This window comes from Lepidothrix coronata, unplaced genomic scaffold, assembly GCF_001604755.1.
Source record: "Lepidothrix coronata isolate B3197 unplaced genomic scaffold, Lepidothrix_coronata-1.0 Scaffold22, whole genome shotgun sequence".
NCBI classification, from domain to species: domain Eukaryota; kingdom Metazoa; phylum Chordata; class Aves; order Passeriformes; family Pipridae; genus Lepidothrix; species Lepidothrix coronata.
Genome location: NW_016690202.1, coordinates 3,761,028 through 3,830,922, shown reverse-complemented (window position 1 = coordinate 3,830,922; position 69,895 = coordinate 3,761,028). Strand labels below are relative to the sequence as shown.

The 69,895-nt window shown below is 43.5% G+C and overlaps 4 protein-coding genes and 1 long non-coding RNA gene across 10 annotated transcripts; 3 read left to right on the top strand and 2 right to left on the bottom strand.

Annotated features, from left to right (window-relative positions):
* Positions 1-11,420: 11,420 nt before the first annotated feature.
* FOXD1 (forkhead box D1) lies at positions 11,421-12,749 on the bottom strand. Its single transcript, XM_017808077.1, has one exon. The coding sequence runs from the start codon at positions 12,747-12,749 to the stop codon at positions 11,421-11,423; it is 1,329 nt and encodes a 442-aa protein (XP_017663566.1).
* An 11,334-nt stretch (positions 12,750-24,083) lies between these two features.
* Positions 24,084-31,630, top strand: BTF3 (basic transcription factor 3). Of its 3 annotated transcripts, none has more exons than XM_017808136.1 (6): positions 24,084-24,144; positions 24,482-24,550; positions 27,765-27,878; positions 28,077-28,278; positions 30,677-30,733; positions 31,276-31,630. In XM_017808136.1, the coding sequence occupies exons 2-6, from the start codon at positions 24,482-24,484 to the stop codon at positions 31,320-31,322; spliced, it is 489 nt and encodes a 162-aa protein (XP_017663625.1). In that variant the 5' UTR covers positions 24,084-24,144; the 3' UTR covers positions 31,323-31,630. The 3 variants fall into 3 exon arrangements, with proteins under 3 accessions (XP_017663625.1, XP_017663627.1, XP_017663626.1); XM_017808138.1 differs by lacking the exon at positions 24,084-24,144 and adding an exon at positions 24,174-24,193; XM_017808137.1 differs by lacking the exon at positions 24,084-24,144 and adding an exon at positions 24,256-24,376.
* Positions 31,631-39,568: 7,938 nt separating this feature from the next.
* LOC108494056 lies at positions 39,569-46,303 on the top strand. Of its 2 annotated transcripts, none has more exons than XR_001873722.1 (3): positions 39,569-40,268; positions 44,816-44,973; positions 45,767-46,303. It is a non-coding gene; the product is annotated as an uncharacterized LOC108494056 (long non-coding RNA). The 2 variants fall into 2 exon arrangements; XR_001873721.1 differs by having other exon boundaries at positions 39,569-40,345.
* Positions 46,304-48,333: 2,030 nt separating this feature from the next.
* Positions 48,334-56,870, bottom strand: ANKRA2 (ankyrin repeat family A member 2). Of its 3 annotated transcripts, none has more exons than XM_017808133.1 (9): positions 56,818-56,870; positions 55,727-56,115; positions 53,573-53,731; positions 52,133-52,198; positions 50,643-50,740; positions 50,355-50,480; positions 49,899-49,965; positions 49,729-49,809; positions 48,334-48,670 (listed from the first exon to the last, which is right to left on the bottom strand). In XM_017808133.1, the coding sequence occupies exons 2-9, from the start codon at positions 56,013-56,015 to the stop codon at positions 48,615-48,617; spliced, it is 942 nt and encodes a 313-aa protein (XP_017663622.1). In that variant the 5' UTR covers positions 56,016-56,115; positions 56,818-56,870; the 3' UTR covers positions 48,334-48,614. The 3 variants fall into 3 exon arrangements, with proteins under 3 accessions (XP_017663622.1, XP_017663623.1, XP_017663624.1); XM_017808134.1 differs by having other exon boundaries at positions 56,769-56,829; XM_017808135.1 differs by lacking the exon at positions 56,818-56,870 and adding an exon at positions 56,751-56,801.
* Positions 56,871-56,919: 49 nt separating this feature from the next.
* On the top strand, positions 56,920-65,494 carry UTP15 (UTP15, small subunit processome component). The gene is made up of 12 exons (XM_017808131.1): positions 56,920-57,146; positions 57,495-57,587; positions 57,672-57,856; positions 59,027-59,205; positions 59,990-60,115; positions 60,759-60,894; positions 61,993-62,077; positions 63,090-63,239; positions 63,422-63,523; positions 63,720-63,853; positions 64,318-64,376; positions 64,868-65,494. Exons 1-12 carry the CDS (start codon positions 57,057-57,059, stop codon positions 65,089-65,091), a joined length of 1,563 nt encoding a protein of 520 aa, XP_017663620.1. The 5' UTR covers positions 56,920-57,056; the 3' UTR covers positions 65,092-65,494.
* Positions 65,495-69,895: the final 4,401 nt, after the last annotated feature.

The window sequence follows — 69,895 nt, the reverse complement described above, 5'->3', positions numbered from 1 at the left end:
CCACTCAGCCCAGAGCTCTGCCCCTGTGTCCCTGCTACTTGCAGAAATTTCACATGAGAATTTATTAAAAGAAAAAAAAAAAAAACAACAAAAAGAATAAGAAAAAAAGAGAGAAAATCCCAGTGATAACAAGGAAAGTTGCCCTATAACGCCCACGAGGAAAACAACGTGAAACATGTAAAATGTAGACAAGCAGCTCAAGCCACCTGCTGATTGAGACGGACTACCAGGCACACAGCTGCAGCTGCCCCTGGCTCTGGACAGGAAGCATCCTCTGTCCTCATCTGCTTGTTTGCCAAAAGTGAGAGGTCACCAGTGTCAGGGTCTATCCTTGGGCTCTAGAAATGCAGACACTGGCCCTGGGAAGATACTGCACTCTGAAATTAAGAAAACTCTAAAACGCAGTAAAACTCAGCAAAACTCAGCAAATTCTCTGTTATCTCTCATGCAGATCTTTGACTCCTAAGTCCGGGCACTCCCTCCTGACTGTATCTTGGGCACCTCCGGAGTTGCGTTTCGTGATGAAGTGCCCTACATACTGTCAATACTGGAGGAGTGTGGGCACGAGCACAGCCCACGATCAGGGGCAAGCGACAGGCTTGCCTTCCGGAGGGTGTGTTGCGTGTATGCTCTCTCTTTACCTGCTCAGTGACCTGACCCGGCCCAACAGCCAGGAGAAAGTCTCCTGCTCGCTCCCCAGGGCCAAACCCCACCCTCTGACAGAGAGGCCTCCCCTCTCATTCCCTCAGGTGAGTCCCAAGGGTGCCCCTTCACCCGCGGATGCCAGAGGAGCAGGGGTGAGATCCGCCGGGAGCATTTAATGAAGAGATACCCTCTTTACAGACGAACAAATCTGTCCTCTGAGCTGGGCTCGCTTTTGAAGGGGGGGGGGGTGGGAGCGGGGGACGGGGAAGTAGATTCTATGTCCCTAAGGGAAATATTTGATCGGTTTTGTCCTTGGGACTCGTCCTGTTGAGTTCACTGGGATTAGATACGATACAGCGGGAGCAGCTCCCCGTATGTCCCTAAGGGAAATATTTGATCGGTTTTGTCCTTGAGTCTCGTCCTAAATTCACTGGGATTAGACGTGATACAGCGGGAGCAGCCTTCCGCCTGGCCAACGAAGAGCACAGCAGACCCGGGACACCGTGGGGGCTGCCCCGTTTACCACTTGCAGGCTCATCCGGCTCACGGAGTCAGTTCTTTTCCCGCTGGTAACGTCGCCTGACTACTGGTACGAAGAGGCGCACACAGAGCAAATCTGTCCCATTCTCTCCTGTGCCCCTTCCGTGCAGAAGGTTTCTGGAGAAAGTGACTCCGGAGACTTGGAAGAAAGGGAAGATATCACTTTGGTTTCTGCGCCTGCCACTTCCTAAGGTCTTTCTCCCAAGAGATCCCACCCGTCAGCGGCTCAGCGGAGCCTCTCCTGAGGGAAGGCAGGGAGAACGGGATGCGGATACGTTCCCCTGGTAGATTGGACAGTTTCTCCAGAAGGCCCACCTGGTCGTGGTCAACAACAACAACAAAAATCACACACCAGCTTTATTCTCCTCTGCTGATACTTGGTGCTCTGCAATCGCGAAAGACCCCGGGGTGAAATCCGCACCACCACCCCCCGCCGGCCCTCCCCCCTCTGGTACCGTCGGGGTCGCAGGCGCACACTTGTTTGTCGGCACAAGGGCGGTGCGCTCCCCCGGGTGAGATCTGACCGTCGCGGGCTCGTCGCCTGCCAAGTCATGACTAGGAGCTTTTTCAGGCACTTTTGGTCATATCTATCCCGTAAATTAAGACATCTGGGTGTAGCAGGCTGGTGTTAATGAAGAGAACCTTTTCCTCATGCCTTCCCCCGTCAGCACCAATCTTTTATTCGCGTTTATGAGGACAAAATATAACTCTGTCGTAGGGAAAGAAACTGCTCCGCGAATTTACGAGGTGCCAGACACTGCAATGTTCGGCCGGGGCTGCGTTCCCCGGCAGCAAGGCACCCCGAGGGCTGCCCCCGTCCCTGCGCACATCCCAGAGGGCTCAGAAACGCGTGTGTGCGCGCTTGGGTGCACGGTGGTGTGCTCACCTGGAGGCACAGGGCTCCTCAGGGAGGGATTTCCAACCTCCCTTCCCTCACTCCGCCCAGAGGCCTGTTGGAAACAGCCTCTCCGACTGGGCTTCCCGCACGCAGCTTTTGGGGGGCAGGAGCCACCACCTCGGCGGGTGACCTTTCCCCACGCTCCCTCCGCCCCTTTTTGTACTCCACCGTCGCTTTCTGCCCAAGGCCGGCGCGGCCCAGCGGGGGCAGCGGGGCAAGGAGGAAAGCCAGGCTCCGCGCTCTGCACCTGTGGACGCACCGCAGCCGTGCGGCCGCTGTGCGAGGGGAGAACGACGACGGCCTTTCCCCTTCACAGAGTTCCCGACTGCCTGGCAGCAGGCAGCGGAGAAGGATCTAGGGAGCCCAATCCAGACCCATTGCTTCGCGGGGTGGGGAGCATCCTGGCCGCTTAAAAAAGTTAGAGGAAGGAGAGTCTACGCCTCCCGTCAGGAAAGCAGGGACCGAACATAACCCTTGGACAAGAAGACTTTGGTCTAACGCCATTTTTCTGCCCTCCGTTTTTATAGCTGCGTTATCTTTTTCTCTCTTTTTTTTTTTTTTTCTTTTTTTTTCTCTTTCTATTTTTGTGGGGGCGGGGGGGAGGGACGGGGTTGTCGGGAGAGAAGTAATTCTGCTGAACAGAAAAGCCAAGCCTGGGAAGGAGTTCCTTTTGACTGCTCAGGGTGATCTATCCAGGCCCTCTAATTAGAGACGGATCCAGGGTGGCATTAGTTTCCAAACATTTTAATCGAGCTTTAAGCAGAGCTCTTTTCAATGGCAGGAGATAAATGTAGCAACTGTTACCGTTTCCCTGAATGGCCACCTCCCATGGCGGGCATTCAGCCTTCCTTTCAGAAGCCCTAAGCAGTTTAGTCTATGGACCCAGCAACACTCCACATATCTTCTAATTAGTCTAATTAGAGAGGTGGATTGATAGATACAGGGAAGACACAGTTAAGATACGAAGATGCTCAATGCACCAACATGTGCCGGCGAATCTCTCGTTCTCAATGCGAGGAAAGAAGAAATAAAGGAAAAGAATAAAAAAAAAAGGGGGGGGGGAAGGATGGAGAGAGAGAGAGAGAAGAAAGAGAGAAAGAAGAAGAATCCCTGAGCCTGACAGGAAGAACAAGTCCTGAGGAATCCGAGGGGCAGAAGCTGCTGTCTCTTAATTGAAGGGAGACATAATTGAGGTGCCTTTCCTGGCCGGGTTTTCCCCCAGATTTTGACTGTTTTCCTTCCTGGGCTGGAAGCACTGCCTGCTGCACGGCGCAGCTCTGGGCCGGGACTCGCCGTCGGGCACCGCTCCAGCACCCGCCGTCTCGCCCCTGTGCAGCTGGGCCCCGCGATCACACACGTGAAGAGGGGAAGGAAAAGAAAGGGAAGAGGCAGAGAAGCGGCTTCCTTCCCAGGTCCCCACTTCGGCCATCGCCTCTTGTGCTGTCGTCGGGGAGACGGCACCTGCGGAGACCCGTCGAACGGAAGCAGAGCGGCCGGTTCGAGGAAGGCTGGACATTTAAATGGGCGATAAATCAAGGAGACGAGCATAGGGCAGTGCATGCAGGTGTCAAAACAAGAAAAGTCAGTCGGTCAGCACGACAGGGCAGGGCCTCCTCGCTCCCTCCCCCACTAGTGTCTCCCCGTTAACGCTGCTCCCCTCAGACGGGAGAGGAAGAGGACGGGTGGGGGACAAGGCAGTGCCCGCCGATCTCGAGTCCTCTCGGGCCACGATAGGGAACGGGGCCGCGCGTGCGGTATTCTACTCGCCATGTCCCGGGCAACCTGTGGGATTTCCCCTCCTCTTTCTTCCTCCAGGTCGGCATAAAAGGCAGCAGGAGAAGCATGGGAAATGCCCCCACCTCTCATAACGGCAACCTGTGGCAACTGAGCCCCCATACCCCTCCCTTCCCACTCTCCTTGCTCCTTCCCCTACCTGACTTTCTCCGCACTTGCTCGATTTCTGGCAGATTAAGCTTACGGACCAAACAGTGAACTATTTCAAATTCAATACTTATCTCGGGGAAAGGGTGTGTGTGTGTAATTAAGATCCAACTGTCAAAGTCTCTAATCAAACTGCTGGCGAAGGGGATTCGTAGACAAAAGGAAACAATGGAAGTCTCGTTAGATCATTTTTCTGGACATTGTTTATGGTCTGGAAGGGATCAATCGTTTCAAAATGTTACGAGTAAAAATGATCCTGTGTGGAATGCAGCTAATCCTTTTAGGTTCCTGTCAACTGTTTCCACTCAAAGAATCCGATTTTTCAAATCAAAGGTGCAGAACTCAATTGCCGAGGGATTTATAGCGTCGGCAGCGGGCTCCCCTCACCCCACACGCCCCCATGCGCCCCACAGTGTCTCCAAATGCCCTGCGTGGTTGCCGAAGGCAGGATCGGACCGGGCCGCGAGTTGTCCGCGTCAGGGCGAGTGATCAACCCAGGCCGCTCGCTCGACGGTGGCAGTGGTCTGCTCTGCCAGCGGGCGGCCCAGTGCAGCCCAGTCAGGACGGCAGCGTACCTGGGGCCGGGAGGAGGCATAGAACACGGTTCCTTCCAGCCGGTCTGCCGCAGGGCCCCAGGCTCCGCCCCGGCGTGGCCGCGGAGTTTTGCGCCGCTCACCCGGGCGGACCGCGCCGTCTTGCAGCCGCAGGCGCAGCAGCATCTCTGGGACTGGTTTCAAAAGCTCTTGTGGGACCGCCAGGTTTGGCTTGCCCGCGTGTGTTAGCAAGTTTTTGCGGACTCCCTCTGGGGTGGGGGGGGAGAGGAGGCTGGAGGGGAAGGTAGTCTGTTTAAAAGCAGAAACGTTCACTTCGCGTGGCTTGTCGGTAGCTCCGCTTCGGTGTGGGGGACGGGGTACCTGCCTCATGGGCGGCCGGGTGGGACTAGGGATTCCCCCGAAAATGGTGTCCCGGCCGGCAGATGTTTGAGCACCCGGAGAAGAACCATGGCGAGGGAAGTCGTGCTGAAAGCGATCTAAAGAGGTTAATTTCCAGAGAAGGGCCGCCCTTTGGCTTCTCGTACAGAAGCGGGAAGTAAAGGGGAAGAGGTCTGTGTTTGGTGTTAGCGGGGCCACCGGCTGCCGAGCGCTTGCGGGACAGTGCGATGATACACATTTGCTTGCGCTGCCCCATAGCCAGCGCCGTCTGAATGGAAAAAGACAAGTTACGGAATTCCAGGAAGGAGGGGAGGATGTTTGACAGAGACCACCGAACTTTCCGAGACGGGATTTTGTGCGATCAGAGGCAGGCTGCAATGAAAAGTTAAACTATTTTTTCCATGGTCCGTAATTTCCAATTCCGTCTACTTTAGGGCAAAGTCACCTGACACATCTGTCCCTCCTCACTCAGAGCTGGACATTATTCTTTCCTCACCAATGGTTCTTTTAATCGTGAGCTATTGATTCAAAGAGACTGTCCTCCTCTATCCCTCTCTTAGTGCAGCCGACAGGTGGAATTTCACTGTATACACGAACATTAGAAAGCTATCTGTTTCGTCTAGTGGTTGCTGAATAAGCAAACGTGACAGTGTTTATTTTACGAAAAGAAAACCCAGGGAAGACACCTCATTTATCTTGATTGTGTGTATTTCATGTATTCGTGTATACAGGTGTGCATGTACTCTGCTGTAATGAAATTAGAGAAGCAGACCTACGACCACCGCGGTACGAAGAGACATATACCCGGGTTTTACAAGGACTTTCCAAAGCCTAGGAATTTGCCAGAGAGACCACTGCAGTGCTACAGTTGCTCGGGAAGGTGGCATCACTGGGTGAAGGGCACACATGTCTGAACGTACACATGCGTTTCGATGCATGCAAATGGTTTTCTATTGTGCGGAGGGGACAGAAAAACCTTCGGATTAACTGTCATTAAGGCTTTCCCCGCTCTTAGAAAACGAATTAATGCAAAAGCTGAATTATCTATTTATCCTTTTGCTTCCAACATAAATTGTATAATTTATCATCTGAATATGGGGTCCCGCAGACATCTGCATGCCGTTTGCTTCATCGGGGAAAGAGAAACTCAGAATCAATTCAACAGGTCTCTTATGACTTGGAGGAAGGGCAAGTTTAATTATTTTGATTGAAAAAAAATCCACAACTTTCCTTCTGAATTCAGCTCAGCGGTACAATTTCTGAAATTGGCGAGACTCAGCACTTAAAAAAAAGAAAAAGGAAAAAAAAAGTGCCTTTCGTACGCTCCAGTCCATATGTTTTTCTAGTTTTTGTGCACTCCGAGGCCTAGCTGGTAGGTTCCTCCGTGGAGCAGAGCGCAGTGTGTGCCTCTCTGTCCCTCGCCGCGACAGTCCGCGGAGCCGGAGCTCTGCACTTAGAACACATCTTCTTACAATGTGCAGCTTCTGTGTGCCTTACGCGGTGATTCTCGCTGAGACTCTGCCGGGTGCCTCCCCGCTCCCACGAGCAGAGCACCGCCGAGGCCGCGGAGGCCCTGCGCCGCTGCGCGGTCGTGCATGGCCCTCGGTGCCACCCATGCTGCTGCAGCTGGGCTGGTCTGAGGTTGCTGAGGTGTGTACCCCCCAAGCCCCACAGCCTTTGCCTCTGTTCTTCTGGAGCGTGCCGGGAACTGAGTGGCGAGCTGGGTCGGGCGGCGGGGAGGGGTCCGGCGTGGCTCCAGGGCCGGTAGTTCACAGCACACCTTCGGGCGGGGGCCGGCGGTGGGGACCAGAGTTGTCCTGCAAGTGAAAAACAGGAACGAGAGGTTTACCGATTTGGGGCTCGCCTGCATTTCTCTGCCTGTCCCCAAAATCGACATGCACCCATCTGCTTAAAGATGGCACTGAGATTAAAGAGGCATTGAGAATGGTTGTTGCCGCAGCATGGATCCGGCAGCAGCTTGTTACCTTCTGGAGTGCCATTTGCCTGCACACACGTACACACACACATATACACACGCACTTGTGGCGAATGTCTCCTAAACATCTTGGTCGTGCCTTGCAGGGCAGGAACGGGCAGAGAGCAGAGAGCCCACGGCGGCTGCTCGACGTGGCTCTCACGGTGGGGGTTGCAGAGCAGAAAGGACTTGTGGAGAAGGGCATAGAGGCTCTGAAATCACCTGCGGCAGATCATCGGAGCCTGGGGGTGAGGGGCGGCGGAGGCCGAGCAGACACCTACCTGCTCGTGATGCGGCCGGCTGCGAGCACAAGGCGGTCGGTTCCTGCCCGTGCCCGGATTCCGATGGTGCGTGTGGCCGGCAGCAAGGGAAGTGGGAGGAATACTGCTGCGGATGAGGGAGCCACTGGCAACAAGCTGAAAAACGCATCTACATTGGTTAGCAAGTTCCAGAGCGGGGAGCGTTTGGCCACGATCGTAATTTCCATTATTTGTGTCAAATACAATATTACCAGAGACTACTACAGTACTTACTGTAAGTACTGCGGGAAAGTATTGCATACAGAGTGGAATCTCTGGGCCGTGCCAAGGGACAGTTAAACCAGATCTAGTTTCCAACAGATACCCCGCAGAGGCCTCACTCTCGATGGGGGCGACCGTGCGCTTTGCCCTTGCCACCAGAGCCGAAAGAAAGGGAGCAGCTGAGAGCAGGTGAGGGCCTCGCACCCCACTTGCATCCTCCGGAATCGGGGATGGAGTTGGTCCCGGGTACTTGAAACGAGCCTACAAAGACGCGGTGTGCACCAGCTGACACCTCGCTGTCCCCAGGGGTGCCTCTCGCGACACCAGAAATACAAACAGGACCAAAGGTGTGGTCCGAAGGAGCTGCGGGTGGGGAAGGTTTGTGAGGAGTGCAACTTTAGGGCCGGGGATCTGTGCACGGGGGGCTCAGGGCTCGACCGGATACCCGGGCTGTGCTGCTTGCCTCAGCCCACACCGGTGATGACCGAGAGGGCACCATGTCCGGGCCCTCTGTACAAGGCAGCGGGAATGCTCCGGCAGGAAGGGCACAGCGTGCAGACGTGCAAGCTAATCATCTTTGAAACCGGGAAGGGGAAAGCTCTTTTATAGGGGATGTGGGAAGGGACTTAACACAGTCCTGCTTGAGAGAAACGTTATACAAGATGCTTGAAAAGAAATATTTTTTTTAAAACCTAATTAAAAATATATAAATCACCCATCAGAAACAAAGAAATATGTGGAAGGAAACGTTTCTGGATAGAGACACTGTGTGTGGCATGAAAGACGATTGAATACATAAGGGCTTCATTAAATTCCCAATAGATAACATTTGGCTAAATCTATCCCTAGATTAAAACTCTGCATAATAGTACCATAAACTAAAAAGTTTCTTTTTGTGTGGTCCTTCTGGAGGAACTGACTGAAACATTAGCCCCCTCATAGAGCAATCCCCTCCTAATTCACATCCAGTAATTCGTGTCTCAGCCCTACTGGGATATGATGAGCAAGGAAACGGGTTAATGAATCCACACTTTTTCCGCTGGGAGGAGAAGGAGGCGACACTATACTCCTTGTCCTACCAAACTGTTTATTAGGGCCCGGACTATTTTGGAGGAATTGTTCGTCCAGGCTAGGTCCTTGCGAGGACTACACGTCCTCTCTCCCAGCCTTGAAAGCCGTGGAGACCACGGCGGGCCATTAGCATGCGAATGAGGCGCTGCGGCCCGGCGGTGCTGCGAGCTCATCAAAAGTCTGCGGGGCCGGCGCCTTTTCTGGCGGCACCTGCTCCGGAGCAGCGGCTTGGGAACAGGGACCGCCGGAACCGAGACCGAGGACGGGCAGCTTCCCGGTCGACTCGAGGAGAACAGGCGAAAAGGTCTCCACCAACGCCACAAACCTCTTGCCCGATCCCCTACACCACGTACTGCAAATTGTTCCTGCCAGTTTCCCTACCAGCTCGCAGGGGAAGGCCCTGTCCGTATGGGATGAAGGCAACCGGCGGAAAGCGTGGAAGAAACAAGTGGTCAAGCAGTTTGCTTGCCATGCACCTCTGAGAAGACCTGAGGGACAGGCGGCAGGCACACTCGACCCTGCGGCCCGCCGGGCCGGGCCCGGCTCCGCGCAGGGGAGTCGCTGGGCTCCCCAGAGTCTGCTGCGGGGAAGCCAACAGAAACAAACACAGGGTGGGTCGCCGGAATCTACTCTTCCCATGTAACTGCTCGTGGAGAGCGCGAGGACTCGAGAAGCCAGAATACAGACTGACGGCCGGCAGCGTCCCTTCCCGGGGAGCCGGGCATCGCCGGTCTCGGTTGCTACAGCTGCCTTCATCCCGGCAAAACCCTTTCCTGCTTGATTTTATCCGACTGTCCGAGGGAGGCCTCTGCCGAGCTCGGAACCCCGCGCTGGACCGGCCGTAGGCCCGGCGCATCCCCCTGGCCAGTCCCGGAGAAAGCCAGTTAATCGGTCTCTCGTGAAAAAGACGCGCAATCACCGGTACATACACGGTGCCTCTGGGGTATTTTCCCTTTAGTTTTAAAAATTAAAACGGACCCTACTTCGTCTTCTAATGGACCCGGGACACCCAAAGGAGCCTTCCAGTTGCAGACTGCAAATGGAGCCGAGCAGAGATCTTACGTCCACTCTTTCTGCTTTTTCAAAGCTACTAATTTAACACTGCCTTGCTACAAACCAAACAGAAAAGCGTCACTTTTCTATCTACGAAAACACTTAAAGCCAAGGCGACGAAGTATTTCGATATGTAAATGCATGTATTTACCCCACCTTTCCCTCCTCACTTCAAAGAGCACTAAAAGGCATCCCTGCCCTTTATAATTCTTTTTATTAAGAAAATTCACATAATTGATCCCCGAGTCTCCTCAGTTGTTATAAATACAGTCGTACTTGAAAAGAGCCTCCCTGGTTTGAAAAACGTGTATTCTTAGTCCACAACAAGTAACCACATCCTTACTCTTAAAATCTGTGTTTCTCTTTTCCATGCCCAGGTTCTGAATATTTGAGGACGGCTTTGTGGTTAAAAAATTTCTAGTCCATAAAATAGATATTGACGTTATGCTGTTAAAAACGAGTGTTTGGAATCAGAAAAACTGCTTTCATGGTTTGTTCCATATACTTACATGTCATTAATTCGACAGCTTATACACTTAATCAACTCATCACACAAGGATATTCCAGAGCTCATTTTATATTATATGTATTGAAAAGTAGAATCACTGGCCACTGCTATCATCACAGAAATATAAGTGTCTAGGGCAAATCTGTCTTAAGTTCAGTACGTGCCTGTCAGTAGTAGTATTTTCCTTTGGGCCTCTTGGAAACAAAACTGTGATGCAGTTGTGATTTAAAACACACCCAAAAGTATAAAAATAGTTTTAAACCGGCTTTTTAATCAATCCCCTGATTGGTGCCTTACAGAGAGACCTATTTCTATTTATCTTCTCTTTTGTCCCTGATGTTTTTTGTAGTCTTTTGTTTAGGATTTTTGGTTTTGTTTGTTTGTTTTGTGTTGGGGTGGGTTTTTTTGTTTGTGTTTTTTGTTTGGGTTTTTTTTTCTTTGTGGGGGGCGTCTATCATTCTCTGCTAGGGTTAACAACGCATTGACTGCAAAGACCATATTCTGATCTTCTTCTTTATGATTAAATCCGGATGTAATGAATTTCAAGCTATAATATTCCTTGACTATTGTGCTATTAACCCCGAAGAAAAAAATTATCAGTGTCTCAGAGCAATGAGAAATATTAAGGAGGGAAGGATCCAAAGCCAATTATTTGGCTGGAATCCTTTGGTCTTTGGGTTTGGTTTTGATTTTTTTTTTAAAATTAAAATTTTTATTTTTGAAAATGTGTAAAAATTTTACATTAAATTGGTACAATACTTGCCAGTAATTTTTAACAATATTCCTTGTAAAGAATAAGCATAAAGTACAAAATAAAAAACTCCGTAAGTCTATTATAATACAAAACACAGGTTAAAATAAGAAATGATAATCTTGACTTTCTTCTGTGTAAACACGTTAATCTTTTCTTTTATAAAAGTACATGAGACAAGTGTACTAAAATGCAAAAGTATTGCTCTGCTGTCCTCCCTCAAGCCTTTTTTTTCCTGTACATTACTGTTTTCAAGCTCCTAGACCTGAGAATCTCTGAACTTTAACGGTTTAGAGACATTATTTATTACCTTTTTTTTTTTTTTTTTTTTTTTTTTTTTTTTAAGGAGTAACGAATAACTTTCCGATGTAGTTACCGCCTGCCCGTGCAGTATCTAGATCTAGACCTGGCTTTGCACTCGTGCAGGTCCCGGGAGGTCCGCCGCTCACGGCGGACGCCCCCCGATCCCCGTCACAATATCCCCACGCAAAGACAGGCAGCCCCTGCGAGCGGCGTCCGCCGGGCGTCCGAGCGGCGGAGAAAGGAGATACCCCAGATCCTACCTTCGGAAAGACTCCCAAACACTTAACAGTTAGAGATCCGTGCCGCGAAGCCGGGGGCGGCGGGCAGGGCGGCGGCGGGGGGCACACCGCCCCCGGCGCTCCCCAGCGAGCGGGCCAGCCCCGGCGCCGCGGCCGACTGCGAGGCGCAGCTGCTGCCCGCGCCGGGGCCGGGCCCCCCCCCGATGATGCTCTCGATGGAGAACGGCGAGCGGGCCAGCGCCGCGCCGCTGCCGGGCTTGGCAGAGTGCAGCGAGGCCGCCAGCGCCGTGCCCAGCGGGTGCGCGTAGCCGAAGGGCGTCCGTGCCAGCTCCGCCGCCGGCAGCAAGGGGCCCGGCGGCGCGGCGGCGGCGGGGGGCAGCGCCGCACCGGGGGCGCTGCCAGGGGCGGTGGGCGGTTGGCGGGGCGGCGGGGAGGGGTGGTGGAAGGCGAAGAGAGTGGAGTGGGGGTGGTAGGGCTGGAGCTGGAGACCGTAGCCGCAGCCGTAGGGTCCGTAGGTGCAGGGTGGCTGCTGCGGAGGCTGCGGCGGGGGCTGCGGGAGGAAGGCGGCGGGGTCCACGGCGCGCAGCAGAAGCTCAGGAGCCGGGAGCTGCTGCCGCTTGAAGCGCTTTCGGCGGCGCAGGAAGCTCCCGTTGTCGAACATGTCGGCAGATTCGGGGTCCAGCGTCCAGTAGTTGCCCTTGCCAGGATTGCCGGGCTCCCGGGGAATCTTGACGAAGCAGTCGTTGAGGGAGAGGTTGTGGCGGATGCTGTTCTGCCAGGCGGGGAACTTCTCTCGGTAGTAGGGGAAGCGCCCGCTGATGAACTCGCAGATCTCACTCAGCGTCAGCCTCTTCTTGGGGCTCTGCAGGATGGCCATGGTGATGAGGGCGATGTAGGAGTAGGGCGGCTTCACCAAGCTGTTCTTACCGCCGCCGCCCGCCCCACCGCCGCCGCCCGCCCCGCCGCCGCTCGCCGTCGCCTTCTGGGGGCCACCCCGCGAGGGGGGCCGAGAGCCGCCGGCACCGTCCCCGCCGCCCGCCCCGCCGCCGCTCGCCGTCGCCTTCTGGGGGCCACCCCGCGAGGGGGGCCGAGAGCCGCCGGCACCGTCCCCGCCGCCCGCCCCGCCGCCGCCGCCGCCGCCACCTCCGCCGCGCACGGACGATCGCGGCAGCAGGGCGGCGTCGTGGAGGTCGCCCACATCCTCCTCGTCCTCTTCCTCCTCCTCCTCCTCCTCGTCCTCGGCGTAGGAGCGGCGGCGACGGCGGGTCTGCGGCTCCTCGTCGTCCTCCTCGTCGTCCTCCTCGCCCACCACATCGATGTCGGTCTCCTCAGCCAGCGCCGACGCCTCGGACATCTCCGAGCTCAGGGTCATGGCGCGGCGGCGGGGCAGCGCATCGGTGGCGGCCGGCGCGGCGCGGCGGGCGGGCAGGCGTTCTCCCCGCCGCCGCCAGGCCTCCGCGTCGCTCCGCGAAGAGCCGCCCCGCCGCCGCCACGGGCAGGCGGGCCGCTCCGAGCCGCGCCGGCCCCCAGCGCCGCTGCCGCGCCTCGGGAGCGCTCCCGCTGCTCGCTCACAGGCGGCGGCTGGCTTGGGTTTTGTTTCGGGGTATTTTTTGCTGCTGTTTGGATTTCTCTGTCTGTCTGTCTCTCTCTTTTTTCCCTCCCCTCCCCCTTTTTGGGGATCCTTCTCAGCTTTTTTTCCGTTGGGGTCGGGGTTTGTGGGCGCAGGGGGACTGTGCCGCAGCTCCTGCAAGTCGGTTCCCCCTTCTTTCTCCTCACCTCAAAGCCCAGACATTAATGGATGGGGGGCAGGAGGGAGTGCGCCTAGTCCTGGGAGGAGGAGAGGGGAGGAGGCTGGCGAGGAGGGAGGGCGTAGGGGGTGGCTTGCCGGGCCTTAGGAAAGACGGTGAAAAGGCTGGGGCTTAGTCCCAGAGAGGGCGGCCTTCCTCCCCGCCTTATAGCGGGGGGGCCATCACATGGCTCCCAGCGTCAAAGCGCGACGGGGCGAGCGGCGCCGTGTCTCCCCCCACGAAGAGGGGCGCCTCGCGACCGTCCCGGCCCCCCCGTCCTCACCCCGTCTAGGAGGGGCTCTGGGGGGCCGCGGGGCGACCAGGGCCATCTTTAGTGGAAAAGGGGGGAAATAACATATGACCCCTACGGGGGGGGGGGGGGGGGGGAGGAAGTGCAACTCTGTCAGAAAGAGTTGGAGCATCTTCCCAAGAGCCGTTCGGAGCTCCGCGTCTTCCAGGGCTGCCCTCCGAGATGGGGTGCCGCTTCCCGTGGGAAGGAGGAGAAAAAAAAAATCAGGCCAGAGAGGGAGGTGGTGAGTTAATAAACTTCAGACTTCTGTCCGCGGAATGCTTTAGAGACATCTCTCTCCCCTCCTCTCCTCCTTCCCCCATCCAGAGTTTAACTTATTTAAGAATTAAATAAAATATCTCTCCAAGTCGACCTCACAAGCTCTCAAAGAACAACCTCCAAATCACACCGCTATTCTCAGTTTATTTGTAAGGCTTTTGTTTTTAAAGGGAGAGAAGCAGCTTTCTCCATTATGGAAAACAGTAACAGAAACTTAGCTTACTTCTTTCGTCTGCAAAGGAAAACAATTCGCCGGCCTTTAAAATGCGAATTTTGCTCTAAGTAGGAGCAACACCCCTGAGAAAGTAACACAGAGGATTGTTAATTAATTGCTAATTGAGTCGCACGGGTTCCCGTTTCAGGTGATCCATGCGACGACAGAAGAGCGGGCCCCCCTTTATGTAAGGGCTAGCAGGGGAAAAAACAACCAAAACCCCCACCAAAGAACCCAAACAAAACAAAACCCCCACAAACTTGGAGAGAAATGCAATTACTGTAGTCTTCAAAAGAAAAGCTTTGAAAAATCCCATCGTTCCCAGTTCTGGCAGGATAAACCACAATAGGATTCGATTGGGACAAAAGTAAGGGAGCATTTCGTTCTCCTGCAGAAATCATCGTGAGAAGGGTGGGCTGACGCATAGAGTCTAACGGATCGAATCTCACTTTTCAAACAAAGCACAAACCCCATTTCTTGAAATACGTTTTGGATATATTGTCTTAACCCAAAATTACAAGCCACCCTGTTTCAAACCCATTTCCATGGATTTACAACATAATCCTTTCTACTATTTCCAAATAATCCTATTTATATTTTGTTCACTACTAAGACGCCTACAGGAGAATACCACCAAATGTTACAAAACAGGGGGAGAAAAAAGTAAAAGGGGAAAAAAAAGGAAAAAAAAAGTACCCCCAGTAATTGACTACTATTTTTTTTTCTGTAGAAAAAGTGATGTCAATAGAGATTTACAGTTCATACAGTTCATAAAATGCCTCTTCGAATTAGTTTTGAGGTCTTAGGGCAAGCTACTAAAAGAAAGGTAGACAGGATTTTTCCTCTTCAAAAGGTTACTTCTCTTGACGAAGAGTTAGTATTTTTCCTTTTTACTCCTTCCCCCCCCCTTTTATTCTTTGTCTTCTCCCAGGCTGAAGTTTAAACACCATCTTAAAAAGAAAAAAAAACAGCCTCTGAAGTATGAAGAACGGCGGAGTTTAAATGTTACATGGGGAAGAACCGCTGTAGCGACAAATCAAAAGAATCGGGTCTGCCCTCGGTCCCCTATTATCACCCACGCAGGATGCACGGGTGTTTCACTGAGCGAGTGACACCGGTGGTTCTTCGGTAGCACCGGGTCCCCAGGGGCCCCAGCTGGGTGTGGTTCCTCCTGAACGTGGCCGACGGGGGTGGCCTCGGAGGGTGATGGTGGGTACCCCCCTTGAAAGACCTGGGCAGTAGTCCCAAGCCCTCGCCTATTGGTGCAGGGTGTGTGGTGTGTGTGTGTGCGGGGGGGGCTGCTCAGGAGATTCCTTTCTAGGGGTCAGTTGAGCCAGCCTCCAGTGTGGACAATTAAGACCTCGTGTTAATACAGCTCCTGATCGCGACTTGTCTTTGAGCATCTTCCAGTCGCTCCCGTCCCAACCCGGCAGGTGCCGTCTTAAAAGGGCAAGAAAGAAAAGAGAGAAGGCGAGCAGCGGCGGTACAACCATGAGTGGCATTTCCCGTGGTAAGACCCGCCGTTCCCGGGGCCGCGGGCTTTGCCCTGTCCCCCACCTCGTGGCCGGTCCCGCGCCGCGCCGCTCCGCGCCCCTCCGCTCCCGGCGCTGCTCTGCCCGGACGGGGGATGCCATCTACCGGCAAGGAGCGCCGGCTGCGGTACGCTGTGCACCGGGGCAGGGACGTGTGCCCAAAGCAGCCCCCAGGAAGGGCAGAGTCGGGCAGAAACCCCGCATTCAGGTACTGAGTGGGACTCCGAGAACCCTAAGGAAAAAGAAGCATTTTGGAGGGGCCCTGAGAACACCCTTTCCATGAAATGGCTGGAACTTCCACTACCACCTTCCCACCTCCACCCTGGGGCTCTCCGTCCACACACCCAACCTTGAAAGGACCACCTGTGGCCCAGGACCTCGGGGGCTGCCCTCCGTGGCTTCCTGCTGGTTGTGAATGATGTGATGTTACATGCATTTAAAACCACAGTAGCACACTAGCCAGACCAGGAATATTCTGGTTCACATGGTATGTCCAGGGACACTGGGCAGAAGCCAGACTGGGTGGACCTGCCATGACTTCCCCTTGATGTCTCCTTTATTATGGAAGACAGCATCCCTTGGGACCCCCATAGCATTCCAGGCCATACACCTTTCTGCAGCTAGGGGGCCTGTTTCCAAGAAGGACACACAGGAGCCCGTGCTGGGACAAGGAATAAATGAAACCATATACCTTTCCTGGTCTTTTATTCAAAATCAAAGAACACCCTGGGCACCATTTAGGGCATTTTCAAGCAGCCATACTTGCACACTGACACAATGGCTGAGGTCCTTCAAGTTTTCTAGAACTGACCCTGACCATGCAGAAGGATGCCAAAGGCTTCTTCATCACCACATGAATCAGGTGCCTGGTGGTGGTGTGCACCCCTGGGCGATATGTTGAGTGCTTGTCTGGGTGCAGCCAGTGGAAATCAAGCTAGAGCCTGGCCAGTAGTGACACATGCTGGAGCTGAAGAGTCTTTCCTGGGCCAACTCAGCCTTGAAAGTCTTCAAAACCAAAGGCTGCAGTTCTCCACACCCAGATCCATGTCTTACCCGCAGAACTAGACTTCCTGATATTATATAAATAATATTTTCTTTAATAATTTACTTTTTCTGTCTTGGGCCAAAGATTGGACTGAATTCTGAGCTGCTTGTGTCATGGAAAGAATAAATCTCCAGTGATGCCCTTGCAAGGATGGTTTTATCTGTCACAGGAACAATGGCAGTGACAGCTGTGGTTTTCTTTGCCCAGTATAACAGTGCTCCATTTTAGCTCCACTTTTTTAGGTGTTTACGCCCCTCTTCCCTTACCATGTACCTTTGGGGACAGTAACACTTTCTTTAAGGCTTCTGCAGAGGCTAGGATTAGAGTCTCTGTGTGACCACAATGCATTGGTGAGGGTTGGCAGCAGTCACCTGAAAAACTGAAGAAAAATCTGTGGCTTCCAGCCATGCCTAGTGCTGAAAAAGAGTTTGTCACCCTTGGAGATGGCCCACCCCCTCTCCTCTTGTCAAACATATTTTTCTTCTTGACCAAGTTTGTTTGTTTGCTTGGTTGGTTGGTTTTTTATTTGAATTTGGTTTTTGGTTTTTATTTTCCCTCCTTAGTTCTATAATTCTTATAGGTTGGTACATTTGCTCTGAGAAGTGAAAGTCACTTCCTTTCAGGCCCTTTGGGCTTTTAATTTCTTTTAAAATGTGTTTTAATGTTCTCACAACCCTTTTGAACTTAAGGAGAGTTTTCACCAGTTTAGACCAAGACCAGTGTAGCAGCATAAGCTGACTTCAACATCAGCCAAGACCCGATGTCTAGGGAAGAATATAGGAACAGAGTAAATGTGTAAAATTGATTCCTACTTCCAGAAATCTAGTTTTTAGATTTGGGTTTTTTTTAAGCAAGAGATAATAGCTGAATTTAATAGCCTCTGATGGAGTTTCTTCTGTGAATTTGTCCAGTCATCTTTTGAAATCATGTACTTTTACACCACTAAACATATTCTGTGGTGGAATGTTCCCCAGCTCTAACCATGTGTGGTATGAAGCGTCTCTTTTCATTTGCTTTAAGCAAGTCACCTGCTCATTTAATATGATGTGCTCTCATTTTTGTACTAGAAGAGAGAAGGAACAACTGTTGTTAAACACCCTCTCCCTGCTGTTCACAACTTTGTACATTTTATGACAATTTTTTTCATTGGTTATCTCTTTTTCAGACTCAAGGGTTCTGGTTAAGAATCAATGGATTAGCACAGAAGTAATTCCGTACTCCTGACAATCCTTATAATTCTCTCTACCTTTTCTTGTTCAGCTCAGGCCTATTACTATCGCAATAATCCTTCTGAACAGCATGAGATGCCTAAATTTGCTTTTCCATTTTTAATTTCACTTTATTATTTCTACTCTTTTAAGCCAGTGCCTATGTCTAATGCTAATGGAAGGATATCAGATTTTCAAAATGGAGCACTGGCTGTCAGAACCAATATAGCAGAGTACTTTTCATATGAACAAATCATGTTTTTTTAGGTTACCTTTGATTTCATTACTTCACCAACTACCGAAAGTCTTTCTAATTTTTTCCACGTAAGCCCTAAGTTCTTCTTAGTAGACAAGCTTTAGCAAACTAAGAGGGAGATCCCATAATTAATATCTCAAATATTTGAGATATTTTCCATTTCATTCTGTAGAGCTGGAAGTAAGCCCCAAAGGAGTATGAACCCATTTGTAAATGCAGTGCATATTGGCAAGTATGCTCTTTTTTCACTTAGAAATCCCTGGAGATAAGCTACACTGTGAATGAAGATAGAGAAGAAAATTTTTCCATCTAGAACTAAGTGGGTGGTGGGTTCTGCCAGGACCTGAGCAGAAATAACAGCTACCTGCTGCAGAAAGATGAAGGTCTTTGCCTTGTCCAGCCTTCCCACCTCTGGCCACTTGTGCTCACCACTTACTTCCTGTTGAGCACCAGCTGGACTAGAAACTTGAAGTCAGCTCCAGAATAAATCACAACTTTGCAGCTGCCAAGGCATTAGTCAAAGCTAGCACACTGACACCTATTCTTGTTCATCCCGAGGTAAATGTGCTATGCCTGAGTGGAACTATGCTGACTTTGGGTTATGTCTCAACAGCATTTCTGACTTTAAGTGTTAACGGTTTAAAGACAATCCAAAGACCACTGTCTTAGCAGCAGTCAAAACATTTCCGTGGTAATGGCTTAAAGGATCAAGTCCTCTTGAATTCTGTGTATAGGATACCTACAGCAATAAACTGTTTGAGTCTCTGACATCTGTGCATAAATTTAAGGTACCACCTTTTTGACAGTGAGGAATATGCTGACTTCTGGCTCTTACCTGTTTTCTAGCAAGATCATTATTGTCAAAGATTAACAGGTAGGCCTTTCTTAGCAACCTTTTACCAGTCCTATTAACATGAAATCCCAAGCATTCTGCAAAGCCTGTTTGAACCATGTACAGTGAAGGCAGGGGATTCTTGATATAGCACTTCCCTGACTGCTTTCCAGTCGGCCTCTGCAGGATGTTACAAACAGAGAGAGGCATCCCACAGGTCATGAAAGGCTTGTGACGTGGCTTTAAGCCCAGTTATTTGGGTTGCTGAGTTTAAGAGCTACAGGCATGGTTGAGAAAAGGACACTGCTGAGGAGCACTCTTCCTTCACACCGCATTCTATTACAGATCACTCCATACAACTCAGCAGCACGGGGTACAACATATGAGATGAAAACAGCATCGGGCTTACATTCAATCTTCCCGGGCTCCTATTCAATGTCTATATATTTAGTATCCCTTAAAAAGTTATGAATTCTTGAGTGAGTGTTATGTCCAGATACCTGGAGGTAGTTTCTTTTCCATTTGTCTCTCTCTGAAGAGTTTTGCTCTTCTACCCCATAATGCAGCTATTTTCCTCCATTAAATTACTAACATATATGGATATTTTCCCAAATAACTTAGTGCTTCTCCCCCCTTATGTCCTGTTGTTAAACACAGTATTCTTCTGAACAAATGTTTCCAAATGAGATTTTGACTATCAGACAGATTTCTCTCACTCCCTGAAAACACATTTTTTAGTTTGTTGTCACTGGCAATCAGGACACTATCAGGACACTATTACTATAGCATGATCGCTTTTGTTTATGATCTATGATTAGATACTAACTTAACACATCTCCTCAACATACCCTGTTGTTACTTATGCAGCACTGGCCATGACTTTCAGAAGAGCTTTACCATTGGCATTTTGATAGCAAATGTTGTCATTCTTCTGTCTTTAAAATTTCGCATAATTTAGGTTTAATTTTCCCACTCCTATGCTGCTTTTCTGCAGTTAATGAACTTTTCTTTAGCGATGTATATTCTTTGATGAGTTTGAGATCATAACTTTCACTCTTTTACAGAACTGAAAAGATGCTTACTGAGCTCAGGCTCCATTTCAGTGCTGTATCTTTTGAATCTGTTTCATTTCTCAGTAGAAATTCTGCTACAACTAAATCCAGCTTTAGGGTTATGCTTTCCATTATGCAGTTACACAAAAACAACTGAAGAAAACAAGACAATACTGTTTAGCATTCTAAAATAACTTTTTCTCTGATGCAAAGTTTGTTTTTTGAAGGTCTGCCGTTTGAGATCCACAAAATGTAACCAAATCTTAGAGTCTCTTGAACTGTCATTCTTGAGCTGCTTTAGTTGATTCCTGATACAACTCAGTGATGTGGTTTTCAGTATAATTTACCTTCAAAATCTTGCATGAGGGAATATGAGATCATACCTCTAGATCAGTTAATCCCAAGATGACAGCTGGAACAGCATTTCCTACAGCATCTATCTTGGAATAATCTTTCTGTGACTAATTTTCACTTCAGTATTTCAGCCAATTAAATAATTTTGCATGTTTGTAATTATCATTTGGCCTAGTAACTCTAAAATCTTTCTTGTACCTTGATGGCAAATTGTGATAAATCAGAGGCTGATTGAATTTTACTTTCAATACCTTGCAGTGATCCTGGTTAAGTTTGGTTTTTTTTTTCATTGTGGTTCTCTTCCCTTTTGCTGCAGATACATTGCCAGTTTCATACTGCAATAAATTTAAAACACGTCTCCAGGATGAAGGACCACCGCCTCCCTAAGATCCTGCTCTATGGTGAACTTGCCACTGGCTGCCACATGAGAGGAGCCCCGAAGAAAAGATACAAGGACTCCTTGAAACAACATCTCAGCCTTGGCCATATTGATCACCATAACTGGTCTAGTCTGGCCTCAAATCGGGAGGCCTGGAGACACGCCATCTATAACGCAGCTGTCTCCTTCGAGAACACACGCAGGATCACTCTCGAGGAAAAAAGGCAACGCAGAAAGAACCGTGTATTGCAGAATACTCCATCTAAGGAGTCTTTCTGCTGTGCCTTTTGCAATCGGATATGTCTGTCACGTATTGGCCTCATGAGCCACTAACGTGCCTGTAACAAATGTGGATAGAGCCTTCCCAAATCTTCGTTCGCAAAGCCTAGCCATGAAAAAGTGAAAAATTTAAAAGCTTTCTTTTTAGTTCATAACAAACTCTGTCTTCTCCAAACTATCCCCAAATACTCCTTTCTCTTGAATCTGGTGGTTTTTTTTTTTTTCTTTCTTAATTAGATACTGGGTTTGCTAGTTCAGGTACAGTAATACAGGCTTCTCCTCCCATCTTTTCTGCTCAAACTGATTCACTGCTCCAATTTTGCAGATATGCTGGACCAAATTTTTAGAGGTCTTAACCATTCTTTACAGTTATTCGATCATCCTTTAATTTTCATCTGTGATGCATCTGCTGGGAGGCACAGGTTGCTCTTCAGCAGCACCTTTTGATTGTCACTTCCTTGAGATCTGTCACCACCAGATGGAGTAATTTCAGGGTTATCATAAATTTTCAGTAATTATAAGTCTCAATTTTAACAGAGATCAAAATCTTTTGTAAAAATTAACACTCATCTCTGAAGCAGTGGAGAGATAACATAAGAGCAAATAAAATTTATAGGCACATAAAAAGCACTGCCTTGGCAAAGCCTTGGCTCTGGGGATTACTAACAAGGGAGACTTAATCAACAAAATGTATGAATTATTAATACAGTTTTACAGAAACAAGAACAAAGAAATAGTTTATTGAGGATATTTCAGAGAAGAACTGGTATAAAAGGCATTAAAATACAGTATGAGATGGCAACGTCAATAGTATTTCTACTGATGCCAGTGGGTGCACTGGTTTTGGTTGCAGAGGTGATTACAGCAGGGTCACAGAGCAACAGATGCAACTCCTCTTGCATCACTCCATGAGCACGTGTAGCACTGATGGGAATGCCAGGTTTCTTCCCCCAAAAATCTACTCCTTCAGTCTGATATGCAACAAAGGTCCAGACCCTGCAAAGACTGCGTAGCTTTGTGTTGGAGCCAAACATGCAAGTTTCTGATGACCATGAGATTAGTCCCACAAGACTCATGAGAGAGAGCAAACTCAAGCACATTGGCAAACCTGTGGGGGCTGTGAATTATTGGTGCCCTGAGGAACACAGGCTGGGAACAGGATTTACATATATTCAAGTGCAACAGTACCTACTTGAGTTAGGGTCTGCAAGGGGTGTGTTTGGCTCTCAGAACAGCATTTGGATAACATAAACAGTACTGGAAAAGAGCACACTAAGGTCTCAGTGATGGAAAACACGGTTATAGGAGAATAGCTCTGAGAAATCCAGCAGGGGCATGCAGAGGGTGTCCAGTGACCAGCAGCAAGCAGCCTGGTAACATAACAGATGAAGCAAAGCCACAGTGAAAACACCTGAGGTGGAAGGAACATGAAAGAGGACAAGGACTGACACATAAGTGGTGGTAACAGAAAAAGCCTCAGTAGTTAGGTTGGACAGGGGCAATGAGGGCGTCAGGGGGGTGGTTCACCTAAGAGGCCCCACTGTGGATCTTTGTGATGGCTCACTGGAAGGAAGGAGGCAAATCACTAGAGGCAGTGGGGAAAAGCACATTCATGGGTTTGGAGAGGGGGCCTGCACTGCACAGGTGAGAAACACAACGATTACATATTTTCTAGGAAGAGAAATATTAGTGAGGCCACATCTGGAGTACCATGTCCAGTTCTGGGCTCCTTGGTACAGGAAAGACAAGAAACTACTGCGAAGGATCCAGATGTACAAAAATGGTCACTCTTATGAGAGTGAGGGAGTTGGACCTGTTTATCTAGAGAAGAGAAGACTGGGACAGAACCTCATTAATGCATATAAATATCTCAAAGGCAGGTGCCAAAAAGACAATTCCAGACTCTTTTCAGTGGTGCCCAGCAACAGGATACGGAGCAATGGCCATAAACTAAAACACAAGAAGCTTCACCTCAACATGAGGAAGAACTTCTTTACATGGCAGGAGGCAGAGCACTGGAACAGGCTGCCTGGGGAGGTCATGGAGCCTTTCTCTCTGAAGACATTCAAAATCCACTCGGGCATGTTCTTGTGTAACCTGCTCTAGATGACCCCGCCTTGGCAGGGGGGTTGGACTAGATGATCTTCAGAGGTCCCTTCCAACTCTAATGATTTTGTGATGCCAAATTGGGGCTGGTTACACCTGTGGCAGGGAACTTCTCTGGCAAGGCTGCAGGTGGCAGAGCAGGTAAGACAGCAGCAAAGTGAGTGAGGCATGGCACGGCAAGGCGTGGTGAGTGCTGGATCCTGCCTTTGGTCACAATAACCCCATGCAGGCTGGGGCAGAGTGGCTGGAAAGCAGCTCAGTGGAAAAGGACCCGGGAATGATGGTTGACATTTGACTGAACAAGCGGCTGGAAAGCAGCTCAGTGGAAAAGGACCCGGGAATGATGGTTGACATTTGACTGAACAAGCGCCAGCAGTGTGCCCAGGTGGCCAAGAAGGCCAATGGCATCCTGGTCTGTATCAGAAATAGTGTGGCCAGCAGGAAGTGATTGTTTTCCCTTATACTCGGCACTGGACAGGCCGCACCTTGAGTACTGTGTCCAGTTCTGGGCCCCTCGTTACAGAAAAGATATTGTGGTGCTGCAGGACATTCAGAGAAGTGCAGCAAAGCTGGTGAAAGGTCTGGAGCCGCTCAGGGGCAGCTGAGGGAGCTGGGGGAACTCATCCTGGAAAAGAGGCAGCTCAGGGGAGACCTTATTGCTCTCTGCAGCTACCTGAAAGGAGGCTGAAGCAAGGTGGGGGTCGGTAAGTAGCCAACAGGAGGAGAGGACATAGTCTTAAACTGCACCGGAGGAGGTGGACACTAGGAGAAACGTCTTCACAGAAAGGGTGATTAGACGTTGGAACGGGCTGCCCAGGAAGGCGGTGGAGCCACCATCCCTGGAAGTGTTTAAGAAAAGACTGGACGTGGCATTAGGTACCGTGGTTTAGTTGACACTGTGCTGTTTGGTCATAGGCTGGACTCGGTGACCCCGGCTGCCGTTCCCGCTCCAACCCCCTCCCCGATCCCGTGGTCCGGCGGCCCCGCCCCGCCGGGCGGAGGGCGCCCCCTGTCGGCCCCGGCGGCGGCGCACGCGCGGCCCGGTGCGCCGCTCCTTCCTTCCGGCCGCCATCTCGCTGCGCCCGCGTGCGAATCCCGGCCCCGCGCCCTGCCCGCCGCTCCTGCCCCGCTCCGGCGCCGCCTCCGCCCGCCGAGGTACGGCGGGGGCGGCCCGGTGGGGCGTGTGGCGCGGCCGGGACTGCGGGTCGGTGGGCAGTGGTACAGCGGCGGCGGTGGTGGTGGTTAGAGGAAAGAAAGACGGTTACGGGCTGGGCCTGAAGGGAGGCTCGGCTGGGCTGGGCTGGACTGGGCCTGGCTCGGCGGCGCTGCCCGCGATCTGAGCCCGCTCCCGGCCCTGTGACGGGGCGGAGGTGCCCGGCCCCTGAGGGTGCGTGTGGGTGTGCGGGCAGGGGCGGCTGCGGGGCCCCCTGTGCCCACTTGCCCCACCTGCGTGCCACACCCGCCTGTGCCGGCGCTCTTATTGCTTCCGCAGATGAAGGAGACCATCATGAACCAGGAGAAGCTGGCCAAGCTGCAGGCCCAAGTGCGCATCGGTGGCAAGGTAGGAGCGGCCACCTCGTCCCGCCCTGCTCTCGGGACTGCGTGTTCTGCACCCACACTGGGCCTGGCACGAGGGGTCATGGAAATGGAGTGGGAGCAGACCTGAGCATTCCCAGCTCGGCTGGACTGTCCTTAGAGATAACGGCGCTGCTGCAGGGCGCTCTGGAGTCACATGCCTAGGGACATTATGTAGTAGCTGAATCTCCAGCTATTTCACTTTGTTTTTCTTATGTTAAAGCAGACTTAACACCCGATATTAGGGCGCACGGGAATCTCATGCCGTTTAATAAAACCTAGTGCATGGTGCTGTACCTGGGTCGGGGCAAGCCCTCTATCGATACAGGCTGGGGGAAAAAAGATCGAGGGCAGCCCTACTGAGAAGTACTTGGAGGTGTTGGTGGATGAGAGGTTGGACATGACCCAGCAATGTGCACTCGCAGCTCAGAAAGCCAGTTGTATCCTGGGCTGCGTCACAAGCAGTTTGGGTAGCAGGTCAAGGGATGGGATTCTGCCCCTCTGCTCTGGTGAGACCCCACCTGGAGCTCAGCATCCATCTCTGGGGTCCCCAGAAAAGCTCCCTGTTGAAGCGAATCCAGAGGGACACTGAGTTGATCAGAGGGATGGAGCACCTCTCCTGTGGGAAAAGGCTGAGAGAATTGAGATTGTTCAGCCTAGAGAAGAGAAGGCTTCAGGGTGACTTAGTTGCAGCCTTCCAGTACCTGAAGGGAGCCTATGATAAAGATGGGGCAGGACTATTTACGAGAGCATGTAGTGACAGGACAAGGGGGAGTGGGTTTAAATTGAAAGAGGGTAAGTTTAAATTAGATATTAGAAAAAAGTACTGTGGGGGTGGTGAGACACTGGAACAGGTTTGCCCTGGGAAGTAGAGGATACCCCATCCCTGGAGGTGCTCAAGGCCAAGTTGGATGGGGCTCTGAACAACCTGGTCTAGTTGAAGGTGTCCCTGCCCACAGCAGGGAGTTGGAACAAGATGATCTTTATGGTTCAATCCAAACCATTCTATGATTTTATGATTATTGTATGGGCTGTTTTAGAAGACATGAAAGATTTTTAGTGAGTAGACCTTAGAGCAAGTGAGCTTGGGTATAGTTTTCATAACAAATTGTAGAGGGATTTGTTACAGACTTTTGTCAGAAATATTAAGGTTGCTCAAAGCTGTTTTTTTGTCTTTCAGCACAAGTTGGAAATTCTGTACTTGTCACATGCCTGTAGTTTTAGACTAACATGCTCAGAAGACATTTTCATTTTGTTAAGACATCTGAATATATGTACCTGTGTGCTTACTTATAATCTGAAAAAATAAAAGGGATGTTTAGTATAGTTGTATGGCAGTATATATTTTAATTACAATGTGAGTCTTAATTCAGGAATTTGTCAGTAATGTTTTTATACCTGTGGGAGCATACACAATATTCTAGAATACAAATTATTCAGCAGAACTCTTGCTGAGGAGTTTCCAGGAGCTTTCATTCCTGTGGGGTTTGGTTTTGTTTTTTCTTCTTTTTTTGCTGATCGCTGGAGATTTAGGCAGTCTTAAATCACGATTAGTGTACTTATTAGTTGTCTTGGTGATTTTTGCATATTCTTTGTATGAGTTACTGGTTAATTAGAGTACTCCTGTATTATGTTGCTGATTTTGTGCATGTTAACTAGAGTATGTTGACTGTAGAGGCTTTTAATGTTTGTCACATAAGAGCATGTGTTCAGATTACAGCTCTCACAGCTCTCTGGTCAATATCAAAAAAGTCTTTTAGAGACATTAAGCAAAGCCTTGAATGCTGGTGCTGTAGTTTAGTTTTAAAATTGGCCCGTGAAATATTTGGAAAGCCTGAACTAGAGTTTTTAAATTTTTTTTTTTTATAGTTCCAGATTATACCTGGGATTCTTCATGGCATTGTTGCCATGTAAATTGAGACGGGTGTGGAGGAGATACATGTTTCTACATAGTCCTTGAATGTTTTGAAATTTACTGAGGTCTTTGGTCCAGAGAGACTTAGCAAATACCTTATCTGTCTCAATTTCTGGGTAGACAAGGCACTAAAATGAAGCCATTTCTGTTATTTTTAATCATTTCCAAACCACTGTATGTGCTAACCAGACAGTAGCAGGGAATGAATATCAAGCTTTCTAGACAAAAACTTAAACTTCTGAGGTGTAGTCTTCCAAGTGTTAGTTTCATATGAATTTTTCATTAACACTCCTTGTTATTGGTAACTGAGTTATGTTAGAGTTGTTAGTGTCCAGCCAGTTTTCTGACTTTTCTGACAGTAAACTGAAAAGGTATTCCAGCTATTTGCATGGCTGGGCAGCAACACATTCTCTTAGAGCTATCATGTGGCAGATGAGCAACTGGAGTAGGAGGACTTAGATTCGTAGTTACAGGATGTAAAAGAGGAGCTTAGTTTCACTTATTCCTAGACATTTTCTGTCATATTTTACTGAACCCTTATGATTGTGCGAGGGAGTATAGAATGACATTTTGTGCTTTTTCATGGGTATAGTTAATCTTCTAATGTGGGACAGTAATTTCCCTGGAGAAATCTAGAGCTCTGGGTCTGTAGGGAACTTAACCTTTTCTTGTTTGGATTATAAATTGGGTTGGTCTGGAACATTTTTTACAAATGAATTTACAAAATATTTTAGAAAAATAGGTGTTCTTCAAATATGTAAGTCCATCAGATGGGACATGACTATCTGGAATAAAAATGGAGTATTTTGAGTTTTCTTATATTCATTTATTAATCATGTGTTTATAACTTTATGGCTTCTGACTATTACCAAAATTTGACTAATTTAAGAAAGATGATCTAAGGAAAAAGTAGTAAGCTGCAGAAATTACCTAAAGCTGTTCATTCTTTAGTTTTATGTCTGTGATAGCTTGGGTTACCAATGGTAAACTTGCAATTTCTCTTTTCTAAGATGTTGCAGAATACTATAAGATCTGTGGAATAAATATTTTCTGGTACATTGCTTCCTAAAACCTCATGCTTCTCACAGACTGTGCAAATATTGCTTTGTAGCAAGGGAAACACTGCTGCAGTGCAGCTGGAGGGCGGGGTTGCATGCACTGTAACAGAAACACAGTAGTAGAATTTTATATGTTGAGTTGATTTGTTGATGTTGTAATGTAGTTACACAGCCCTGAGGATTAGAGTTTATGAAGAACTACTTAAGTTTTTTGTTTTCTTGCAAAGGGTACTGCCCGCAGAAAGAAGAAGGTTGTTCACAGAACAGCTACAGCAGATGACAAGAAACTTCAGTTTTCATTGAAGAAACTAGGAGTCAACAATATTTCTGGAATTGAAGAGGTAATTGCTTTAAAGGAAAAAACATTCTATATATAAATAGAAAATGTATTAAAATCGATTTTCTGGTAAGTAACATAGCTCCTAAACTTGTCTGTAAAATATTGATAGGTCTTCATAGGGCTTTAAGAACTTCAATTTCATGTTGAATTGAAAGATCTTGCTAAACTGCGTCAAGTACTGGATTTTTTTTTCTTGCAGGTAAACATGTTTACCAATCAAGGAACGGTCATTCACTTCAATAACCCAAAAGTTCAAGCATCTCTGGCTGCTAACACTTTCACTATCACTGGCCATGCTGAGACAAAGCAGCTGACAGAAATGCTTCCTAGCATCCTAAACCAGCTTGGAGCTGACAGTTTGACCAGCCTGAGGAGATTGGCAGAAGCCCTACCCAAGCAATGTAAGTTGAAACTTGAATGCATTTCATGCTGGCAGCTGATGTGAGGCAGTGCACTCTTGCTGTTTGCAAGCATACTGTAAAATGCTTATAAAAAATGGAACTCCTTAGATCTTATTTATAGCTCAAATCCAATAACAAGTATAACTCTGTAGAGTCACCTGTTGGCATGTCTTGCAGCTGGTCTAGCACTGGAAAGCTGTAGCCAGACTTGATTTTGTAGTAGTTTACTTCTTGATGTAGCTACCATATTTTGATGTACCTTGTTCATTAAAGCTAGGTGGATGAATTACTTTTGAAGAGTTAGGTTTTAAAGAAAGATAAGCTTTGAGTATGTCTCTTTTGACACTTTGAATGGAAATATAAGTAGTGGGGAAAGGGACTTAAAAACATCTTGCAATTGCTTTTCTGCCTCACAGGTGTGATGAAGGTATTTCTTGCATGAGCTTTTTAATAAGTAGGAGGGAATTACACCGTATTTGTAAGGAAGTACATTGTCATTTCAGTATGCATAGAATAGTGCAGAGAACAGGACTGGCGTGAGCATCAAGCTGGATACACCAATTTCCTGTTCCATCCTTAAATTAGTAAAACAACTTGAACGTTTGTTCTTTCTAAAACTGTGTGGGAATAGTAGAGGAGGGACTTGAGTATGTGGTGTTTGGAAAAGATGCTGCCGCTAAGGATGAGAATTAGGAGTGAAAGACAGGCTTGTTGACACTGGGAACATTCCTTATGTCCTTCATGTACGGTCTTCCTACTTTCTGAAGTACCATAAGCCTGTTCCTTTTAAGGTATGAAACATCCTAAATACAAAAAAAATTGAGGAATATAATTGTGTCCGGTTTCTGGTAATTCTAACTAGATTGTTAATTTTTTTCTTCTTCTTGCCAATGAAACTGCCTCTATTTCCATTCCTAAAGTTGATGATCATTCCCTCCTGTCAACTTCCCACTGAAAAAATCCTGCTAGAAGTAACTGTCTTCAGGATGTGGGGTAAAGTGCTTCTTTCCCCATGGTCCTTGGGTGCCTTCTTCCTAATATCATCTGTGTGCGGCTTCCTTGTGATAGTAGTAGGCTTGAAAGAACTTCCCTGAAGTTCTGTCTTCTCATAACAAGGTGGTTATATTCTAAGATAAATTGTGTAGTTATAAAAAGAGGGAGGTTTGTTTGAAGTGATTGCTTTGTATGACCTAGTTCTTTTCCAGTTAGGGTGGATGGCAGAATATGCACAAAACTTTCCATTCAGTATTGTCAGCTAGATTTGGAAGCCTAACATCAGCGAGTGAAACATCTGTGATGACTGCAGGTGCTAAAGTAAACATGGAGATGAGAGACAATGCAGGCAACTTAGGAGGAAATAACATGGTTTGCTTTTAAAATGTCCTATTTGACACTAAGATACACTTGAGATTTAAGAGCTTTCTGCTGTTAAAAACGCAAATGAAGGTTAGTGGTATCCTTATCCTGAGCCCTTTCAAACTAAAGTTTATACATTCATTGGCTCTAGTTGTCTAGAAATTATTGTACAGGTCTAGTATGAACCCATCTTGTGCCTTATGCTTTTTTTGAAAACTAGGAAGATGAATCAGAACAAAACTGAGGTGATAGAGAATATGAGTCAGCTTACCCTTGGTAGTACAGCTAAGAGTAGCAGTAAAAGTAGTGGCACCTGGGATATCTGTTCTTAGTGTTATACTGCTGCAGTTCAGCAGATGCTTGTTGGTCTGCTACTGTAGATATGGTCAACTCTCTACCTCTTGTCAAATACAATGGGAATGGTTAAAGAAATTACTGAGTCAGCAGACTTGGGGACCAGAAGACTTGGTCACCTCAACCACCTAAGTGTAAAACTGTGCATCCAGTTCCCTAATTCTCTGACTTTGCCAGGGAACAGTAGTGTCTTTTAAATACCTCTAAGTCATGTGTGTCCACCTGCAACTTCCCAATTGCACCTCAGTTTTCTTTGAATGTCTAGGATCATAAGATCCTTTCTTTTCCTTTAAAATGGATCATGTAAAATACATAAATCTTGAGAAACATGCAGTAATCAATAAACCAACCTACTTCTAAGAGAAATTGGTAAAATCAGTCTGTGCATCGTACTTGAAAATTACTACCATGCGGGGCACTCAGTATAGTTAGATACAAGATGGTGACCAGTAAGCTGGTTTAGCACACATCATCTGATTTCCCCGCTGGACTCTTTGAGCGTTATCAGTAACAAAGGAGTGTGAACTTCCTAGGTTAGTTGAAGATTTTTGTTCAGCAGGGGAACTGGATAAAGCATTGTATCTTATCTCAGGGTCTTACATAATGCTTTCAAAAAACACAAAGCAAAACAGCTAATGAAGATGTTTATGGTGAGTTTGAATGACACTTGAACTTCTTGCTCTTGCAGCTGTGGATGGAAAAGCACCTCTTGCTACTGGTGAAGATGATGATGATGAAGTTCCAGGTAAGAACAAGCATACAATGGAGGAAAAGGAAGTGAATTTTGCTTAGGGATCTCAGCATAAGTAGAGCTTATAAGATCAGGCTGGGGATGGTAAAAGTATTGACTAGTCACTTGCTGCCACAGAATTTCTGCTGGCAAATTATTTCCTTGATTTCAGATACCATGAGAGACTTAGTAGCTTGAGCTAGTATTTTGGTCTTGTGTAGAAGTAATAGCTATGGCTAAGACAATTATTTAATATTCCATAAGAAGGGTGTGAAGAAAATACCTTCTCAGTATGATTTTGCCCAGTTGTGGGTATAGTGAAGTTAAATGCTTTTAAAATTGTGCTTTATAATGAGTCATCAAAAACTTCCTTGGCTGAGCAAAGAGAATGAATCATGAAGCTCTTAGAGGTTATTTGGTCTGTATTTTATAAGCTGAAATTTTTTATGTTGTAAAAACTTGATATGAAGTGGAACTTTGGACAAAAATCCAAACCCAAAATGTTTGGAAAAGGGAAAGTGGGTCAAATTTTAATTCCAAGAATCTTCTTTTTCTAGATCTTGTTGAAAACTTCGATGAAGCTTCGAAGAATGAGGCAAACTGAACTGTCACTTTCTGAATAAAACTGAAACTTGAAAAAGCTACATGGAGCTGCTGTTTTATATTGTGACTGCTTTGATTTTATTTCCTGATGAGATCTCAAGATCTGTCATATTTGGAAACTCCTTGAATCTGCAGCTCCTTAGTTAATGCTTGTACACAATATTATTTTTGTGGCCTGAACAGACATATGCTTTCAAATAAGTCAGATTGCTAACAAATTTCTGCCTAGACACATTTTTTGAGTAACTTGTAGACAAGCAAAACCCTATCTTTAATGAACTTTGGCATACAATAAAAACATTAAAAAAAGTTTCTGGTGTGGCTTTTTTTCAGAAAAGCAGAAAGAAAAATGGCCCTAAGTATTAATCTTAAAAGGTTTTGCTTTTCTGCAGGGCATCTTCCTTTTGCTGTGTTAAAAAGCTGGCCTCTGAAAAAAAAAAAGCATTCTGAAGCACTTTGTATTTAATCAATGAATTCCCAGTGTGTGCAGGTCAGAGCTACATATGCTGTAAGTCACTTTGTAGTGTACTGAATTTGAGAAATAAATTTGTATTCTAGCCACAGTTATTGGTGGCTTAATATAGAACATGCAAGTTGAGAAAGAAATTTTGGCCATGAAGAACAGCAGCAAGCAATTGGCATCTCGGTGAACTTTGAGTGTTAAATTTTTATCTTTATTGAGTGTTTAATAGATATTTGCAGGGCATAACTGTTGAATGCGTTAAACAATACTTTCCTATTATTTTAATTTTACTTATCTGAAAATATCAGTTTTGTGGGGGAATGAAGTATAGGAAGGGGGAAAAGCCTTAATAAAATTAATAATGGCTCTTAATTAAGTCTGTATTTATCAGCTCCAGATCTATTAACTAATAATTCTGTTTGAATGTTTCAGTAATATGTTATTGCTCTTGTGTGTTACAGAGAAAAAAATAACTTGGTTTTAGGGCACAGGAAAGACTTTTCAAATTCCATTCTGACTTTTGTATAGCTGGAGCTTCCAGGGATGAGGCCTAAACTTCATGTTTGTGAGTCATTGATGTTAATGATAGATCAGATCACTTGCATAACAGAAGGTAAGCTAGAATAGAAGAGCACTCAGCTACTGGCCTTCTAAGCTTATTTCTAGAGCAAGTACTTTTGGAAGTGGAAATTCACCCTGACTTGTCCAGGATAAAATCCAAGTAGGACTTTGCTATAGCCATAACAAAAGTCTACTTGTGCCTGGGAAGAGGTGGGTCTGTGTCTAACTTGCCAAGCACGTTTATCATGGTGTAAGTCATTACTGTTGGGAAACTGGAGGAGCTTATTCAAGCTCCATAAAACTCTTGTGGTTTGAGGTCAGACACAGTCTGATGTGAGCATGACGTGGCTGAAGTCAAGTGCAAGAACTTAGAGTAACAATATGAGTACACTTGTCTCAGTTTGCAAGTACTTTATCAGTGAATTATACTTTTAGCATTGAATTAGTTAAAATTCAATTTGAATTGTGGAAGTATGGTAGAAAAATAGACTTTGTGAATCTGTGTTTTGAAATGAGGATGGTGAATGTAATAAAGGTAACCAAATTCTACAGAGTAGTTTACCAGACTTCCTGTGACCTGTCGAATCAATAAATGACATGCTGGGTTTTTCTTAGAAGTCAATAAATGTGTTACCTGTTTTGTGATTCAGATATGTAAGTCCTCATAAGTACTTTAAGCCACTGTAGCTGCTGTTAATGAAATACCTCATACTGGATTCCTATGAAGTGACTTAAGTGTCTTGCTTAGGTGTTCCAGACAGTGTTAGCTTTTTCCCCACTAACAGACATACTTGATGCTTAAAAAATAAGATTGTTACTAAAGCAGTGTCTTTGAAATGCAAAGTAAGGCTAATCTAGTGATAAACAGCCATGTGACATGTCTGGAAGTCTGTGTGCAAGGTATGCTCCCAGCACACTCCCAGTCCGGAAATACTGGCCTATCTGCATCCCCAGGCTCTTGACTGAGGACGAAGATGCGAGCAATATGTGTTCTTGATTATTGCAGATTCTAACTGGAATCTGGAAGTGTATAATAGTCTTCATGACTAACTTAAATGCTCAGTCCTGGCCTCAATGCTGTGATGATTTCCTCTTGCTAAGGAGAATTTGGTTACGGTCTTCCTAGTCTGTCATTAACTGCTAGAAATTGAGAATAGTTGTCATGATGTTTCTCATCAGGTTGAACTTCTATGTAACTATAATATAATTATGTCATTATGGATTCACATCTGTAGTTTTACTCAAGGAAAATGGCTTTGTATTTCCATTCCAAATATTTTGGACTATGGAGAAATGAAAACAGATGCCTGTGTTTCTATTGAAATAAAGGGTTTTTTGAGTTGCCTGTGTTTCTATTGAAACAAAGGTTTTTTTGAGTTTTTTATTTTTTAAAAGCTAAGAGAATGTTCACGTTCTGTCACATTAAGCTCTGAAATAGCTTGATTCAATGCAGTAGTGGCTGCTAGTGAGATTTTTTTTCATAATGTTTGCAACAGGTTTTTGGAATATTTTCAAAATTGTTAATCGTGCTTCAAGGGCTTTGCACTGATTTAAAATTAGTATATTCTGATATTAAAAAACAACCCTCTTGGAAGGTGGTGAAACTATGTATTTTATTAAGCTAGTGTGGTGCATATATAAAAATAAAAAGCTTCCTACTGTTGTTTTAAAATAATGTTGTTTTTAAAGCTCTAGAACGCACTTTGTGTTATTACAGGTTAGTTTGTTGCTTTTATTATTAAAGCCTTGTGAGTCTGTGGTTGTGTCTCTTAGGAAATCTAACCAGTGAGAATTTCACATAATTAGTAGTGCACGTTTAACATATGTGACAAAGGAAGAACACTTGGTTTAAAATATTCACAGCTCAGTACCACAAATGCCAAATCAGTACTTTTTTATCTTATTATATTGATTTGCTGGGGATGTGAGGGAAGTTCAATGTAGTTGCCACCTTTGAAATTTTGTGCTGATGCTGTTTTGTGGGTGACACATCATATACATGCTTTACTTTTCCTCAGGTGTTTTGCTGTATCTGCTAAAAACCTAAATGTCATGTTATGGTACGGATAAAGTAATAAGATATTCTGTTCTTGATACAAAGAGAGTAGGTTGTATTTGTTATCAGAGGCAGTGGAGGAATGTAAGGAGAAATACAATGCAATCAGAACAATGGCTAGGGAAAAAGCTTCTGTGGTGGAAGTGGAGTGGGAGAAGTTAATATTTTTCAAGGAAGGCAGAGGAAGTGATGAGAAGCCAGAACATGGAAGCTGTTTGATCATCCTGTTTGTGAGAATGGATTCAAACAAGTTAGGAAACTAGACAGTTAATATTTAGCACAGATAGGAAAGCCTATAGGGACGTCCATGTTGATGATGGCTAAATTACAGCCTTCAGTGACTGGCGAGATGGTGGTATATGTAAAGAGGAGGGATTTCTAAGCCAGATATTATAAAATATTAACAAATACTAACATGTCTTGCCCTTACCTAATACATGCTACGTGGCTTCTGATTTTTCTAAGCTATTCTTTATTCCTTTTCAGATCTATCATTTTAGCTGCATCCAGAAATTTGTGAGAACTGCTGAAAACATTTTCTACTGGATATGATAATTGAAAGATCCTGACTAATAACAGAGATTGAACTCTGTTTTACAGAAAAGGAGCTGACAGTGCAGCTGAGCCAAGTTTACTTAGCTGAGGTGAACAGTATATAGCACGAGACAGTAAGATGATTAGTTTGACTGTGAGTTGAACTCAGTAACTTTAAAAATGGATAAAAAGCGGATGCACATTAAAGCTCTGAGAATCAGATGTATAACTTTCTGTGTATTCTAATTGACTTTAAGCTATGGTTCCGTGGTAACATATGATACATGCAGTCTCATAATGAAAGTTTTAATTGTTCTGTTAATATTCTGCCTTCATGCATGGATTATCGTTAGAATAAAATGTTATTGAATAGAAGGAAGGCAGCTTATGTGATACTGTTACTGTACCATCTTGCTGTATTTTTTTTTTTTTTTGCAAGAAGGAGATATAACAAATATAACTTACTGCCTTTACATTGCACCAAAAATATCCTGGCAATGAAAAAGACATTCTAACAATGTTTGTGTAGTGCAGGGATTAGTACTTTTACAGGCAAGTTACAGCCCAACATTTTGAATTGCTAATGAATCTGGACAAATCAGAACAATTGTTGAACAATTAGTGTTGTAATGCTGTAAGCACTAATCATTTTTATAGCGAATGTCTATAATTTCTTACGTGGACAGAAGGCAGAATTCTAGGACATCTTACTGCTATTCAGTTACTGGATTGGTTGAAGGTCAGTTTGATCTAGATGCAATGTGCTTTTGCTACTCAATAACCAACATTTGCAACGTGTTTCACACAGTCAGGGATTTGATGTGCACTGCAGGATGCTGGCAGATAACTGTGGAAGTATCTGCTGCACTTGAAATCCTTATTCTGCATCTATTGTTTGTTTCTGAGTACTGAAAAAATATAGTTGTGGGTTGTATCCTACTCCAAATTTTTAGGACATACCTAAAGTTGAGTTAAAAGTGCTTACATTCTCTATGTAAGCTGCACCTGAGTTAATAATGTCTTTCGGGCTTATGCTGGAATCTCAAAAATTTCAGCCATGTACAGCTGATCAGTATCTTGCTTTGCAGGCAACATATAACTTGTGGCAAGTGTTTGCACCTGCATGTTGTTGTTGAGTTTAAGATGATGCAATAAGATTAAGCAAGGTTTGGAGTTGTTGGAAGTATGTACTGAAACAGGAGGAGCTCTGGGTTTAGGCTGCAACTTTAGGAACTGTGGCTAATCCTGCTATTCTTTCCTGTTATTTCCAGCAACATGCATTAGGCAATTACACAGGTAACTGAGTATGACTTCACAGTCAGATCTCCATTTTGTGGGCTTCTGTTTTGTGATGAAGTCCTAATAACTGTATAAGCCAGACTCCTGCCATCTTTAAGGGCCTAACTGAGATGCAGGAGGGCTTCCCAGGTGGCCAAGAAGGCCAATGGCATCCTGGCCTGGATCAGGAACACTGTGGCCAGCAGGACCAGGGAAGTGATTCTTCCCCTGGACTCAGCACTGGTGAGGCCACACCTCAAGTACTGTGTCCAATTTTGGGCCCCTCAGTTCAGGAAGGATATTGAGGTGCTGGAGCAGGTCCAGAGAAGAGCAACAAGGCTGGTGAAGGGACTGGAGCACAAGTCCTATGAGGAGAGCTGAGGGAAATGGGGTTGTTTATCCTGGAGGAGGCTCAGGGGAGACCTCATCACTCTCTACAACTACCTGAAAGGAGGTTGTATCCAGGTGGAGGTTGGTCTCTTCTCCCAGGCAGCTCTCAGTAAGACAAGAAGGCATGGTCTTAAGCTGTGCCAGGGGAGGTTTAGGTTAGATATTAGAAGAAATTCTTTACAGAGAGGGTAATAAGGCATTGGAATGGGCTGCCCAGGAAGTGGTGGATTCTCCGTCCCTGGAGGTTTCTAAGATGAGACTGGATGTGGCACTTAGTGCCATGGTCTAGTAACCACGGCAGTGTTGGATCAAGGGTTGGACTTGATGATCTCAGAAGTCCTTTCCAACCCAGCTGATTCTATGATTCTTGCACTCTTAACTTGTGACTGTGCAGGACAAAAATAATATTAAGATCATTTTGGGGGCCAGAATATATGCTAGATGTGTGACGTTGGTGTTTGACATGACATCTGTGGTATTACACACACAATGTGACTGGGAGTCACAGTAGAATAGTGTTAAAATGCATGTGGTGATGAAGATCTTCCTTGTCTCTTCAGTATTGTTGAATGTGGAGGACTAGCGGGAAGAAGTGGTAATGCCTCATTAGAGCCATGTAGGTGAGTAACATAGCAGTCAGCAGACTTGAGTGGGTAGGAATGATTTTTACAATACTTACTATGATCAACTACGTCTTTAGGACTTCTGCATTTGTGCTGGTTTCTAACATTATTTGGCTTCACCTATACAGGTCAGTTAACTCATTTGGTTGTGTTATAGTTGGGGAAGGAAATTCATCTGCCTCCCTAGGCAGGAGTCTTACCTAAACATACAGTGAGAGACAGCTACTGCCTCAAAGCTCCTGATCCTATAATGTGAACATGAGAGTTTGTAGGATTCAAACGTAAACTAAAAATGAGATACTGTGAAAAAATCAAACAGTTTTGTTAGCACAGGGGTAGACTTATTGATTTGAGGCATCCATTACAAGCTTTTGTTCCTGGGACAGTTGGTATCCAAAGAACCAGGAAGGAGTTAATTTCATAATTCATTTATTTTCCTTCTGGCTGCTTTGCACCAGTTAAGTGTTAGGAATCAGGAGATGGTACAGTTCTTTCTGGTTTAGGGAGGTTCCTAAACAGTGTGAAACCAGCATAGCCAGCTCATACAGCTGGGGTTTGCCTTTACCGTATGTTGGGGACAGCATTTGGATAAACAATCCCCATGTACATCTGCAGCATTTCATGCTCCAGTAATTACTACCCGGGGGTGATGATCTTTTAAGATTTGTGTGTATGTGTGCGTGTGTGTGGTTTTTACTGTGTAGAAGCTAGAATAGCCTACAGGTCTCAGAATTCACTGACTCATCATCTTCCACCAGCATACAAAATTCAGACTTGCGTAGATGTGACCTTGTACACGTATACACTGGTGTCGAGGCTGACCTCTGTCAGGAACTGTAGTCTAGATGGATAGTAATTCTGCTTTAGTGTGTCATTCAGCCCTTGCGTTTGCAGAACAGACCCTTTACTCCCATTATATTTGTTCCTCATATTTTAGCATTGTCCTATTTTAATAATTTGTACCTTGAAAATCAGGTGATTATTTCAAAACATGGAGTTGTTTTTACTTTCCATTTTTCAATTATGTCCCACATTGATAGCACTCTGGTTTCATCAGGAAATACAGTATATTTGACCAACTATGTCAGCAGGCTGTAACTGAAATTTCAAGGGGGATGCAAGAGTTCAAGGATGCACCAGTATATTTTTCATATAGGCTGTGGACCTTCTTGAAACCTTTGCATTTTATGTGAACAGAAAACCATAACACTTCTAAACAAAAGCATTTTTGGAGACAATGGCAGTGTTGTTACACTTGTGATCTTACCCTGTATTTGGGATAGACATGATACCACAGGTGCAGAGTAGATAAGCAAGCTGGTTTTGCGATGCATTTTCAGAAACAACTGTGTGTTGAGTCGTATAGGTTGTAACATTTAAGACATTCTAGATGTAACCTAATGGCTACAAAGGCAGGGTCCTGGGATTTATAGGGTTTAGGTAGAACTTGCCCATATTTCCATGGTTCTAGAAGCCTGAGTAAGTTCTGGCACATCAGGTTTCCCTGCAGATTGCATGTCATTCAGTGTCCTCTAGCTGACAACAACACACAAAGGTTGAGTCCAGTCTATGATAGGTCCTCCTAAAATGCTTGCAAGTGATATATACTAGAATTTGTGTGAAAATGATCCTGTCCTGTAAGCTCTAATTTCTATTTATGAAATAGAAATGCTGATGTACTAGAAAATTTTGTAGGCTGTGAAAAGCATGTGATGGTGCTGTATTTGCTATGCTTTGATTTCAGTGCTAAAAAAAGAGCATGTACAGTTGATTTGCATAATGAATCAAAACAATATCTCCCACAATGCAGGTCAGGATTTTTTTTCAGAGGATTATTCGGGGATTACTTAGGTTTATTCTTGCACTAAAAGGATGAGCTATACAGTGCAGTCCCACAGCTGTAAGCCACCTTGTTGCTGTGTCCAGTTCCCTTTCTGATGGGCTCTGCAACTTTCCCTGCTGATTTCTGCGTACATGGTTGGCCTCATGACTGCTCATCTGCTGAAGACTGACTGATGTGCTTTACAGTCCTATATGCCTGGAGAGTTGCTAGCTTAATTTGGTGACAAATAACCCTCAACAGAAAGATCTATTCAGACGTCATTCCTAGGACTAACCCCTAACAATATCTTTGATCTTGAAAGTTCCAAGTGACTGGATTCCTAATTCACCCAGATATACATTCATTGCCAGATGGAGCAGTGTACTTCCTGAAAGCATTATGTGCTGCACAGCAGGAGGTGCATGCAAGCGGAACTGCTATAACAATACTAATGATGATCATTCTAGTGATGGGCAGTGTCTGCACTCCAGTGATTTATACTGTTGTTGTAGAGGAAAAAAGTCTAGCCCACAGTATTCAGGAAAAACTCTGCTGGAATGTCCCTAACAATCAGCTTACTAGTGAAAAATGCAGAACATATTTGAGTCTATCATCCCAGTTAATACAGTCTTTTTTTTTTTTCTATCCCATATTCTTTCCAGTTTCTTGAGAATATGGAGTTGCATCTGGTTGATGCTAGGGGTGGGCTAGAGCTGTGAATATGAACTGCTTAGGCAAAACAAGTTACCTTGAATTCAGATAAACTTCCATGTTTGCTCTGTTTCTGACATTTTTTGTTCCAACTAGTGTTATAAAACAGTTGTGTAAAATAAGTACTAGTTCTGGCTTTAGTTACAGCTGTCTTTTCAGGCTGAGAGCTAAGCAGCATCATCAGGGTTTAGAGAAGCAAGCTTCAAGATTGCTTAAAGATAGATTGTAGGACCAAGACACAGTGAAGTTGCTTTGGAAATGCAAAGCTGGTGCATGCCATAAGTAGAAGTTTGTCTCATATTGTTTCTCAGCTGAGTAAGTGGCTGATTTTCATCTTGGAGTTGTGTAACATTATTTCTTTCTGCAGGAATACCATTGGGATACCAACTGCTGAATTTTCTTGGGAAAAAAAGAATGCCATGGGGCACTTCCATCATGGTAATGGGACAGAGTTTACCTCTGATACCAGAGTGGGGAGCTGTGGTCACCTTGCCTGGATCATGCAAAAGGTGAAGAGCAGAGGCCCCATCTTCCATCACTTGGCTCCCTACTGTGGGCACCTGCTCCCTGTGTGGCATAAGGAGGGGTAAGATACTGATTTTTTTTTTTTTTTTTTTTTTTTTTTTAATACCAAGGAAAAACCCACAGGAGGGCTGAAGGGAGATTAGGCTCTACCCTGGGAAGGTCTGGCAGGAGGTTGCTGCTTTCTGTAACTGTCTCAGAAATACAAGTGGGGAATTCAAAGTACAAGACAGATGAACAAAGAAGGCAACAGAGTGGAACTAGTAACAGCCTCAGGGAAAACCAGAGCAGACAGGGAAGAGTGTTACAAAGTGCTCATCAAATTTACATGCAAATAGTAATGCTAACATTGTACATGATTAACCAGAATCCCCTGCAAAGTCAAACAGGAATGAATAAGACAAAGACTTTGTGCAGCTCTGAAGCATTTGGCTGTTACTGCTACATGAAACTGCTGGCAATCTGCTTTGTGAGCAAAGTTCATGGCATCTGTGATTACATGCTGCACATTGAATTTGGCAAAAATAATGTAGTTAATCAGGAAAAGCAACTTGTTTACTAACACTCTGAAAGACAGTATACTGTCATTCAAGTTCAAATGTAAAAGATTAACATTACTGTAAGAAATTAGATTGGCAAGAGCTTTTGGTAAAATGTTTGGAGAGAATCAGTTGGAATTAAGATGTTGACTGCAGAATTTTCAAACTCCTGGTCTTGTGGCAAGGAAACACTGGCTGCCTTTGGACACATGGGTGTGGTTCAAAAGGTAAGTCCTAATATCTCCTCACTGCCATCAAAGGCTACAGAAATCCTTCACTAAAGCAAAATCAGCAGACTGACATTTCAAAACACCAGTGCTGAATCAGGGGCTTTACAAATTTTACCACTGTAAACAAAGAAAAGTGAATACTGAGAAGTATTTACACCAAGAGAAACAAACAATCAGTGTTGTGCATCAGAGGAACACAAAGTATGTGGAGTGAAGCATGCTGTTAGTATTGCATAATCAACAGCTGTCTCTGCTCTTTTGACAGGGATTTTTTCCCTGTGAGTAAAGCTGCTTCTTCGCATAGATTTTTTTTTCCCCCTTCCCAGTTGCTAACTTTTGACTAAGTTTTCCTCAAGGTGTCTGAATCATATCTTATGAAATAGTGCTGGCTGATCCCTGCAGGGCCCTCACAAGAGATACAGAAATCTTCAATTCCATGTTAGCAGCATAATGTTAAACTATACAAAATGGAGGAAACACCTTCTGAAAGATTACCATTTTCACCTTTGTACTCACTCTTGTGGCAGGTGTGGTGATGACTATCTGACAATTGCTTGAATTTCTACAACAAAAAGATGGAAGAAATTTTACATTTTGCTTTCTTAATCTAGAATTCCTCTATTCCAATGTCTTTGCATATAATTAAAAAATGTATTTTCTAGGGTATGTTTTCAGGCAATAGTTAAGAAGTTTTATTTCTTATATATTAACTCATTGCTGACTGAAATTCAAGACAAAATACAAAGCAGATATTGAAGGTTTATTTAGAACAAGTACTTTCCTGTAACAAAATTCAGAAAAAGGAAATTTTGTTCCTTATGCATACTTACGTAGCTTGTCTATATATGAGATGTCTTTAAGAAGAAATGGTTCAGGTTATGGTATTTCAAGAAAAGACAATTTGCATTTTATTTGCATTGCTTTTCAACAAACATGGCAGTTCAGCATTTGTTTTTAGAATGATTAAATCTCAGTATTTTTAATATGCAACTTTATGGTAATTGCCACTTCATGTTATTTTATTTTAAAATTACTTACAAGAAGATGTATTTTTCTGGATTTTGATTATGAAACATTTTCCCTGTTGCTTCTAAGGCATGCCAGATTTGCTGTTTCTTTCATCTGATTTAATCATACAATAAAAGTGGTGTAAATGCTACATAAGAATACAGGTGTCAAAGCCTAGGAGACACGTAATACTCAATGCAGCAAGGATTTCACCAACACCTGCAAGGCCAGTTACATTTTCTAGCTTCATCTCCCTTAAGGTTTATTCCATTTCAGATTTCATCTTCGTGAAAGAAATGGATCTCTGGACTGGCTCTCACACAACCTTTCAGAGGTTAATTCTGACCTGATGTAAACTTTCTATGCACCACAGATATATCAGTACAGTCAGAAAGAAATTTAGCCAGAAATTCAGGTTTAATCCATGTAGGTTTGGGGGTTTTTTCCCACATTTTCCCATATTATATATTCAATCACTCTGTTATTTCAAAGTTAACATTTTTAATTAATTATTTTTCTGGCTCTGACTCAGAGAACCTGGCTGGATTGTTCTCCAGCCTTCCAGTATCTTTGGTCAGGATCACAGTGCATGTACTTTAAATGGTATTAATTTCTTTTGGGTATGGAATGCTTTTCAAATACAAAAACAAGCAAGGCAGAGACACTATAATAGGAATATAGTAACTTACTTGGGTTCAGTTATCTATTGTGAACTCTAAGTGAGAGCAAACTGGAGATTGGGCTCACCACCCATGGACTGGGGAAGAACGCAGGGATTCGGGGTGTATGGTTGTCAATAGATTCCAGACCTCTAGTGGACACAATGGAGATATGCTCATGGAAACGTGAATACTGCATAGGGAAACCCTATGTACTGTTGGGCAAAAGCTGCTGAAAAGCCTCTTTCAAAGGCTTATTTGTGCAAAACTGAACAAATATCATGTCCCATCATTCACTGTAGCTTTAAGTGCAGGGGTTCCAGAAAATCTGTTAACATTACCTGATTTTTTCAATTAATTTCAAAATCCTAATTGCTGTTTTAACTAAACAACTACAGTGAGACATTCCTGAAACTGGAGGACAAGAAGCTGGAGGATGGCCTTGCAGAAAGAGATCTGAGGTTTTGGGCTGGGGGCAAGTTGAATATGAGTCAGCAGTGCCCTGGCAGCCAGGAGGGCCAACTGTGTTGTGGGGGGGAGCATCAGGCAGCCGGTTGAGGGAGGGAATTGTCCCGCTCTGCTCTGCACTGGGGTGGCCTCACCGTAAATATCGTGTGCAGTTTTGGGCAGCACAAAATAAGAAAGATATTGAGCTCTTAGAGAGTGTCCAAAGGAGGGCAACAAAGATGGTGAAGGGCCTTGAGGGGAAGCTGTATGAGGAGCGGCTGAGGGCACTTGGTCTGTTCAGCCTGGAGGAGACTGAGGTGACCTTATGGCAGCCTACAGCTTCCTCATGACGGGAAGCAGAGGGGCAGGCACTGGTCTCTCTGGTCACCAGTCATAGGACATAAGGACATGGAATGAAAGTGCATCAGTGAAAGTTTAGACTGGACATTTGGGAAAGGCTCTTTGCTGAGAGGGTGGTTGATCACTGGAACAGGCTCCCCAGGAAAGTAGTCTCCAAGCCTGTCAAGTTCAGGGAGCATCTGGATGATGCTTAGTCATATGGTTTAATTTGAAGTAGTCATAGAATATCTCAAGTTGGAAGGGACCCATAAGGATCATCCTACAAGGAGCAGCGAGTGTGACTCAGTGATCCTTATGGGTCCCTTAATCATATTGTATGATCCAAAGGACTACACTGTGGGTGAAGAAGGCTGAAATGCAGTAGACTGTGGCTTCTCTTCCTCTACAGCTGATGCCTCCTTTCAGTCACTGCATGAAAGATATTTAGGAGCTAAGAATTTCTGTACTTGCAATTAGGCTTTCTTATACCAAGGAAATTTCTACCTAGGATGCCAGTGGTGTTGTCACTTTGCTTCCTTGGCCTCCAGCTAATACTGAAGTGTTGCATGTTGGGCACAGCGACACTCAGTGGAGGTGTGACTTTGTTTAGGCCATGATAGCTTACTGTCAGTCTCCACTCTCCACTGGACTTACGCACTGGTCATATAAGACTGACTATTAAAGGGTGAGCGAGCCTTGCTGACCACCCCCTGGCTCTCCAGTACACAAATTGTTTCATGGATGGGGGTCACAGAGCCCTGGTTGGTGCAGTATTGCTGATGGGGCACTGATATGGTAGTGATTGGTACCTGTTGTTCTTCTACCCTCAGCAGTCCCACAGCAAAAGGGTCCTCTGAGAGACCAGGCAAGGTATTCAGCTGTCTAATTTTCTCTGTCTCCACAGCAGCTATCTCAAAAGCCCAAGAATGCCCTTTTGGGTCCTTAAGTACCCTCTCCTGAAGTAATCTTTGCCAAAGATGCATGGGGCCTCTGGGCCAGTCACAATGGGGTGTTCTTGCCATTCACTCCCAGTCAAGCTCACTTGAGCTTCCAGTACAGTCAGCTGTTGGGATCCCCCTGTCACCCCAGAAATAAAGATAGGTTCTGCCCCTGCATTCTTGATGGCATCAAGCATCTTGATGGCATTGTGTGCCAGTGTCAACTAAAGCCTTATACCCTTGTGGGTTTGATGTGCCAGGCCACTGGAGCCCCACGGTCCAATAGATCCAACTGTCCCTTTCCAGTACCTGGCTGGAGGCATGGCCTCTCTAGTTCTGGTTTATAGTACTTGTTGCTCACTTCTTGTAAATAGGAACTGGATGTTCTTTCAAGAGGACCGGAAATAACATCAGCCCTTCTATTCCGTCAGGGGACTTGCCCACTGGAAACTGGAGCAACATTTATCCTTGAAGAATTTCCTGCGGTAGTTGTTCTTCCTCTCAATTCATGTACCCATCTGCTAGGACAGAGGTGAGTTTTCTATCCCCCTTCCTCATGTCCTCTCCTTGGTCATGCAGATAAAAACACAGGTTACCTCGTGGTGTGTACCCACTCTCTCAAACAGGGGGGGTGCTTGCTCCCAGTAGCAGAAACTCTGGTCCATACCGGTGGGGCATGGGACATTTCCTCTAATTTGTGCAAGTCTTTCAAATCTGTCCAGTCTTGGACAGTCTTTCCACAGCCAAGGTACAGATTGGTAGGGAGGAAAAAAAGACGATCTTCATATTGCTGGAGTCAGGTAGTCACTGGAGCACTGTTTTTCTCCTTCTTTCACTGATATTGTGAAAGACGGAAATGTTAATGGTTAATGACTCAAAACAATCAGCCATTTGTGGAGGTGGCAGGGTGTTTTGCTGGGCCTGGGTTTACAGCTCCCTGCCGAAGGGGAGAGGAGAGTTTGGGTGTGAAACCTCTGATGCAGAGGGCATGAGCAGCAGAGGATAATGATGACAAATCAACCTTTGTTTAGCAAGAAACAGCGTTTTAAGTCAGATAAGGGAAGAGGCTGATCCTTCAAGGTGGGATGGTGCTTTTCATCATGCCAGTGTCCTCCCTTCTACAATTGGCTCAGCTGTAAAACTCTCCCCTGGGGAGATATTGGGGCATTCATGTATGGGCCTGAAGGTATTCATCCCTTCTGATGGGGCATAATTGGCTCAAATACACTGACATGAGAGGCAGCTGTCATGTCTTAGAAGATGTCATAAACCATCAAAGACCCCTAAAGCACCCCCAGACTCATTTCTGGATCTTTCCACCACAGGACCGCACATGATCTACACTGCTGAATCAGAGTGTAAAGCTCCACCCCCGGGGAAGTTACCAGGGCATTCCCAAGTAAACCTAAAGGTATATTAACCCGCTGAACTCCGTGTTTTGTGGGCTTTCTGCCATCCATGATGGATCAAGACTGCAACCATCACTTTGACCAACGGACATTGAAATACCAACAATCAAGTCTTGTCACTGGATCCACGGGTGGTGATATCTTTCTACTCTTATCCTTCCTTTCTTTTCCTTATATTTTCTTAAGTGATATTTTTATGCTTTTATATTATTATATTACTTTAGATAATAATAACTAAAAGGGCTACATACCTGCTCTTCATTGCAACCAGACTGTTCTTAAATAAACCCTACATACATATATATAAACCTACATATTTATAAACACTGGTCATTCAGTGTCTTTTCACTCTAATCTGCCCAAAGGGATCTATTAACTTGAATTATCCTTGTCCTCAGGCGTGGGTTGTAACAGACATGAATGCAAATAAATTGTTGTATGACAATGGTGTGGTCCATACAAGCTTCCACCACATGGATTGTGTACACCTCTGCTCATTATTTGAATCTCTGTAGCTTACCACCAGCACAGCTGATTCTCTCAGGACTGGATACCTTGTACTGGATACCTTTCTTCATAGTCTTCCACCTGCTTGGGTGCACTATTAGACCATCCTTGAGAAAATAACCTTCCCTCCTGCTTGACAGGAGTTGCCTCCAGAGGCTGAGAGATTCCTCTTCCCAATCCTCTTTTAATTCCCACATCCCAGGACAGGGATCCCAGTTTCCTGGCTTCACTACCATCTAGTGTCATATCGTGGGCTGCAATATCCCAGCATTGGAGCAGCCTGGTCACCAGGGGCTCACCCAACTGGTGACTGGAATATTTTTGCATACCTTACAGCTCACCCAGGGATAGGGATTGGACAGAAATCTCTAGCCCTGGCTCTTCCTCCTGTCATGAGGGCCCTGCTTCCTCTTCATCCCTCACTTTGTGAACTGATTTGGTCTTGGATTTCTTCTGTATAGGTGGGACTGCTACTGGCACTAGTTATTCCAGTGGTTCAGCTGCAGTTTGAGTGGCAACAGTGCCTATTGTTCTGCTTTTCCTCCTCCTCCCCCTGAGGATGCCATCTAATGACCATCAGTGTCTGATAAATAGTAGCCAGGGCCCAGCACACTGCATAACTTTGTGCCTCTTTCAAGCTGCCACAACATTTTTCCTTCACATATTCTACCACTTTATCAGGGTCCTGTAATTGCTCGGGGTGAACTTCCAAACCGTTAGAGCAGAGTAATCCTTCAAAAGTTGGCCATTTTATCCCCATGTCACTCATGACTCATTGCAGATCTCTGAGTGACCTTCCTAGAAATCTCTACCTCGATTCTAAACATGATGTGGACTGCACTGAGGAGACCTGGCAGACTTAGCAACAAAACCATGCTTTCCTCAATATCCAGAGGCAATTCACAATTCTTAAAAGCTGTTGTAACAGGCTTGAAGTAGAAAAAGGGGGTGAAAAGCTGGGGAAAATCATCCTTCCCTGTTCCACCCACAGACTGGGTACAATTAGTAATGGGCTCCCACAGGCAGCACCCAAGGTAAGGATAGGAGAGCAGCACTGGATACATATCCCAAATGACTCTCACTGCCCTTGATGTTATCGTGCCATAAACTGATACAGTACATTAACAAAGCAATCCTGATCCCTCTTCCTACTCTAAAAAATATCATCATGAGGGGCACAAATGAGAATATATACAGGGTTAGGTACCCCAGCCACACGAACAGACTAAGGAACACTGTGACCAGTGTCTCCACACCCAATACAACAAATGCTTAAATCAATTTTATTTCCAACCTGCTCTGGCCAGATCTGTTGTTATCTCAACCCTTTGTGCCCCACACTGGGTGCCAAATAAGGCTGTCCTGATTTAGGAAGGGTACTCCCCAATGTAGTGCTCCTGATGAGACCCTCCAAACCATGCTGCCAGTCGCTCACTCCCCCACCCTCTCTCCCCTCCCTCCGAGGCCAGATGGAAAGGGGAATTGGAGGCACAAAAGGTAAAGATCACAGGTTGAGAAAAAAAGCAATTTACTAGAAACAGCAATGAGATACGAAAACGAACAGTAACAGCAACAATATTAATAACAAAAGTATACAAAAAAAAGTATACATGCAAAAATGCTCACCATGGAGCTTGACCCGACTCCACTGCAGCCACACCACTGCAAGAGAAAGGAACCCCTTCTCTCTGAAAGAGACTCCCCCGTGCCCCTGGTAATGATGAAGGGTCCCAGCCATGCCCCCTCCTGCCTACTGGAAAAATTAAACCTGTCCTGGCCAGAGCCAGGACAAATATGAACTGAGAATATCACAAACTATCACACACACTAGTTAGTATTAATAACAATAAAGACATCTATCTTCTGTGGTGATATACCTCAATACCTAAACAGATTTCTTCATGTGAATATGTATCAGTGATGTCACAAAGTAGGACACTTGGCGCAGTGTCACCCACTGCATTCAGTGTAAACATTTAGATGGTCAAAACTGGATTTATTTACAAAGATTTTCATGCATGGCAACTGACTTTTTCTTCTAAAATTATATAAAATATATTTAAGAAAAGGATGACATTGCATATTTGCATGAATAACAATGAAAGAAGAGGAAGAATACTAAATAGCTTAACTAAAATCAGCAAATAGTTGAACTGAGGTAAAGTTACAAAACAACCAACCTTTGTCATCGATTACAGGGCTAAAAAGCAGTTCAAATCTCCAAGCCAAGAACTGACACCCGAAGAAGAGCCAACCCTTATTCCTTGATATTTTGAAGTAGCCTTAATAAATGAGACTCAATAACCTGTTGAACTAAAGCAGAGAAAAAAGATGGGGTTAATCAGTGTTCATTTTTTTTCATTTTTTAGGGTTGTAATGTTTTTTCTGCCAGATGCCTGCTTGTCCTGTATAATGATTTATTAAAAGCCAGACAGGAATAATTTACTCTGTGAAGAGGGTTTGCATCCCTTCAGAAAATAAAAGCCTTACATAACGCAAAAACAACACATCCAGGAAGGCAGATGATGGGTTTTGGGGGGCCTCATCTGTTCTGTGGTTTGAATAGGTTGATAGCATATGGAAAGCAAATTTTTAGCCTACAAATGGAAAGTAGGGAAAAAAATTATTAGGAATGTCTTCTGTGGAACATTCTGAGATTGAGCTTTTGAAGCAGTCCTACATCTAGACATTTGTGAAGTTACTGGCTCATTCATAAGCACAGGGCTCTGCTTGGACAAGCAGCACATCCAGTGCTGGGAGAATTTTTTTGTTCAGTTCATTTCTGTGATGGCAGACATTTCACAGCTTTCAAAATGAAGGCAGCATGAGGAAAAACACCAGTGAAGAGTCCCTTCTTTGCTTCTGTTTTCCATAACCAAGTGAGGTAGTATATTCACTACTGATCCTATTACTGTGTGCCTCCAAGACAAACTAGAGATAGAGCTGGTCTGACAGGGGAAGAAGGTTTTGCAAACTACATCATTACATGCCAGTCAACCAGAGTGAGGGGTTCAGGACAGCTGCAGGCCTCTTACAATTGTCCAGTGCAACACACTGCTTGTACAGGGATGGGGGAGCAGCTCGGCTCCCCTTGTCTAAATCATGGCTGCATCAGCCCTAAACACCGATATTTGGGCCCACTGATGCAGATCCAGGTCAGTGACATTTTCTTACTAGGTACCTGGCTTTCTGAAAAAGGGATGGAAGCCCCTACCCATTTTGGCCTGATTCATTTAGGTGTATTAAGACTTGTAGGACAGGTAACATGTTGAATGCTGCAAAACCTCTACCAGGCCATTACAGCAGCTACATATACAAGGAGCTGTAAAAACTAAAATTTTTTTAGAAGAGTTTACATTTGCAATACTCACCACTCCGATAGCCCAAGGCTACAGCCAAATCCATGGAATTATAGCCAGCATCTGTTTCGATAGTTGGATCAGCACCATTTTCTATGTAAAATAGGAACAGACTTGTATTTCTGACAATGACAACTGATAGTACATTATTACTAGTAATTCTGTTTGGACAGTCTGCTTACCAAGGAGAATTTTTACACATTTCACATGGTTCCCATGTACTGCATATAGTAAGGGTGTGCCTCCATTCTGCAAAAGCAGAGAAATGCCTTAAGACACTTAGTGATTAAACAGTCCGTGATTTTAATTCCCTAACACACCAATATGCTTCTATGTATCAGTAAGAGACTTCATAGATTTTATGAAAATGAGGTTGTTTTGGATCTTCACAACTTCCATCTTTTTTGTCTATTTTTTAAACTTTAAGCTCACACTTCTACAAGGAGCCAGCATTAATCTCATTCTCTTTCTCCCAAGAGGTCAGAACTAGTAGAACCAACTTCTCTTATCCTATGCAAGTTTTGAAACTCTCAAATATTTCAGAAGTAGAACAATTTTTAAATCCAAGCCAGTGCTATGTCCTGCTTCAGTTTTCTGACCAAGGCACCCTCTGACATAAATTTAAGCTAGAGTCTTACCCAGTCATACTCATTGACATCAACTCCACAGTCGAGCAGCATTTTGACAATATCTGTGTACCCTTTACTGCAGGCCAGTGAGAGGGCACTTTCTCGCCCCTTCCCCAGGATCTGAGGATCTGCACCCTGAAATAAAAGTATCAATTTAAAAACAAGAAGCAAATTTGAGGTTTTACATAGAACTTAAATTTAAACCATTTAACTCTATAGCAGCATTGACAAACTTAAGAAGGCAAAATGAAGTAATGGGTAAATAAATTTAAAATGTAGTGTGGTTTTTTATCTTACATTCTGGAGGAGAAATTCCACTACTGCTATCTGCCCATGAGCTGCAGCCCACATCAGAGGGGTAAATCCTTCTTCATCCTTATGATTGATTAAATTTTCTGTTTAAAGAAAAATATATAACTTAGTAATCCCTTTCACTAATGCACTGTGTGAGCTGGTGAAATGTGTTGATGTATCCATGGTGAATACCATATATTCACCAGGTACCAGCGTGGCCTAAAAGTCATTCTCATCTCAACTTTCAAAACAAAATTCTCTCCCATTGGTGGTGGAAATATCTTTGTCCAAGAAAAAAAAACCACATCCAACTGACCACAGTAAAATTTAAACTTTTAGTTTAATAGTTTAAAATTTAAGTTTTTAAACTTTATAAACTCTGTTTTTATTTAGAAATGTTACAAGTTGTTTGTAATCTGGGCTTTATCTTTGGAAAGAAGAGAAAGGATATTTGAAAAATAAAAAGGTACATTCTGTATTATACTGTACGCAATGGTTTTTTTCAATACAGTGAGCCACACAATCTTGTAAAGAATGCGCCTATACAGCAATATAGATAGAACAACTTAATTCCCCTCAAAGTTCATGTAATCAATAAGGTGGTCTGTGAAAACAATTAAGGTCTACATCTAGTGCAGCTAGGAAAAAAAAAAAAGCTTTTTTTAACAATTGGCTGACTGAAATAGTTCAGCTGGATTTTTAAAAAAATACCTATACTTTAAAAATCTCATGCTTATAGTAACAAAATAAGCATTTTTAATAATTACCAACACTCCAGAATTGATCTGCTTTTCATATACATGGCTCATTACAAAGTATATAGACTTAGTGACTCATTACCTCCTTTCCAGTAAACATTTCAACGAGGATGCACTGAAAGCATGGCTAATTACTATTAGTACAACAAGAATATACTATTAACTAAATAGTACTAAATTCAATATGTTATCTGGAGTTGAAATTTTGTATATGTGTTGTGGACAACAAATGCCACCCTGAAGACTACCACACAACTCAGAATGTATAGTACTATGATAGTGCAGGTGTGAGCCATGGCTTAAATTAGCAGCACACAGGTCCTTATGCTGATTGATTAAACAGAATTGGAAAACCATCATTAGAAGAAATGTGTTTTAAATTACAATGAAAATCTAAAAATAAAGTAAAATTAATTGCTCTAATAGAACTAAGACTCCTTTCTCATTTCCATGGATTACCTATATAGCTTGAGAGGAGTGAGAGGAAAGGATTTACCTACTACTCCTATTAATGCTAATGTTTTAATTTAAATGCAAATCATAGCACTGAGTGAGTAACAGACTGATGCAAAACCACAGTCCGCATCTGCAAAGCACACATATGTCAAATATCCTTCAATTTGTACCAGAACTGAGGACTTATTTTTTTAATATAGCTTTAAAGAAGGGTCAAATACAACAGCATATAAATGGCCCAAAGGAAAAAGAAAGGCACTTAATCTCCCTCTGTCTTACCTTGTTCAATACGTGTGGCCAGATATAACATTTCTCCCTGAGCAGCCAGCTGATGGACTGATAAAGCTGCAGAAAAGGAAGCAAAAGCATGTGTTACACACACCAGTTTTCATTCTACTCTAACTGAAGCTGAGTATAACATATCCATTGGCTCAAGCACTACTGAACTTGGATTTGAGGGGGTAGATAGGTTTCTCTGAACTGAAATCACTCTCTTAAAACCTGAAGTTTTCAAAGAGTTCTATAGGTTTAGGTAATTTTTTAATCATTGTAGAAGTCATATTTGAAAACAAAGATACATACGTCCCACACCGACTTTTTACAAAGCAACATGATCTCTTCTCTACTGCTTGGTCAGCAAACCAAGATCACATTAAGACCATTTATCAAATGAAAATAAATGTATTTTGGTAAATTAAGGATGTCTAATTTAAAAATTACACCTAAGACACTGCATATCATCAGGAGAGCTCTCCTGCTATTCAACAGACAAAACCTCTAGTGTGACTCTCACTCACTACAATGTGGAATAGATCAGACGTTACAAAACTGTATACAACCTGACATACAAAGGGGAAGGAAAATATTGTGGGATTTTTCTTTAATTCCTTAATATAAGGTACCATATCTTAAAAGCAGAATAATTCTTAAGAGATTATGAAGAAAAAAATCTCCAATCCCACAGCAAGCTGCATGGGTTCATGGTTTTCCTAACTGCAACTTGGAGCAGGCCTGAAAGATTCTCAGGAGGGAATATGTAATAAATTATCCACACTATATAATAATGAAATCAGCTAATGTTACATCAGTTGTAAATGTTGACTGTCCTCAATCACTACATGAAAATTTCAGATAGACGTCATATTTTATTCAGAGGCCTACACTGCAGCTCCAGCTTAATTCTTCCCATGTAATTGGCTTTTTGAAAAAAAAAGGCCTATCATTTATAAAGGAAATAATTTACAGATAAAGTAAATTACAGCAAATTAATTTATAAAGAAAATGCTTGAAAATTCAGAACCCCCCCCATAAATAATACTACTTTCTTGATTTTCAAGATCCATGACAATCACGATATTTGCAGTATTCTGTAGCACTTACCAATCATCTAATTTTAATAAATTTTACAAGACACACAAATTCTGAAAACGTGTATGAGGCACATTAACTTACAGCTTAGAAAAAAATTAGAAAAATCTTTACCTGTATTATTTAAATCAATAATTAAGATTCTTTCTGGAAAGTAAGCTTCAGTCATTAGTTCAATACAAAAGGTGGATGACTATTTTGTGGTTGAAACCATGTGATATTAGACAAGAGTAATTTAAGTGTTTTCTTCCTGTGTTGAAGTTCATTGCAACACCAAAGAAAAAACTGGAAAAATCTGTCAAAATACAGTTCACAAAATAATTATTAACAGTAAGGCAGAAGGATACTTACAGTTTACAAGCAGAGGTGTTGTAGAGACTTCGTTTCCCCTGTGTTTGTTAGTTAGGGTAGTTGATTGTTTTATTGGTGAGAAATGCTTAGTAGTTGATGGAGTATAAACATGTCTTACTTGGATACCCGGGGAAGGAGAAGTGTGGCTGTTGCATTCGGCTACATTGAACAAAAAAAACCAGACAGGATTTCAGTACTAATAAGAGCATTAAAAGCAAACCATAGATTCTAAGTCAAACTAGAAAGCACCAGTATCACAAGACCTTTAAAATCCATGTTAAGAAAGCTTTTGACATGTGCTTTTTCCACTGTGTATTGTGAAAGTTGAATAAAAGGCTGCATTCATTTCTAGCATAAAACAATGCTGCTACCACACACATTCAGTATGGTATAAAGTCACCCAAAGACAAGTTGATCTCTAAACGAGGTAAGCCTTTGTCTAGATTTTTCAACGTGCCTGCATTGGATTTATCTGTAGGAGGCTCCACTCAACCTGTCATATCCTTACGGACACTCCAACACAATGACATGATGCACCTCTGGTCAGACATGCAGTCTGGTAACTGCTCAGATCATGCCTCTGCCTGCTCCTAACCAGTCTACTGCCTGGGTGGAGATGACCCTCACTAACTTTCTTTACCAGGGCTTTTCCCACTCCTGGATCATATTTTGACAGCATTATGAATGCCTTATGAATAATTATCCAGCAGGAAAAGAGATGTTCCACACTAACATATAAAATGCAACAGCATTTTATGTTCACATGTTCACATATGTTCACCACTTAGAATTCAGGAAGTCATTCAGTGCTAATGTGTTCCTTCATACTAACTTACCTTGCTTTCTCTTGGAAGCTAATGGCATTTTACTACAGAGTATATTTATATGTTGCCTTGGCTTCTAATTCTCAAAAGTTGCTTTTGGTTTTGAGAAGTAGCTGAGAAGCCAAGAGATTTTTAAGAAGCTAACTGATTAAATATTGGATAGACATTGAAGGATTAAACTCCGTATTGATTTGACACCAGTGTGAAGAAGTAATTAATGCCTGGAAGCTAATTAACACACACACTGAATTAACACCATAGAGAACTTTATGATCATAAACCCATGCACAAATTCTGGGAAAGAACCAACTAAAAGGAGTAGAGCTTCACAGGATAAAAATTAAATTACATTTTGTTTGCCAATCAAATAGCTACAGCTGACTTCACTGAATTAAGTGCCCTGCCACAGATTTTGACCTGTGGTCCCTGGATCTGCAGGACTACTTCTAAGACAGCAACCTGCTTATTGCTGACACATCTACATTTGCTGCTTAGACCTGCGGGTCTGCTGGTGAGCACTTAGGGCCTCCAAATCAAAAAAGTCTGAAAACTACAATGGCTGAACTGCAGCCCCACAATACCAATCAGTGAAACCATCAAAATTCACAATAGGCCTGTGTTTGCATTTGTTTCAGGAAATGGGTGACATTCAACCTCATGAGAAGACACACCATTAACAGTCTGAGATATGACAGCAAGTGCCAGAAACCCCAGTTGTTAAGAGGAAGTAAATGAAAGACTTAATTTTGTTCTGTATCAATATCCCCAGCTGTGAAAAAGCATGGATCAGTTCTGATGAAACTGCCCAGCAATGGCTGGATTAGCTGCAGGCATTCAGAATTGGAGCAGCTTTTGCTTTCAAGTAGCGTGAAGCTGAACTGACAAGCCCATTTCTACAACCACAGGCCTTGTACAGCCACACTGATTAAACAAGCAACCACAAGACCTACATTATTTTTTCCTCATACTAGTGAAAAGATAAAACATGCTGCTAAAAGCTACTGAAATTGAAGTGATTGCATAGTGCTTTCAGTAGTGTTTTGTGAAGATCCATACTGTTGTAGGACATGCTACACAAATGTTCCCATGATCAGCATCAGCTCTTGTTAACTTGGGCTTTTTGTGCCACTGCTTTTTCAATTTAAAAGAAAAATTGAAATGTGATTTAAAAAATAATCTTGGTGGAAATTAATTTTACATTAATAATTCATTAATCATATAATAAAAAGGGGAATACCACATATAAGGTAGTGGATTTTTTTTAAAGAAAACATAATAGTTTAACAGGATGACACAGTCCACAGATAACAATTTGTACCATAAATTCAACCTTTAAATAAGACAGATGCGACTTCAAGGTCAGAGTTGACTTGGTCTTGAATATTTTTACTGTCCTCCTCATTCAGAGATTTCACAAATCGTGAGCAGACATTCATATCAAATCTATTGGGCAAAATGAATTTCATCCCCATGGTGACACTCTGAGCTGGGCCTTCCTCTGTGCTGGAGTCTAGCTGATGCTCCACTTTAATGTCTGGCATGGGTGGCAGGCTGTAGCTCGTGGTACATTCTTCCACAATTAACTGGGCCCCAACGTCTAAGTTTGTTGATGATGCCATGGCTTCAATCACGTAAAAGCTTCATGCAAAATGCTTCTTCACAGTTTCCAGCTAAGTCCAATTCTGTCCAGCCAAGTCCAGTTTTTTGAACAAGCTGCAACTGAACAAACGTAACACAGGTTAAGAACATTCTGGTGAAACAATGAATAAAAATACACCAAATTTGGCTTCATTTAATTTTATGGCATTTAGTTTTGACAGTCAAAACATTGGTGAAATATCAATCTTGTTGCTGTCACAAGCTAGTGACTGAATTCTCCACTGACATTTTATCACATGGATGTTTAAACCAAATTCCATAATGAAGCCAGTAGAAGTTTCATCTAAGTGATGCTTCAGAATATTTGTCTGGTTGCAACAAAAACCCCCTCACCACAACCAATCTGGTTTATACCAAACCACGAACAAGCTCATAAAGATGATTTTATTTCCTAAAAACATCAGACTTGAATGAAAACCTAAAGTGACTTTAAGCCCCTTTGTATCTTTTTGCAACCTGCGTAAAATAAACGGCTTCTACCACACACGCAGGAAAAACCCCAAATCCCTTCCACACCGACGGCAGACACCCCGGGATAGCAGGGGCTTGCCCACAGGACCGCGGGAAACCTCCGATCGGGCCGGGATCCGCCGCAGCCGCGGGCACGCCTGGAGCCCTCCCTGCTCCCTGGAGGGGGGTGAAGCACCCGCCACCCAGAAACGGCTCCAGCCTGGCAGCCCCACAGATGCCGGTACCTCCGGCACCGCTCCCACCTTCCCGCTACCCCACATCCCCTCTCCCGCCGGCCCCTCCCGGCCTCACCCGGGCCGCGCTCCCTCGGCCGCCGCGGGCGGGAAGTGACGCACGATGACGCGCAGCCTGTGCGCCCGCGCTGCCTCTCCTCGCGGCCGGCCCTGTGCCGCCATAGCGCGCCCGCAGCGTGTCCCGATCCCATCGCGCTTCCCGAGCCTCTCCCGGACAGCCCCCGCCTGACCCGGAGAGGTCAGGGGAGACGCGGCGGCAACCTTCGCCGTGCCCGGAGGCCCCGCGCCCGGAGCTCCATGGCCGCGTACAAGCCGGTGGTGGTGCAGGCGTGCCCCAAGCTCGGCGAGAAGATCACGCAGGACACGCTGTACTGGCGGGGGTACAAGGTAGGAGGCGGCCCAACAGCCTCATTTACTACCCTGGGAATTTTTTTTACCGCTTTCGTGCAACTAATCGAATTATTTTGTAAAGACGCGTGAGTTTTTTGTTTTGAGTTTTTTTTTGTTTTTCATGAAAACACGTAATGAATGGGTCAGTTGTTATGAGTGTATTGGAAAAAACCTAGGAGAGCCGGAGTAGAGACTGGCAAAAGTGAAATTCGGTATCGCTGTAATTAAGAAACGATTTGGTTCTAAAGGAGTTTTGAACTTTCTGTAGGAAGTAGCTTTTATTTTGCTGTTTTCCTATTTGATGGTGTGGTAATTTTTTCATGATCTTTACTACTGTTGTTTTAGACACCCGTTCAGATAAAGGAATTTGGTGCAGTAAGTAAAATTGACTTCTCCCCAGTCCCACCATACAACTATGCTGTCACAGCCTCCTCGAGGGTAAGTGGCTTTTCTGAGGTTTTTATGATGCTGTCCTTGAGTTGATATGATGCAAGAAAATTTAATGCCTTGTTGTTTTTCCAGATCCACATTTATGGCCGTTACTCCCAGGAGCCCATCAAAACATTCTCTCGCTTCAGAGATGCCGCATATAGTGCCACGTACAGGGACGATGGGCAGCTGCTTGTTGCAGGCAGTGAGGACAGCAGCATCCGCCTCTTTGACGTCAGCGGGAGAGCACCACTGAGGCAGTTCGATGGGCACACTAAGTAAGACAGTATTGGCTTTTCCCTCCATAACTTTCCTGGGCAACCCATCCCACTGCCTAACCAGCATATAGTGTTTATGTACCTGCTTTGCATGTTGCTGAAAATCTGAGTAATACTGTTACATGTTGCTTGCAACTGTCTCGTGCAGATCTTAACTGAAAAGTAGATTTTACAGTTAAGTTCTAACTTGGAGGGAGGGGGTTTTTTTAAATGCTAAATATGCATGGAGTATAGAGAAGAGTAAATACATTTTCTGTTTCCAGTAGGTGTCTGTTAATATGTTGTGTAGATGTCTTGTGACTGCCTGGCACTGATAAGTATCTTATATTTGATGCTGGCAGGAAAAGAGTTCTAAAAAGTGTCTAAACAAAAACAATGAAGAAATATGCCAGGAAGGGAAGGGATCCCTTAAAAAACCAAACCAAACCAAACCAAACCATAAAAAGTTCATTATGATAGGGTGGGGTGGGTAAGGAGTTAGAAGTTCTGTGTATCAGCGAGGAGAAGACAATGCTTGAACAGGTTGCTGTGCTGTGGAAGACCAATGTGTATTTCATCTATGTGGAACAACAACCCTCCTTTCAGTGGAAATCACCCAGGTTGATGTTGTGAGTGTTTCTGTTTGAGGTCTGTGTTTGTAGATCAGGTGTTACGTTCTAATGATGAGGTTAACTGTAGTAAGATCTGTGTATCTGTGTTTTCCGTAAAAGTCATTCTCTGTTGGGATGTTATGTTGACAATAAAGATTTAAATAGCAATTTTAAAGGATGGGAAGATTGTCCAAACCAGTCGTACTTAAAATTTACTATAATAAATTTTTCTTAAAATTCACTATTGTAAATGTTTTCTAAAGGACAGTGCTAGCACACAGACCTCTAAGTAACAAGTGCAGAATTTAGAGCTTTTGAATGAGCTTTCAAGGAGACCTGTAAAACATTTAAAGCATACCATATCAGTGCTTAAGTAAGCATCTGTCAGCATGACCCTTTTCTGCCTGGAAATACAAAACCTAAAATATTTTAACCTCTAAAGTAAGGCTTTGTAACTTCTGATGTAAAAAACCACTTTGCACTTCTAAGTTAACGTACTTTATTAAACTCTTCATACAGACTAACTCTTCTTGAAACACATTGTATTTTGACTTTGGGTATTGTGGACTTTGTTTTCTAGACCGGTTCATCAAGTGGGTTTCCTGTCCGATAAATACAGGATATTTTCTGGTGGTGATGATTATTCAACAAATTTGTGGGATATTCCAAGTGCCACAGAAATTGTCTCATATAGTGAGCATACTGACTACGTGAGATGCGGCTGTGCAAGTAAAGTGAATGCGGATGTCTTTATAACAGGTTCACTTTTATTCTGTATCTATACTTCTTTTGGATTGAAGAAAAATGCAGAAAGAAAATTTTTCATTCAGTAGGATCTTGTTTATTATATTTTCATAGTGGAGGGTTAGTCTTCCTACACAATGCCTACTTTGTTGTTTCCTTTTTTTACTTGGTTTTTAAGCTTGACACTGACATTTTGGGGAAATTCAACATGAACTGAATTTTAACATCTTTTGTTTTAGCCTATTAGGGTTAACAGAACTGTCCTAACTAGCTTTTGAAAGTTAAGAAAATACTGTGAAGAAAAATCCTTTGACTGGGGTTGACTGAGGTATTTTATCAGGTTTCCAGAGCAGGACAGTAGTTCTGGCTCCAGAATGAAAGGTCACGTGAAGAGTTCTTTGAAACCATTCCTTTTGGTTTTCTTGGCAGTAGCTTTCTATTAATCTGTGGTAAGACGCTGTGAAAAAAACCTAATATTCCTTACATCCGGAGGCACAAGAGTCTAGGTTTCATCAGGTTGCCTAGTATTTATTGTTGTAAATACACTTCATTAATGGAAGTGAAATAAAATTAAAGCAAATTACTTTTAAGGGCTGAGATGAAGCTAGGGCTAGAATTAGAAAGTTTATGTTGCCTGAAGGCTATAAAATAACCAAGGTAAACCACATAGAGTTTTTAAGTATGTGGTTTAAAACGTTACTATTAGCCAGGAGCTCCTTTAGATTGTAGAACATGGCTGTTTTAGTTCCTGAAATAATTGAAATTATGAAACTGAAGCCATTTATGGTGGTGTTTCTAGGTTCCTATGATCACACTGTGAAACTATTTGATGCACGAACAAAAAGTAGTGTCATGACAATAGAACATGGCCATCCTGTGGAGAGCGTGCTTCTATTCCCTTCTGGTGGACTTCTAGTATCTGCAGGTAATTCAATAAAATGAAATAAATCAAATATCTTTTCTGTGGTCGTAATTTGAGAAATACTACAGCTACTTATTTTTTGTGTGGTGCTTTAATTTCGTAATGAAGTGGTAAGTGATGTAGCAGCTAGATTTCTCAAATATCTTCTTTAGGAATCTGTGTTTATTTGGAGGGTGTGAGTAGGGGTCTTTTCTTTTTGTCTCTGTTTTGATATTCTTGTAGTAGGCCCACCCAGAAAAAGACATTTTTAATGACAAAATACAGACAAAATTCAGCCCAGTGCTGAAGTGAAGGAATAAACATACTTAAGAAGTTTTGAAAAGATGGGACTGTGTCTTTCTCTTAATGTTGACAAGGTTTTTTAGTCTCTTCTTGCCATTGCATCACAAGTCCTGTGATCCAGTGGTTTACAAATTTTTGTTTTTTTGGTAAGGAGTATGTTGAATCATTCAGCTCCATTTAGAATGACCTAAAAAGGAGGAGGCTTGTAGTGTGTCTTGTCCCAGGAGATAGTCATAATGGAAGGGATGATGAGTAGGTACAGAAAATTGTGACATGAAGGAGGTGCTGTATTAATCTGTGAGAACTTCAGAGAAGCGTAAATGTGTACATATGTAAGACTGTTTTATGTGCTTCCTTTTCACAGGAGGTCGATATGTCAAAGTTTGGGATGTACTAAAAGGCGGACAGTTACTAGTTTCACTTAAAAATCACCACAAAACTGTAACTTGTTTATGCCTGAACAGCTCTGGACAAAGGTTATTGTCAGGATCCCTGGACAGGTTAGTACATTTTGTGGCTTTTTGAGATTTAAATTCTTTAGAACTTTTATTCCTTTGAAAGGAAAGGATTTGTGAATCTGTCCATGTTTTTTGGGCTTTACTTGAGAACAGGTTTTGGGGCCAAGGTATGTTACTAATGTCCCTGCTTATTACAGGGGGATTGGTCTAGATGACATTTGAAAGGTTTCTTCCACCTTGAACTGTGCTATGATTCTATGATACGCCTTAACCTTTTCTTCTTACTAACCTGAATGTCAGTAAGGATTGCATGTGCCATATGGGAATGCATATGGACAACTTCTGAATAACTGTTTTGTCTTTTTTTAATTTCTGAACTGACCTTTGCAGTCTCTGTAAAGTAACTATTCTTTAATACAGTTTAAATAGCTAAAAGTGTATTAGTATTCACTTTTAAAAAGCCCGAGTTTTCTGTCTCATGCTGTTGCTTTTTGTACCTGAGATGACAGGTGAAAGATGACCTCCTTGCTTTTTTGTTTGTTTGGTTTAAGTTGGTAAATACTGATACTTGGTCTGTTGTCTCCAAAACATTAGAAATATGAAGTGGTCTGCAATGACAGTAGTCTGTTTACCTCCTCCCTTGTGTACTTCCTAGGTTACCTCAGGCTTTATGATTACATAACACTACAGTTCATCCTTGTAAGATAATGTTTTGTTTTCCCATTTTTTAAATATTTGATACTTTCAATGAAATCATTAAGGAGGAGCTGGATACAATATCTATGGATTTACTTCCAGAAATTGCTAATAGATCTTGCATTTAAAATTTAAGAACAAATTTGAAGTGATGCTGTTTCCTAATAAGCATTTCTGGAGTCAGATAGTCACTACATCTGCTTTCAGTTTCTTCTCTTGTCCTTGCCCCATTTTCATCTTTTCTGGGGTAAGAGCAATCCTGTCTTGACTTGTGGATATCTTTAGTAGTAATAATTAAGAAGCTCAGTTGTAGTCTGGGGAATGCATCGTATCAATACTCAGTTTCCTTAAATGATCTATAGAAGTTGAGAGTGATGAAATTCCTGTAAAGTGACTATGATAAGGCACTACTAACAATAGTTCTATCATTACTCTTCTGTATAGGCATGTGAAGATTTACAGTACTACATCCTACAAAGTAGTCCACAGCTTTAATTATGCAACATCCATCCTCAGTCTTGCGTTATCGGTAAGTACAGTAGACATCTTCCTAGATAAGGTAATTACTGATACCTTTTAAGTCACTAAAGTAATTAATTTTGCTTTCATGGCTATTGGAAGTGTTTCAGAAGAGTGCTGTTGGATGCAAAGTGGGATGACTGATTATATTCCTCCTGAGTAATAAATACATGAGAAATTAGCTCAGCAGAGTGTGCTTTCTGTGCAAGTCAAAGAATTTCTCTTACATAAGCCTGCTCAGTCTCTCTTTGAGCTTCGGCAAACTTGAAACTTTGCCTAGATTCCTTGACAAGGAGTTCCACATTTCTCATACTTGTGTGAAGAATTGCTTCTTATTGTTCCACTTGAACCTTCATTATCTTCAGTTGATGCCTTTAAATGAGACATTGGCCCGCTGATCTCCATCATACCTGTCATAATTCTATAGCCTTTTATTATATCATAGTATGGTTTGGCTTGAATGGTATCTTAAAAAATCATCTAGTTTCAGCCCCCCCTACCAGGGGCAAGGACACCTTCCAGTAGACTAGGTTGCTCAAAGCCCCATCCAACCTGGCTTTGAATACTTAAAGGCACGGAGCATCCACAGCTTCGAGTGAAATTTATACCTACTTTGTTATGTAAGTGACCAGTGTTTTGAACAACTTTCAGATGTTTCTCAAAATTCTGCTGTTCCATGATAGCTTTGCTTTCTCCTAGGTGGTGGTCATGCCTGTTGTATGGCATTGATATACAATAGCCAAAGGCAGTTGTATGCCATTGAAAAAAACAAAACCTCATACTTGCAGAAGGATGTTAATGCATAATTGAGCTCGATTCACTAGTTAGTCTGTAATATTGCTTATGAACATAACCTTGAAGCTGTCCCTGTTTTGAACAAAGTATTTGATCACAGGACCTCAAAGAGGTATCTGTCACACTATTATTTGAGCCTTATCACAAAGCATAAAAATTTAAAAATCTCCATGATAGAGCAGCAAATAAAATACTTGGGTCCTAACTCTGTGATTTCTTTGTTCTAGCCTGAAGATGAAACTATAGTTGTAGGCATGACCAATGGGGTGCTAAATGTTAAACACAGGAAACCTGAAGAAAGGAATGAAAAGTCACAAAAGAAGAGACAACCAGCATATAGAACCTATGTGAAAGGAAGAACTTACATGCCAAAACAGGTATGAGGCAGTGAGAAAATATGTACTGAAGCCCTTGTCAAAAATTGTTTTTTTGGAATGTACTGGGTTGGAGAAAGGGAAGGGAGGAAATATATAAAGACATACAAGCTTGTTCATGGTAATACGTCTAATCTATTATGTGTGCGTATTTGTCTAATTCTGAACTCTTCTTTGAATCCTAGGAAGATTTCTGTGTCAGTAAACCTGTAAAACGTGTTTTGAGGAAATACGACAAGCTGCTGAAGAGCTTTGAGTCTTCCAAGGCTCTTGATGCAGTCCTGGAGGTAAGGCATTGGTTTTTCTCATCAGAGTTGTGTGATATCACCTGATGTGAATTTTTCCTATATGTCAAACTAATTTTATCTTAGTGTGTAACTAGAAAGGAACCAAACTTGGGTTCCATTTTGGTTTTGCTGATATCAGCCCTGTGTTGTGTATAAAGATACTGCTTTGGTACTAAACTCTTCTATATATGTCCAGCCACCCATCATGCTTCATACTCCTGAAGTTACGGTTGCAGTTATGCAGGAACTACATCGCAGAGGAACATTGAGGAGTGCACTTGCAGGCCGAGATGAGAAGCAAGTTAATCTCCTCCTTACATTTGTGGCAAGGTATTATTTTAACCTGAGTTCTCTCTAACTATTTTGACACTTTTATTTTCTAATAACTTGTCACAGAGTTTCAGCAGATCACAGGTAGAACATTGTTGCTCTCACAAGCCTTTTGCATTCTGATCGCAAGCTGGGATAGGTCTGAAACAGTTTACGGGTTAGCACAGAACAGTTTTGCTGATAGTATGAGATATTCTACTTCTTTGACAGACATTCAACCCTTGATCTATTATGTCCTCATGTACCTGAGACTTTTACCAGTCCTCCAACCCCCACTGTCTTCCCAAAAGGAGAAGGGTGAATACCACATATAGGGGGTTTTTTTGACCTGCATCTGTGACTGCTGTTCTGTGCTGTGTCTTCATGGAGAAGTTGTCTGTATGCCTGTGTGAAAAAGCTGCTTGTTGGTGGTAGAAGTGCAGTGGATAAAAGCAGTAAAACTAGAATGTCTTCCAATTTTGCAGGCGTGTGATTGAGCCACGATTTACTCCTGTGCTGGTCACTGTTGCAGATATGATCACTGGTAAGGACAACACAAAAAAGATTCTCGAAGTTATATAGCTTGCTTGGAAATAAGGTTGAAAGTGCTACATTTTAAAGAAAACAAACTTTTATGGGTTTGTTTATAAGTATGAAGTCTTATAAATGATCCAAAAAGAGACATTGCCAGATGACTCTAACCACAGTCAGTATCTGATTTGCACTGGCTGCAGGAAGCTCCTCGTGGTCTCTAAGTACCTTTAATACTTCATGTTTCTATGCTTACATAGTACAAGTAACTTCTTCTGTGAGGTAAAAATAGTATTAGAGGTCATAAAAACATGTTTTTGTTAGTTTGACATACTGTTACATTGAGTACATATGACTACTGTTTACGGAACACCATTAAAGTTGTTTTATTTGTCCACAGGGTTGGACTTCTGTCAGATTCCTTAAAAGCATCTCTAACTAGCTACTATAATTTTCACCTTTGTATAAATATGTGGATTTTAAAGTGATTTTTTTTTTTTACAGATATTTATCAGCCTGTGGTTGGGCAGTCAGCGATTGTTGATAAACAGTTCTTGAAACTTCAGGAAGCTATAGGAAAAGAGATTGACTATCAAGAGGAACTACTAGAAGTTTTGGGAATGATGGATACACTGTTTGCTACTTTTACCGAGAAAAGAGATACATATCTAGAAGAGAACAAAAGTAATGGTCTTGCAGAGACCATGGAAACAAATAGGAATGACTGACAGCCATCACAGCAAATTGTCACAAAAATATTGTGGACTTGGAATATATGATCTGTTCTCCTTGTAACTTTTAATAGTGACTGTCAAAATAAGCCTTTCTAGGTTGAAGATCTGTCTTCCAAACTATGTTGCTGAATAGGCTTGATTGATGAAGACAGAGAAAGAAGGAAGTTTTCAAGATCTTCCTTGCAAAATTTTTTTAACAATTGAATTTTAAAGTTTTATTTCAGAGTTATGTAACTTTTTAAAGTGTGTGTTTGGCATCCAGTACTATAATGATTTGATTTTATTTACTAGAAAATAATTGAGGTTTGTCTAATTTTAATGTGTCATTGCCCTTATTTAAGGTTACTATCCCATCTCACATCCTTGGAAACAGGAACAAAACGGCATATGCATTTGATACATTGTGTTTTCTCTCCCTGCTTCATCTTCATTTCAGACTTCCATGAATTCATCGGAAATCGCAAAATGACTCGAGAAGTACATACTTATGTATATTGAAAAATATGAATTATATAGAAAGTAGATAATACTTCTAAAGGGAAATTAATTCAAATTAAATTATTGTAATAAGGAAAATACACAGCAGTGAGAAAATATTCAGTTAAATGTCAGAACTCAATTTTTGTGTAATTCTTTCACTTTCTGTCTACATTGTTATCAGTATGTGTTTGAATGCTAGGGTATGGTTTATTTTAACTTCAGGCAGTGCTGTATCACTATGTACACATTGGAAACAGAGGTGTGCTAAAGGCTGTTGAGTACATTTAGGATGACACTAGGCTCTTCCTAGAGCCACCTTATTCTGTGAACCAGTATTGCTTGGAGTTGAAGGCATACATTTGTCTTGGCAGCGTAGTGTTCCATGGCTTGAAAACTACTAACCTCGACATAAAACGTTTTGTCAGTTCTTACTGACAATATTCATGTCTAAGATATGTATCCATTGTAGTGTCTCAAAGTTTGATGTGTGGCTAGCAGAAGCATAGGAAGAAGTTGGATTAAAATAGCGATTAGTTTGATCTAAGTTGGAGAGATTTGATGGATGGACTGTTCAGTGGATGAGAATTTGGTTAGATGGTTGCATCTGGAGAGTACTGGTCAATGGCCCAATGTTCAGATAGAGATGAATGATAGATAAGTGGTGTCATTCAGGGGTCTCTACTGGGACCAGTATTGTGTAATGCCTTCATCAATTACATTGACAATGGATTGAATGCACCTTCAGTGGGTTTGCAGATGACACAAAGCTGAGTCGTGCAGTTGACAGACCTGAAGGATGGGATACCATCTAGAGGGATCTGGACAGACTTGAGAAGTGGGCCCTTGTGAACCTCATGAAGTTCAACAAGTCCAAGTGCAAGGTCTTACATCTGCGTCAGGGCAATCCGAAGCACAAGCTGGGAGCTTTGAGTCAAAAGACTTGGAGGTGTTGGTGGATGAGAAGCTCAGTGTGACTGGAGCTTGTAGCCTGAGGTGTCGGATGTGCTTGCCTTCAGCCCCTGGCCTGGGTCGCCGCTCTGCACATTGTTAACAAAGCAGACTGCTGACTGAGCCATAGGCACCAATAGTGCAGTGCCTTACAGTGCCTGGGCAGTCACTATATGTATGGTCAAATGTTTGAGTCAGTAATCACTAGCAGTTTGGTCTCTTTAAAGAAGGAAAAACACCAAAAAGAAAAAAAAAAGGACATATTTGGGGAAAAGAGAAAAGAAAAGGTGGATACCAGAATCTGTGTAACCCAAGACAGGTGCTCAGTGCAGGAAGGATATGGACCTATTGGAATGAGTCCAGAGGAGGGCCATGAAGATGATCAGAGGGCTGTGGCACCTCTTCTAGGAGGACAGGCTGAGAGACTTGGAGGGTAGAACATTGGGGTTGCTCAGCCTGGAGAAGAGAAGGCTCCAGGGAGACCTCACGGCCTTTCAGTGCTTAAAAGGACAATTACAACCTTTTAGCAGGGCCTGTTGTGACAGGACAAAGGGTAATTTTTATAGTCTTAAAGAAGGGTAGATACAGACTAGACATAAAGAAGATTTTTACAATGAGAGTGGTGAAACATTGGAACAGGTTGCCCAGAGAGCCGGTAGTCGCTCCATCCCTGTAAACGTTCAAGTAGTTGCAAGGGGATTGGACTAGATGACCTTTAGAGGTATCTCCCAACCCGAACTGTTCAATGATTCTCAGATCTTAGAGTAATTTGATGTGTTATGATGTTTACCATTCAGGATATTCTTCCAAGTGAGTTTGCCAAGGTAGACATGAAAACAGATGTTAGATATTGTCTACACAGATGGAAATCTGATGAAAACATAGAGAAACAAATACTATTTAAGATCTTGATGTCTAACAAGACTAGTAAAATGAAATTTGGAAGATTTATTTGACTGACCAGTTGTATTATGAATTCTACTGGATTTACTACCTCCGCATTGAAAGCTAGTATTTTTTCAGGTGACAAACTTGCCAAAGTTGTCTAATCTTTGTGTCTCTGTTATTCTCTATAATGAAAAGTAATAGCTTCTTTTTCCCATTTAATAAGATTTTTTTACATTATGCAAGCTTTTCTTCAGTACCAACATAATCAAGTTATCAAGGAGCTTGCATAAGATACTGTTATTACCACTGTGGTGCCTGTTGCTCATGTTCTCATTTTATGTAATACATAATAATTATATAATGCAATATAAAACTTCAAATTCTGGCTTTTTTGACAGGTTGATGGTTGAATAAAATAGGAAAAAAAGTTCCAGTTTGTAGTGTGCTGGTGCATGTTTAAAATGCTTTATGGCAGCGCTAAGCATGCACGTTTTTGTTCTACAAGTGAAAAAGTAATTTATGAAAAAGTACTTATTTTTTCAGCAGTCCATTACCAGAATCTAATATTTTGAAGTATTTAGATAGAATGTCGTGAACTGAAATAGTTGAAATAGGTTATTGCGCATTAGATTGGAGGAGATGTAATGCCGAGTGTCCTGTTTTGGGAAAGCATATTATTCTACTTATATGGAAAAGTGGGCATTTATTGCATACAACATGTTCCTTTACTTGTGGGTCATTTGGGAATAACCAGGTTGATTCATGTTTAAAATATAGTTAATAAATTACCTTGCCCCACAGCAGATAGTTACCTACAAAAGCATGTCTGTTATTAGTTTTTTTAATATACTTTTCCTAGGAAGCATTTTTGTTGGAAAGAGGGAATACTCACTGAATGTTGGGTTCAGGAGCACGGTTAGTGTGGAGGCTTCTCTAATACACCTAGAATTAATAGTAAACACTTCCCTTTCCTGTGTTCGGGCACCTGAATTATGTGGGAGAAATGGAGAGATGGTCTGGTTGGTCACTGTTGATTTTGTCAAGCCTTCAACTGAACATTCCCCAGGGAAGGCATTGATGTCTCTTCCCTGGACTAATTCAGCTAATGAGTGAAACTTTTATTGCTAGATCACTTACATATTCTAACTTCTTGAGGATAAATACCTTTGTATTTCAACAGATTTGTATGATAGAAATGCAAGAGGTGGTTTACTCTGGAACTGAGGCCTGTCAGTATCTTATGGTAATACTGCATCCTGCTGGAAATTATGTTAATTCAATTACAACCTTTAGATAGTAATTTTTGTATCTTTTTCAATTGCGAAAATTTGGAATTGAAATCCCGAGTCTCCAGCTTCTGCAGATGCACCTATATTTGTCTTCTTTTCTAGGATAACATGCACTTGGATAGCTTGCTATATTCAGTGGTGAGTGAATATGGCAACTGAAGTAAAGCAATCCCTCTGTATGTTTTCAGTAAAGTATGCTGGGGCTGGATGTAAAGGAAAGGTGCTCTAAGATGGTTGCAAGCCACCCTTAACCTGGCTGCACCCCGTCAACCTGTACCTTTTCCTTCTGGTATACTTAACTTTCCAAAGTCCTGATCACACCGTAACCAGCAGGTTATCTCTGCTACTCAGAGTTGTGGACTTGTTCTGAGAAGGACAGCACAAAAGTCCCTGTTTCCTTGTACTATGCAGAGATGTTTTTCTGTGTGATCAGCTACCCAAAGTAAAACACCAAAACGTTTAAACTTTAGAGATGAACACACACCTATGTAAAGCCATGAATCTCTTGCTGAAACAGTCAGGGTGGTAATGGGGTTCTACTGGCTTCTGTCTCTCCTCCAGGGCAGTACCTTTGTGACCTGTGCTCTGTTACAGCAGTCTAATATGCTTAATTTTTAAAAATGCTTGTGAAACTATAATGCATTTAGATGGTTCAAGGTAAGTGAATTAGCAGAGTTTAATTGTGTTAAGGACATCTGGTAAGAATACATAACTGAGAAGCTTCAATTTTTTATTATGAAATGTGAGTCAGGTTGTGATCTTGTGCTATTAACTAGGGTCTTCCAGTGCATTTACCAGCTTAGATACAACTTTTCTATTAGTTGAATAGGCAATATGTAGGCCTTGGAATATCAGCTGTCAGATGGATTTTATTATTCTATGTTCAATTTTTTTAAACTATCAACACACTGTTAATGTGCTTACTATTCTCATTGCAAGTAGTTTTCCGTTTAAAAGTCAGGAGCTGCAAGAATCCTTGTAGGTATGGGAAAAGAGTACAGGATGGAAAAGTATGGCAATAGACCTTTGATCTCAGATGACAACACTGGAGGATTTGGATAACATTTTTAGTATTGGCTTAGTCAGTTTTAAAGTAGTAGCATTGCTCAATAAACTAATACTCAGACCTTACTTAAACTCTGCTTCTGGGCTGAACAGACCCAGCATTCTTACGCTTTCTCACTCTCTTTCTC

Excerpts from the sequence above, each read along its gene's own strand:
- FOXD1 (XM_017808077.1), bottom strand. The coding sequence starts at position 12,749 with ATGACCCTGAGCTCGGAGATGTCCGAGGCGTCGGCGCTGGCTGAGGAG.
- BTF3 (XM_017808136.1), top strand. The coding sequence starts at position 24,482 with ATGAAGGAGACCATCATGAACCAGGAGAAGCTGGCCAAGCTGCAGGCC. Across the intron at positions 24,551-27,764 it reads AAGTGCGCATCGGTGGCAAG|GGTACTGCCCGCAGAAAGAA; the intron begins GTAGGAGCGGCC and ends TTTCTTGCAAAG. Across the intron at positions 28,279-30,676 it reads AGAAGCCCTACCCAAGCAAT|CTGTGGATGGAAAAGCACCT; the intron begins GTAAGTTGAAAC and ends TTGCTCTTGCAG.
- ANKRA2 (XM_017808133.1), bottom strand. The coding sequence starts at position 56,015 with ATGGCATCATCAACAAACTTAGACGTTGGGGCCCAGTTAATTGTGGAA. Across the intron at positions 53,732-55,726 it reads CGCATCTGTCTTATTTAAAG|CCGAATGCAACAGCCACACT; the intron begins GTTGAATTTATG and ends TGTTCAATGTAG. Across the intron at positions 49,810-49,898 it reads ATGTGTAAAAATTCTCCTTG|AAAATGGTGCTGATCCAACT; the intron begins GTAAGCAGACTG and ends TATTTTACATAG.
- UTP15 (XM_017808131.1), top strand. The coding sequence starts at position 57,057 with ATGGCCGCGTACAAGCCGGTGGTGGTGCAGGCGTGCCCCAAGCTCGGC. Across the intron at positions 57,147-57,494 it reads TGTACTGGCGGGGGTACAAG|ACACCCGTTCAGATAAAGGA; the intron begins GTAGGAGGCGGC and ends CTGTTGTTTTAG. Across the intron at positions 60,116-60,758 it reads TGGACTTCTAGTATCTGCAG|GAGGTCGATATGTCAAAGTT; the intron begins GTAATTCAATAA and ends TCCTTTTCACAG.